General features: G+C 38.6%; 1 protein-coding gene across 1 annotated transcript; it reads left to right on the top strand.

Moving 5' to 3' along the window:
- The first annotated feature begins 12,820 nt into the window (after positions 1–12,820).
- Positions 12,821–58,689, top strand: LOC137258540 (sal-like protein 1). The gene is made up of 4 exons (XM_067796249.1): positions 12,821–13,583; positions 28,326–29,345; positions 41,905–42,021; positions 52,692–58,689. Exons 1-4 carry the CDS (start codon positions 13,511–13,513, stop codon positions 55,961–55,963), a joined length of 4,482 nt encoding a protein of 1,493 aa, XP_067652350.1. The 5' UTR covers positions 12,821–13,510; the 3' UTR covers positions 55,964–58,689.
- Positions 58,690–72,089: the final 13,400 nt, after the last annotated feature.

Raw genomic sequence — 72,089 nt, 5'->3', positions numbered from 1 at the left:
ACACACAACACGGGGCGAATATCTTTCTGGAAAACAAACAACAGCAGGTTCATAACTGAAAGTCTAATATTGGCGCGAAAACGCAGACGACAGTCCGTCCATGCCGGCCGCTGTTCATATTCGACCATTTCTGTCTCATTTGCGATTCAGACAACAAAGATAGTGTTCTTTTAGAATATGATGATATTGAGAAAACATTCTGAAGAATAATGGAACGTTGGTAAGTTCACGACATTGGTCGTAATTCGGTCGGGGTTGGTTTCCGGTAGGGAGAGTTGGTAAGCATATGTATATTACTCTAAACGAATTTAGCTCTTTTCTGTGTATGAATTAATGGAACTAATATATCTTTCCATGCCGACTAAAGGTTCTTTGGCATCTCTGGTGGTAGCATGATGACCACTATGTCATTATCGATGTATTTTGAGTAGCAAGACGACAGTTAATGTGCTAAAAATGAGTTTTTGTCATTTGAGCGTTGGTAAAACTCAAAGCTCATCAGTAGTAACGACGTAGCATCGTCTGCAGTAGAAAACGTAGTAGGTGTGCCAGTACGATATTAGTGTCGAGGTAATAACACTAGAATAATAATACTAGTACCAGACTTAGCAGTAGAAGCAGCAGTGGTGTGTGTGTGTGTGCGTATGTGCAAACGCTGCAATCAGCATTATTTCAGCATCAATCCCGCGATTGATATTGCGAACAACGATTCATAGTTAGTAGTAGTAGTAGTGAGTGAGTGAGTGAGTTTAGTTTTACGCCGCACTCAGCTATATGGCGGCGGTCTGTAAATAATCGGGTCTGGACCAGACAATCCAGTGATCAACAACATGAGCATCGATCTGCGCAATTGGGAACCGATGACATGCGTCAGCCAAGTCAGCGAGCCTGACCACCCGATCCCGTTAGTCGCCTCTTACGACAAGCTGAGTCGCCTTTAGTAGTAGTAGTAGTAGTAGTAGTAGTAGTAGTAGTAGCGGCGGGGGTGGTGGTGGTGGTAGTAGTAGTAGTAGTGGTGGTAGTAGTGGTGGTGGTGGTGGTGGTAGTAGTAGTAGTAGTAGTAGTAGTAGTAGTAGTAGTAGTAGTATAGGAAGAGGAGGAATTGCATAGTAAATACGTGTTGTGTAATTATTAGCTGGTCACATACAAAAGTAGTTCTTTCAAAATTAGTGATACAGCTAGTAGCAGTAGCGGCAGCAGTAGTAGTAGTAATAGTAGTAGTAACACCAGTGGTAACCGCGTGGTGGTAATTGCAGCAGCAGCAGCAGCAACAACATACGTTCTTGTACTAGTAGTTTACTAGCAGCATAATTGGTGTTCTTGTAAACCCCCTTTTCTATATTCCCTCAATACAAACCTCCCAACCCCACGAGCCATAACTTGACAGCACCCTGTCATCTATACACAACATAATAATATGATATTTAACGCTCGCCGTTGAACCGGTCACCGCACTGTCGACGCTGGTGTGAAACAACGATGTTGTACATGGTCGTAAAGTCCAAGCAATATGACGGCTGAACCTGGGAGACGCCGAGAGAAAATGTCCAGGCCGACATTTTAATAAAGTAACGGGCAGACACATCAAAGAAATCACGAATTAATGAGTGAATTATTAAACATCAATAGTCGGGATATACCGTTGAATGCAAGCGCAATATGTTATTGGCATGTTCACCTCGGGGCAGATGGAATTTCATAGACAAATAAAACCAGGCGGATGAGGATAGCGCAGGGATGTGTATCCAACTAGCTGCCCGGATTATATCTGCTGTTTATGCAATATGTGCCGCCGTTCATCACGCCGGCAGTAATACTACTCACACGCTGGTACTAAATCCAGGCGACGCCACGAGGAAATATTATTTTTCATGCAGATAAGTTCCATTTTCATGATTTATTAATCAATCAAAGAAATATTTGGGCTGCGTCACGCGAAACCTTTCATTATGAATTTTTCATTGCCAAAGTAAAACTCCAGTTTCGTCATAAAACCCCAAGTAAATGGAAAAGTTATTGCCGTATGTGGTATCTGGATACATCGTCGTCGGCGATGTTGCGACGTGTCTACGTGGGGCGCGACCCGTGTTGTGTGGTCCCGGGTCATGAGGGACTTGTCGGGTCTGACGAAATTATCTTTGCAGGCCATATTTGACACCTTTTATTCTAATTCGACTTATGTGGGGAATTAGGAGGGGGAAAACGTCGGCAGCTGTAACAACTTTCTCCTTTGTCATCTGTTGTTAACTTCTGTACCGTCTCTAACGTTCATGACTTGAACGTGCCTCGTGATACAACGCCATTGTATCGTCATAACGATGGACCCTAACATTCACAACACATGTATGGTGTACTTCTATTGTAAGCTGAACAGAGTATTCTTGTTATATTGTCCTCTAAACAGTTTGACGCTTGATTTTCTTTTTCAAGTCGTTGTTTAACGCCGAAGTCTGCAATATCAGAGTAGTTTCGCGGCGGTCTGTAAACAACAGAGCATGAGCCCGACAAGTCAGTGATTGTTACTGTGAGATTGTTATTGACTTGGTTAATGAGATTCAATCAACAAAGTTACCCAGACTGACCACCCGATCCACTTCGTATTCTCAAACGACAAGCATAGTTCAATGCGAGCCTTTATTAATCTGGAATCACCAGATTTTTTACATTGTAGACATTTTATCACCAGTTTGACTTCTAATGACAACTGAACCCCGTAAAACTCAGACAACTGAGCACATATGAATTTCTGCCTCATATTTAGTGGCTTTGGTCACGGATGGCGTTCCTTTCTATTAAATCTCCAGGCATTAAAATCTGGTTATTTTTAGCATATTCAGCACCACAAAATAATGTGGTTTAGGTGTAAGTTTGTTGTTTCGTGTATTTGTTGCGCTTGTAATCTGTCCCTCCATCCACCCAGTTATCGAAAGGTGGGTTCATTTACAACCCGGCCAGGTTTATTACTTCGCGGAATAGCAGTTTTATTTTCCACAATAACACACGTGCAGCACGACATACCGCGTACATCAAGACATTGCCTAGATCGGGGCTCGTTTCATACAACGATCCTATAGCTAAGATGATCGTAACTCCCATGCTTGAACATTGACTAACGAACGACAGTCGAAGCGCTACGATCGTCTTGTGAAACGGGGCCAGTGTATGTGTGCCTTACTACTACTACTACTACTACTACTACTACTACTACTACTACTACTACTACTACTACTACTACTACTACTTAACGCGTACAGCCACTATATTGGCTATTGCTTATACCACATGTTCACGTACCTTCACCGAGAACATTCCTACAATATACAAGAGAGACTTCCTTGCTGTGTACATACATAAAATTGTAACTTGAAAGAAATCTTCAAGACATCTTCAATCATTTAACAACTCTCAGTAGTTAAAAAGAAGCAATTTATAAACAGTGACCTTGGACTTCCTCGTGTAATCGCGGTCCACTACAATGTGTAAATACCGCTGTCTCAAAGAGTGCACAGGCCGCACAGTCGAGGACGTATTAACAAAAAGAACTTGTACTGAGACAAACCTAAACCGACATATGAAGGGCATTCGCTTTAATAATCTGACTTTCGATTAAAGATCGAAATGTTTTATTCAAACAACAAAATTCCTCTATCGCATAGAACGAACGAGCGAGCGAGTGCTACTTATACCTCGTGTTTTGTATTCATACGCATATTGCTAGTGTCGTATTAGTCATTATTATGGTGAGCTGTGAATGCAGTAGACATACATACTGTTGTGTTTTGCAGATTGATGTTGTTTATTAAACCCATTTTCCATTCTCATGTGTGCCTCAATGCAGATATTGGGAAATATCCCAACGAAGAGCTTTGTGTACAGGTTATTTATTAAATTTTGCAAAGGCGAATGTATTGTCATGGCGAAATATACACGTTATTTGCTGAGACCCCAGATCAAAAGGTCCGCTTCGCTATAAGTCCTCCCCGCTCTCCCCGCGTTGGCCGCCTTTCTTAAGGCACGTTCCCACGATTATCTAACCCTCGTGTCCCCCCACCTCTTCTCGCGAGATGCACTCAACATTTTTCAAATATTCAATAAGTATCATATTCATGACACGAAATCCCCTCTATTGGAATACGATATTACACATATCGTGTACACCCATCGGATTAGAGAGGCAGGAACGCGTTCGTGAATGAAAGCTTTGATACCACCGCCGTTGAAGAACTGCGCTCAGGTTGGAGTTCGTTTTTAGTGTTCATTCCAACCTTTAAAGTCGCGGATTATAAAAAATAGGAGAGTGGCCGCTGAAATGAAATGAAAATATGAATACGGTTTGATTACAAGACTTGAGAGCATATCAAAACTTGATTGTTAGGAAAATGCATTATTTATGGCAAAAGTTTATGATTATTTTATGATAAGGATGTGTGTTTGACAAGTAACGAATATTCAGTGACTGACGTATGAATGTATGAATTTGCGATTTTGGCAGGGAGCTGCACAACCAGTCTAGTCTAGACGTCAGTTTAATCACCCCATGTCCATTTTGGTGGACTTTATTTTATACTGAAACATGGTGCACAGTGCAAAACTAGTCTGGCTGCTTGCGTATGAATGTGCCTCACAGCGTTCGTCTTTGCTCATCGCATCAACCACCGTTGTCCAAAACTGAATACTGACAAACCGCACTAGTCTGTCTCACAGTCCCTGAATCTTATCATTTCCCTTCAGCACAGCCCGTTTTGCAATGTTCAAGTTTTTAAAGAAGCAAGTCTAGATTTCATCAGATTCAGGTTCTGAATTTCCCATCTCACAAAGGCTCCACGTCAACTAAAAAACAAATATCTGTTTCTGTCAAAATGATATATTTTCAAAGACTCAGCGTTAGTGTAAGACCACTGTGGTATTGGACTACCAAGGTACACAGACAACATTCACTTAGCATAGCGCATTGAGTGAAACTTGTTTATCTTAAATGCTTTAGGTATAACGAAATGAAAAGTAAACATGAGGTAAACCTATATTATTTTTTTTGGTTTAGATGTAAAACATACAATAACCCATTACTAGATGAGGGGTTATTTATTACAAGTGGTGTTGGTGTTACTTCATATGCACATGAGAAAAGGTTGTGCAACACATCTTTGTGATCATATACCCTTGACATTATAGTTTGGACAAAGTGAACATTGATGGCAATCCATTGACCAATAGCATGAACATCAATCTGCTTCACTGGAATATGATGACATGTGTCAACCCAGTCAGCGAGTCTGACTACCCGAAGCGTCTACGACTGTCTATGAATTATCTATTGCGCATCCACCGAAAATCAGCGATAAAATGGGTTAATCTATCAGAACAAATTCAATTTGAAATTTTTGTTAGGATGTAAGACAGTCCCTACCTAATGTTCACAAATGTCTTTGGGTGGAAACAAAAGAGAACATTGCTTTTGGACTGAAAACAATGCGGGTATTCATTATTTTCCATATGCATGCATATTCTTTCAAGAGTATCCAAGACAGTACAATGTTTAAATTTTATACACACCTGTCCATTCTGGTGAGTGTACGCGTTAGAAGCCTTGCCGAAAGGCTGTACTGAATGCTGAACTCACGGATGTATAGCATTTGTACCCTTTAGTAGAGTCTAGTAGACTAACAACTAGTCCCTGAAATGAACATATTTTATTTTTCTGAACAAAGTTAGTTAAATAATATAATGAAATTGAGCCCTGAGTTTTTCTGTATTTTCAAAAGCTAAGGGAATCTAGACTTGCCACATTTTCTAGACTTGCACGGGGTTGTTTTGGATATATTTGCTTCAGGGTCTGTACGACAAACTACAAGTCTAGGTAAGCGAACAGTGCCTAGTCAGTTAGGGGGAATATGTATATTTTTATAGAAATCTTAACTATTTATTAATACCTTAGAGACTTGTGCAAGTCTTGCGCGTTTGGAGCTCCATGTTTCTTTCCACTTCGCCACTGAACAACACACGTTGATATAGGTTCAGTATAAATTGTTGGTGTATCGTTTTTGTATTAGAAGCAGAATCAATCCATTGAAAAGTGAAACCATGGCCTGGCTTAAAACATCTTTGCATCTGTCCATGAATGACAGATTCACAGAAGGATATCTATGTTAGGTCATAACGTGTGAAATGCTGTTGGCTAAACAGAAATCGAATATTTTACTTCATATGATGAACTGAATTTCTGTAGCAGACAGTATAATATATACAATTTATTCCTCATGACCTGTTTCATTAAAGACAAAATCTTGATTCAATTTTAATCAGATCCGGATTTTTTTAGATATTAGAAACGGAGTCGATGTGAAAGCGACATGACATCAAACGCAATCTAGACCAGAAAGGTCAAGGTCGACTTACAATCCTGGCGTGCAAGTGACACTTTTGTGTGCCCGATGCTTTATTCTCTTTCTCGTGGTTGAAATGAGATTCGGAAAAGTCTAGACAATCCTCATTTCATTTTGCTAAAATTTCACCGTTCGGATTGGGCAAGAAGATCGTTAAAAGCATGACACATGTCAAGAAGCGGCTCGAAATGTAAACATCAATTTTATTTGACATAAATTTGGAATCGAATCGCATTCCATTTCTCTTCCGTCTAGCACCAGGGACAGAGAATCACTTTGACATTCCCGTGTCAATATGATCTATTTCTTTTGGAAACAATTCTACATATGACGTATAAACGCTGATATATTTTTTTTTCGAGAACTGTGACAATTCCGATCTCGGCGTGCAGTTATTTAAGGGGTTGAGATTACAGAACTATTGATGTTCTCTCAGTAAAAATTGATTTTTCCTTCCCATCTGCCTGTTAAATAAGAAAATTGGAGCCGCAGACACAACAGGAAACGTTGCGCACTTGCACTATTCCGTAATGACCCTTGACCTTTGACATCTCAAATTGACCCGACCTTTCGCTTGATTAACATCCTGGTATGATGAAGTCTAGCAGCTTTTGGCGAAGCAGGGAAAAGACTGTTCGTTTTCACGGAAGCTCGGTGGGGTCGAAGCACGATCCAGTGATGTTGGCTTTCGGGAGAGAGCACTTCGCCTGTCAGTGACCACGTCAGCCGAGTAAGAACACACCCCTGAGCATAGCGGGGCGTAGCTTATCTTAGCCTCGCGGTCTCAGAGCTGCTTTGGCGATACAACATAGCGCTGTCCATGTCATCGTACTTTGATTTTCCTTTTTCGCGCATTCTATAAACAATACGATGGCTCACTGGAACAACCAATAGCTGGTGGATCCCCTTCAGTTTTTGGACGTTGTGATATATTTACCTACCAAATTGTTGTATAGGTTGGTGGTGGGCTTTCGCTATGGTGTTTGTCAAACAGGTTGATTCGCTGAGCGGCCACGACATTGAACAATAAAGTGTTGCTTTCTAAGACATTTAAATATTATGAATGAATTATTGTCGGAAAGGACCCAGGTATATAAACTATAACAGAATCACTTTTATCTCATCTTGATGTGCATAGGTTTGTCATCATGGTGATTTTATAGAGATTTGTTGTCAGTAAACAACATTGAAATAAACATAGGTAAGTGGAAACTGAGATCTTTCTCTTCAGCATGAATGCAACGTTAACACTGAAACTGTATGTATTGTATCTTCATATTATTGTCGATAATATCTACCATCATCGTAATGATTCATTGGCATGGAACTGAAAGTGTTCTGTGAGTTCTTTGCTCGTTCTATCGCCAATGAATACACGTATAAATGTTGCCATTTGTATTTTATAGTTCGGAGAATAATCTCACTGTTTCTTAATGATAAGTAGTACATATCTTACCTGTGTTCGAGACAATATGGTTCGTAACATAAAAGTAAATGGGTAAGTTTCGTGACGCAACATAAACAATTGTTTAACAGAATTTATGAATTAATAATTCAAAACACATTTTGTCCTATTTCGCAACAGTTCAAAGAGTAAAGTTTGATTGCATCACAGATATACTGCAGAACCACATTCGCAGTTTTTGTCAATTTGTCAAACAATGTTGTTTAAAGCAATGATGAGTAAACTCATGAAACAAAAATGCCTGTTGTACTGTGTGCAAGTATGATCTGAGCACCCACCCCCGGGTCGCCCTGGCAGTTCCCATGCATGTCCCGACCCGCGGGAGGAAGCAAGTTTGGAATCAGTGACACAGACAATCACATCATGGCTTGGGATTTATTGGAGGTCTCTGCCGGCGATCCGAGAAATCTTCTAATTAATCAATTAAAGATAGGATAAGATAAAGTGCTGGTAATATTTCCTGCCAAGGGGTATGTTTAATATTGTGTTAATAAGCAAATCACGAACGTTGGTGTCCTTAATATCAATTATTTACACAATACACAAGTATGAGGGGGCTATATAGACAATTATCCTTCGAGCGAGGGTTACATAGTCTAATAGCAAATACCCTTGGTTATTGGGTAGGAGCGGTCCAGCAAGGATGCTTATTAAACATTTATAGATAAAACACATAAAGAAGACTTGTTGAAATTGTAATAAGCCCCTCCGTGATCCACGGCTGTAAATAACTTCCCGAGAACAATGATTAAAGTAACTGGGTACATTCTGAGAGAACGGTGGTTGTAATAATGCGCATCTACTAGGTAGTGAGAGAGAGAGAGAGCTAGCTGCATTGTCTCTACATGAACAGCAAGATAATATTTTCAAAGTAATCTCAAACTCTCGACTTCATCGTTTGTGGCTGAAACTATCTTGTGTAATTTAAAAATTGTACGTTTAGTGTTGTGTTTTGATGTTCTTAATCATTTATTTGTTCGTGGTAGGAGTTTTGTTTCGCTTACTTTTTCATCTGTTTTAATATTCGTATGGTGGGTGATAAATCTTCCTTTTGTTGTATTTAGAAAGGGGATAGGCAAAACATCCGGTGTGTTGCATGTAAACTTTTAAGAAGTACATGTAAGTATATCACTGTAAGTTGCACAACTCTGAGCTCAATCAATGGTCAAAGTAGGAAATATTGATTATGCTATATTTGATAATCAGTTAATTTAACAATTGTAGCGAGATCGTAAAAGTAGAAGCTTCACCTACTTATCAGTTCTTTAAAGAATGGACATGGGGTTTCTGATCGTGATTTCTTTCACCATAAATTTAAATTCATAATTTTATGTTGTTCAGTATTAAGCAGTTTAAACGCATTTATTATTTGTACTTATTTATTTATTGAAAAGATTTGTTCCTAAAAATGTATTTCTGCACCAAGTATTCGACTTAAACCTATGCATGTAATTGTACAAGCTATTCACATGGTCGTGGCGCTATACGACGCATGGCCATGCATTTAAACTACTGTATAAATTACACCCGTGTTAAATTCCCATACAAACACGGAGGCAACTAAATCAAGGTAAATTATATATTTGTCGATTTTTTTCTGTCCGTGTCACAATTTCTGTTGCCGTGGTAACGGTGTGGCGTAGCGCGATCGGAGACACGTGCAGGTTGCAGTGTCAACATTAACGACCTATGCCAAGTGTCCGTCGCATCATGTCAGTCTGTGCATGACCTTTAACCGAATGTACATAAAAAGTACAACTTCAAGAAAGTCGTGCTTAGACGTGAAGAAAGTTTGCTTTGGTTGGGGTCCCCGAGTGTAATTATTTGTTGAAATCACACAACCTTTAAAAGGTATACATAAATATATTATTAAGAAATATGTCATTCTGATTTAGCATAACGCTCAACGACAGATTAAGCTGATAAAATAGAATGTAAACTCTTTAAGTTGGATAATAAAAGGTTGATTTCAATAAACATTTAAAATGAATCTGTATACAGATTACATAAAGTAAGTATATGATTTTAGGCGTTTTGGCTCTAAGATACACTTTAAGGAAAAAGATATATTCGGATTTCTTGATATAGCCTAAAGTAATGATGCAATCACAAATGAAATTACAGCAATGAATAACTGCACACAAGATTTCGTACAACGAAATGCAATATCGATTTCAATGCCATAAACACCATTTCAAAACATCGATTCCAATGCTGTAAATCGCTCTAGCTCGCGGCATTATTTTCCTATTGTCAAAAGATGTCATAAGTATTACTCCAAAGTTTCAATTACATCAACGTTAATCTATAGCTATCTACCTGTTCCTTCTCAATGACCTTTTTTATTGTGCTGTAGAATGTCACCACCGTTGTATGTAACAAAAGCTCAACAAATGCCATTTCTTCATTATCAAAAGCTCTTATGGAATAGAAATAGATGGTTTACTGTAACGCTGTGACGTCGGAGTACTGCTCAGTTTGGCAATCACATTGCCACCTTCTCCTGTCACTGACTCAAGTGACAGACGTCAAATCAATTTCACTTGACTCAAATCTGCATCTTTACACCGATTATTGCTGCAAGTGATCAACTTATACCAGATAACCCGAATAAACAAGTATTTTACGAATATGATCGGGTTTTTAAAAACAATCATCAATTCTAACACAGATGTTATATTTTTCTGTAAATATGAATATCTGACGTAATTTATATCGTTTAAGATGACGTATGAATAGTTATGTAGGTGGATTTTTATGAAAAGTGTTTTCAAATATATTACTGTCATTTACATAAAAGACATTATGTATTATGATATTGTTTTGAAAAAATATCTGAAGCGATCAATATTTATGTCGATATTTCCATTATTAATCCCTTGACATTAACGATGATGTGTATTTGGTTTTGTCGTTGCTTTTTGCGCGATTTCTTTAATATTTCGCCTACCCTTACCCTCAAATCCCAAATTACCAATGCAATCACACGAACAATATATTTTGAATCCAGTGTCCAATTTTCAATATCGTCGCGTTTCTTGTAAGGTGTAGCAAGAAATTAAAGCATTTATTAAGTCGGCGACACCAACGCTTTGTTGTGCACGCCGCTTGCTTTTAATGAACACAGTCTCGATTTAAAACAAGAAACAGTGAACAGTGTAATTTCAACCTTGCAAAGCACGCTGAAGTGGACAAATGCACAGTGTCGGCTGCCGGTGGAGATTCTCCTCCTTTCTCACCTGACCCCATAGTAAAAGCTTCAAGTTCGATACGCAATAAAGTGAAGTCACTTTCAGTATACGGCTCGAGAGCAAGATCGTCACTGCCTTGCATTTAGAAGCGCTGCCTTGCCGCTTGAAGGCTGGTTAGATTGGACAAGATGGACGGGTGGACTCCGGGAGACGACCGTCACCGCGTCGGCGCAAGCGTTACGGGTAGGTGAACATGTTTACGTCAATTCAATGTGTTTGGTAATTAGTGTCGGACAATGGGCACACACCTTGCTTTCACTACACGGGATTTTCGTCTTTTCGTCGGAGTGCAAATGCGTGGTTTGCATTTTGATTGCGACATGCAAAGGTTGGTGATAGCGTTTGGTCGCTTACAGTTTTGACGTGTAAAGGTTAGATTGTTTGTACAGAGATGAAATGAATGTAGCTGGAGCAATGTCAATTTTATAGGCTACCTTCTCCAAGTGTCACGTGAAACCCTGTAAATATTGACAAATCATGCCCCATCCCGATTGACTTATTTCATACCGCGAGACCCACTGCTTCCAACACTTAGAACAAATTTGGCCTTTTGGAAAATGAAAGAAAAATTTCTCCTTTAATCATGCGAGAAGTGCTCAAACGACGGTTAGTAAAGCCAGGCGCTCCCTGACTGGGCGCCCCTCTAAGAAAATTGACATTAAATTTTCCACTATTTGTTTTAGCTGGGGCTTGCAGTGTGCTTAAGATGGCCGGGGTTGAGTTGGACAAATCCAACGTGATGATGGGGCTCTAACCTAAACACTCCGAGGGACACTTCGATACTCGCTAAAGTCTTCAATATTATGGCAAAATATAGAAACATGATCGGCAGCATGTATTGGGTGCTTCACGTTAGCCTCTGTATTATTTGCACGAAAAGCCATTGAAGCAAGCTTCCGCTAACATAGTCTTGACAGCCTTAACTACACACAGATATGCCCATTAAACGTTTTTAGTGAAAACAATAGAAATCTACTGAAGCAAAGAAGCTACATTTCGAAGGACAAAACTAGGTTGTAAATTTATGATATTTATGTCTTCATGATTTTGTTCTCAAAGTTTATGTAACAAATATAGATAACTTCATCATTACCTTATCAAACTTTATTGCCTGGGATTTTGGGCCACGTTTCCCTCCGTGGTGAAACGACATGAAAGGAAAGATCAATCAGTCACGAAAAAACGCTTTTTTAACGAATTCTTCCTTGAGTCGCCATCTCTATGTCAATAGCATCCCAGGGCTGGGGAGAACGGGATGTGACAGAGAAGAGTTGACACTTTCACTCAGTACTGAATACAACGCGATTGGCGAATCCATGTAAGCTTATGGCTGGGACGCGAGCAGGGATCGCCTACCTTGCATCCCGCTCAGCATTAGCGCGAGGGAGGGAGGGAGCCAGTATGAGAGAGGGGAATTGAGACGGGACCTTTCTATCCGTGTATTTGTTTTGAGGACACGATTGATGCGGCGGGTGGTAGCTCGCTAGTAGAAGCCTACACCATCGTGGCGGAGAAACAAAAGCAGAGGTATAGCTGCAGCGAGCCGCGACCCCCCAAGCCACACAAACAGACAGCAGACTTTTAATAACGCTGCGATCGAGAAAGGGACTCGCACAACGGCGATGTTGCTGTTTTTCATTTGAACAAACTCTCTCCAATTATCAGGCATGTACAAAAGGGGATTATTACCATAAATAAAGCGTACCGCTTCAGCCTGCGTGAATAGGCGATTTGCTGCGAACGGAGCTCATAAATTGTTCTATAATTCTGACGGATACATTCCTCGCAATTTGACAGCGGCTTCAGTTACCGAGATCTCTCGGCTCGGCTGTCTTTGTATACAAGGCAGAGTTGTCGCTTATGACTCATATGAGTAGGATGGTGAGTCCCAGAGCAGAAGAAAAGTTTGTTCGGTGAGGTGCGAGCGTCCAGCGTGACCACCCGACCTCACTGCCCAGTGTCCGGACAGAGACTGACAAATCAGGAGAGGGCTGGCCCCCTGCCCCCTGTTACGTAACGCCAGAAGAAAGTGGCCCGGCTATCTCCGTAACAAAGACACCCCTCTCCCCATTGGAAGCGATCTCGGCGTGAACGGAACACGTTTTGATATGGACTGAGCAGACAATATGTTTTTATTTGCACGTGAATACTTTATCACGGGAGCAAACCCGTTCAAGTATTACATTTGCTTCGCCGCTGTCAAGTCGTGCTCATGGCGGGCTAGTAATTGAGACCAGGATCAAAGCCAATCAAAAGTCTTCTTACAATTTGATTATGATAATTACAGCGGGCATTATTTGATAGTTGATAATCATAATTCGAGCATGCGCACCAAGGGTCCGACTATATAAACCGGAATATCACAACAGAGCAAGTTTTGTCATCGAGTGGTCTGGCTGACACTGCCAACTATGTCCCGACGAAAACAGTCAAATCCTCGCCACTTGGACTCGGAACTGGAGTTAGCCTCTCTCCTTGAAAATGGTAAGTTGATTTTTTTTATCGATTGTTTGCAACCAACGCGGACATGTAGTCTAATGCTACACGTGCATCGGCATTCGTCGGGAGTTGGAAGTTTAACTACCTGGGTAGCACAGCTGATTGCGAGTCAACATCGCTTCAAACTCCCGCCATCTAACCGCTGTCAGTTTGTGTCGTCTGCTTCAGTGGTGTTTTTTTTGTCTGTCTATCTTGTCAAGTGGCTGCCTTGGGGGACGCTACTTAGCACATAGCAGACAACTGGCTTCGATTCCTACCCCAGGAGTGCAAGTGCTAAACCGTTTGCAACAATTGTTTCAAGGATGTCCATTTTGACATGTATTCGTCTATTTCATGTGTCGGTTGTCAATCAACATCTTTACTTCTTAGGGATGATTATCAGTCGCACTTGACAGTTATGACATATACTTTAAGCAACTAAAACAAACTAATATTCGAACTTTTTTTATGCTGTCTATATTTACTTTGAAAGTTTGGAGTGGACATACACTTTGAATAAGCACATCGATAGGTTTATGTAAGGGAAGTTAAGTTTTTTGCTTGCGTCGGGATTTTAATTACATTTGAGTTTCTTTTGAAACAATTTAACTATAGATTCACTTACACTTTTCTTAGTCAATAAGACGACTAAGTACCATAGGTATCTTCACTGATAGTGTATCTACATTCGGGTAGGGGGATTTCGAGGAGGGGGAGGGGGCTCGGAAGGGCGTAGCGTCTTCCGAACTTTTACAGCATATACGTGTTCAATCAGGGCTTACCTGCCTAGTGTAAATAACACCCAGTGCAGGTATGATTTCAAATGACATTTTTTGCGTCTTGGGTACAATAGAACAAATATGTGAAACTAAATATCTGACGCTCCTAATTTATGAGTCGAAACTGTACAAACAAATGTGTCATATTTCATGCGAGGCATAACTTTAGAGGTGATTTTATTTAAAATAAGTGGACTGTTTCATAGCGAATAGGACACAGAGACTCCATTACGGATCTTTACATAAAAAGCATGTGGAATTCGTTCAGTGTCGACTTGTGAATAGCCTTGTTATATTTCATAAGGTGCGCTTTGGAGAATCAGACCGGTCGGCTTGTCAGTTCTTTTACGCTTCAGAACATGTATCTGTAAATATTCAAGGTGTATTTGATAAATGTGATTCAAGACATTTCCCAAGTCGTGGGCATTTAACCAGATTCTTATAGTAGTGAGCAGTTGTTAAAAAACACCATTTTCATGTCAGTGAAAAACATTTTGTGGATAAGCTCCAGCATAATGGGAGAGTGCCTGATAGCATAATGGCTATTGAAAATCAGCCGCCGGAACGAAGCATTTCTTAAAACAAGTCAAATAGTTTTGTATAGGTCCTTTGTCTCACAGGCAATTCTTTTCATTACTTGTGCAAACAGTGCTTTCTAGAGAAACGTAACTGTTTAGAAAATACTCTCCGCTTATGTTTTCGCACGTAACTTAATGACAGGAAAAATCTTCAAGCGGCTCCTTCAGCCCTCGATACATTTTTCGAGGGATCAGCAACCATCAGCACGCTGGGGACATGTCAAAGCGCTAAACGTAAGACTTACGATATTTCCCAATTCAAACAAATGCCATTATAAATCATAAGCAAGGGGGACCCTTACTATCACAAAACCATACAAAAACTACTCGGCTCCTGTCAAAGCAATCTCGACACAAACCCTGATAAGACACTCCACCACAATAGAAGCCTTCCTTCAACAGCGCGCAACTCCCAGAGAGTGACGACTAGTGCCCGTTGCTAAATGATATGATTATTTGTAACTTTTACCGATATTTGTCGTGTTGACGGATTTATAGATACCTAGTACCCGGGCAAGGAGTTCCACGGTCCTGCGTGCCGTGGGTACGGCCTGACTTTGTTACCAGGGAAAGGACGAGTATTTTGGTTTTGAATCTAACTGAGGCAGTAAAATTTCTTTTGACAAAACATTTCATGACAAGTTCATTTTTTAAATGCTACATAAATAACTTTTTTTACCCCTCATTTTTGTCTTTTTGACCTGATTCAAAGATCAGGTGTTTTTTATCAAGTACATATATATTTTAAGGACAAGTATGTCTGTTATGCAGATGTAAGTACAAGTCTCAATGCACATATTGCAGTTTATAATTTCTGTTTAGAATGTCATGTGAAATACTTTACCAACAGTAACAGAAGCATTTTTTTTATGGAAATCCTACTTTTTTGTTGTTTGAAATTTATACATCCTAGGTCACCAATTAAAAAAAACATGGGGCATATTTTATGATTTTTCTAAACATACAATTGGAATTCATGTACAAAATTGAGATGATTTCTGTATTTTAATATACTAAGCATCATTTGCGATTGAAAAAATGAAGCCATATGCATTTTTGTAGATTAATCATATGACTGGAAATCTGACATGAAATAACATTTGCTTTTTGAGACAAAAAATGTTGAATGTTCCATCAAATAAGAATGAATTGTTTGCAAATAAGTTGTAAAATGTATTAATTTGATATCAACAAATAGTAAGGACCAAGTATTTGAATCAAGTGGAAATAGAGTAATGATTCTGCTGGCACCAAGAGGACATTGTGGAGAGATGCTTGGTTCTTGTGTGTTCTCGGTGCCGATGGTAAAGTCATTAATGTTCTATATTTCTGGAAAACTCATCTAAAGAATAAGTCATAACTTCTCCAGCACATTTCGATTTCGCCTTTCCTATGGTTGAACGAATACCTTGATATAGAACATCCCATTGGTTTATGAATCACAATTTTGCCATATTTCTTGCCTTTAAAAACTGAATACATGATAAAATGATTTCTTTTGCAGAAGAACAAAATGCAGATGCGATTTGCGATAGTTGTTTTTTACTACAGCTTTTTGACATTAAAAAATATTTTATGCAAAAACAGTCTGGAAAAGAGACTAAATCTACAACTCCTGTTTTTTCTTGTTTGAAATTTATGAAATGACTTAAAATTAATGCTATCTTCAAACTGAGGCCTCAAAACTAATTGAAGTTCAGACTGAAGGTGATACTGTACATAATCTTTATTAAATTCATGCAGGAGATTAGATATTTACCCAAACTAATATCATAATTTATTAAAGCTCTTTCTTTTTCTCATAAAGTTCATAATGAAAATTAATCAACATTACATTAAATTATTCATAATGTATTTCTCCCTTGTTATAAACTTGATGCTCTATAACTTGTTTCTTGAAAAGAAATCGTCATTGTGATCTTTGATTAAGATATGTCTTTTGGTTATTTTCCACAGGTGTGCAAGGATCGGCACATGATCAATTTACATCAACAATAAATTATTGATGGATTGTAATCAAAACATGTCTGCAGCTGCAGGTTATTTTAATCTTAATTTATATTAATCAGTTCTTTTCTTTGATAAATACATTCATGTCTTTCTCAGGTGATTGTTTTTTTCACCAACGGATAGCCAGAAGTTGGTGTTCATGCAATGAAAAGATGCATTTGAGACAATAGGGGGAGGTATCAGTAGGTGAACATTGAAATAAAGTCATATTGTGATGAAGCTTACTATTTATTTCTGTTTGAATTAAAGTTTAAAAACATTGTCTTCTTTTATAAATATAGTTTGTGTTTTGAAATGAATGATTTAAAAGGTTATAACATGGAATGTGTTCTCAAAATGGAGACTGGTTTGGTACGAGTTTGTGAAAAAGATCGCCAGTTTTGAATACCTATACCATATTGTAAGTGTTGTATCTCTTTGACTTGCACAAGAGATCCTCCCAAATAGCTGTTCGGAAATGTGGAAATCTGAAAATTTTGGCATTGTTTGATGAAACTGGCATGTCTCAATGGCTGTTCTGCTGAGAATTGTGACGTTGTTGAAAATATGAAAATGGCTAACAAGAGAGTGATTGGGTTAGACACACTGCCTTTGTTTAGCCCTGGGGAAAGGCCAGATTAAAACAGGTCTTTGGACGCTATTAATATTTTCAAGGCTTTAGGGAATTGACTCCTCATTTTCCCTTTATCATTTTTTTCAGTTTGATAATAGATTCTGACATGGCCAGCCTTGAGCTTAATAGATGTGTATCATGTTCCAAGATTATGAGCTAGCTGCAACAAAGCTGAATCATTTATTTCATTTTACATAATCCTAAATATTAAAACAATTTTAAGTTTTTTAAATTTACAAAATCAAATCGTAACTCTGATTGTTTTTTATTTTTTCATTGCTGTCAGATTTGTTTTTGTTGCCATAAGCTAATGATGGTTGGTTGAAGTCTTTATTTTTAGACTTTAATGAGATAGCACATTTGTTTTTAAGTCGAGAATTAAATTGTTTCCCTCTACATGCTTTAAGTGATTGCACTGACTTCCTTTAACAGATAGTAAAGGCTTGAAACACCATAAAAAGGTCACTAGTTGACCCTTAATAAGGAAACCAAGAAAGCTGTTTTCTCTACAGAAACTCAACACTGCTTTTAGTGAAACAGTTATATCAATAGATCAGACTGGTTTCAAGTAAAATCAAAGAAATCTGAATCAAGGTGAAAACTAAATGTTCAAATATATAACAATTACCATCATAAAATACGTTTAGATTTTTATCATCCTTTGCAATGATGAGAAATTAAAATCTGTAATAGTTTCTGTGTCTATTTCGTATAATAATCAGCTATATAATGCTGAGAAATATTATGTTTTTGATACCATTTCTCATAGCATTCTGCGACAATACTAGGTTAATGGCCAACTTAAAATGAAAAACATATCTTTGGGAATACTTTATAGTTTAATCAAATGACAATATCATTAGTTTTGCTTTTATTGTCTATGTTATGATGTGACATATGAGAGCTGGTGTCATGATGGTTTCTGCACAATGCAATAAGATATCTGAAGAATGTAATAAAGACATTTCTTCAGAGGTTAACCTATATGATAAATATTCATTATTCTGAAGACTAAGAAATGCTTATTTATTTGAAACTATCACTGTTACTGTTCGTTCATCTAACACATAATGCTCTAAACATTTAAGGTATGACAGTAATGCCTGGTCAGTTGTGTTTAATGGACTTAAACTGTCATATTAGATCGAGATCCCTTATGAGAATACAAGAAGATTGTCCATTGAATAGAGTATCACCTGAGATAAAGCAAGGGATATTGCTTCTCTGTTTACCTGTTGCTTTTCCGAGAGAGGTTAACGAGAGATTGTGTACAGGTATCGGGTTCAAATCACCTGTAGTTCTCCCCTACCCATCTACCATGGCAGGTATGAGGTCACCTGGCTTTGATTACCTTAATTAGTGAGATAAGCACCTGGATTGGATACTTTGTTTAACCTTGTTAGGCTGTTGTGTTGGCATCAGGTGATCAGCTGATTGAATGATTGATTACCTGGACTTACCTGTCAGGTGAGATGGCCAAACACCACTCCAGGTATGCAAAGAGGGGTGTCACTCACCTGGCTGTTCGGGCGTGACGAGGAATCACTCAGGTGTGTCGGGGGATCCCCCACCCACAGGTAATGACCACATGTGGAACACACCTGGGACAATTATAGAAATACCTGTCAGTTGGAGACAGGTAATGATTGGGAAATAGACACCGTAGATGTAGCAAGGATTAAGGAAATTGGTATGTACTTCTTTTTTTTGCAACAAGTGATGTTAATTTTGAAGATTTGAATTTTGAAATGACTTTTTTGTTCTTTTTTCCCATGTAGTTATATGAGTTAAGTATTTATCAAAGACATTAAAAAATGACATTTTTTAAAGCTCCTGGTATTTGATGTTTAAAATGAATTAAATATGACACTAATTTTCCTGGTGATTCTGTTTAATATGTAAAGAACCGTCTGCTACAGGAGCCTCTTGGAAATGAGGAAAAAAATTCACACATTTTCTCGTACATATTGATTAGTATTCCAAAGTTGATCTTAAAAAAGCTATTTTTTGAAATAGAGACTGTTCATTTCTGGTGAATCTCAAAGGCCGAGTTTTCTTTCATGATATGTTGTTGGGAATAGTTTATAAGGTGCACTGATCCGCACTACAAAAGATGTAAGGTTTGTAATCAATATCTCATCGGGGCAATGTAACGACAAAGTACGCCAGATTCCTTAGTTGCCGAGTCTCTAGCAGCCGCTGCTGTGATCGTGTCCAAGTGAAAGTTGAGATTGGAGAAGGCTTCTTTTCCAGAAGTGACTCCTTTCGTGGACAGAGTCGATGTTAACTCGTGGACAACCTGATATCACCTCCAGTTACTCCATTGAAATCTCTCTTTTCACTCTCAACATGCAAATAATTTGTAACAGCCTACACTATCGGCATACTTCAGGCCTTACAATCCATATTTCCTGGCTCGGCTTGTTCACCACTTGTACAACCATATCAGCACTTCCACCATTAAATCAAAATTGTTATTTCGGGCAAAGGGTTTATTGGGATTTAAAGTTATTAGCCTTTCTGGGTGGCATGTGTTGATTTAGTTGAATATTTTGCCACTTAAATATTAGTCTCGTTACTGTTATATTAAATAGATTGTAGTTGTTTCATGACAGATTGGGGGTAAATGGTTTTGTACCCGACAGTAATGGGGGGTATAATGTATGAAATTAATAATGGTAGACCACCTGTGGAGATTTCAGTTTTATTATATTGAACTTTTGATATATCATGTCTGATCCCTCCGATATAGGTACCGATATGTATTTAATGTATGTCTTTCTTCTGACTTCTGAGAAAATCAGCTCCACTTAAAACAGAACACTCAAGTGACCATTTCACTATGACCTCTTTCAAAGTATTCTGATTTATGTATTTGTTAGAAGGGGACAAAATATTTATATTTATGAAATGAACTTTTCATTTTAATAAAAATCACAGAGTATCTCGGTTATCATAGTATTTTAATTTCTTTTTTAAAATGACTGTTTTCTGTAAGATATGTTTAACTTAAGTCTCTTTCACAGTTGTTTTGAAGACTCTTTGTCTGTTACATTTTTTTAAATCATTCAAAGAATATCAGTCTGATGTAGCATTTGTAGTGTGGAGAGCACACCTCAATCTTAATAAGCACGCATAAGTAAATAGGTAAAAGATGATTACAATATTTCCACACAATAGGAATTGGCAAATAAATATTTGACCAATGTGACTAATGGTATGTATTTGAACAGGGGCACATGTTCGGAGGATTAACTGAAGTCCGTAATGCTCGACACAGCATTCCAGCACACCAACAATGTCTATGTATATTCATGCAACCCAGTGTCAAATATTTGTTTTTCATACACAACAATGGGGGAAACTTAATTGTTTGTCAAATTATAACTGAGTACAATAGACAGGCATATATTACTCAATTTGTCGTGTTTTCCGACCACTAGTGAATGGCCGAGAGTCTACAGGGGAGAATTAGCGATGCAGAAACATGCAGAGACTTTGCCCCAGTCTTGAAGGGCTGTACTATTACCTGCCACCATTGTTCAAAAAGAAAGCCTTTCAAAAGAAAGGTCATTGATTGCTGAATATGAAGCATCTTATTATTCTCTCATTTGAATAGGCTGTCGTGATATAGGGTTGGCATTTCACTTAATTTTGTTAAGGACGATATATTAGTAGATGGTCATGTCCCAAGGGGGAATATGGATAAGGTTATGTAAGATTTACCAAACTAGAAGATGCAATGAGAACAACCAAGCAGTATTTAAGCCACTGTAATGTCCTGCCATTATTTAGGCATAAAACCTCCATTTCATATTTGTTCAGAATTTCTATGGTTTTATGGTCAAATGGCAGTCTCCCCATTGATAGGGTTTAAGAAATCCATTTCCTTGACCCTCTCAACAATAGGTACCCCATCAGCTCTCCAGGTAAATATGTACCTGTGCAGTAAGCAACAATGAGACTTATATAATTCCTAGGACCATTGTCAGCTCTTTCAGTAACAAAGGGGGTGGGATTTCTTGCTACAGTGTAATTTAATAAGTATATCTAACCAAGCATCAAGTTTCAATAAGATTTGCCTAGCCTGGGGGCGTGTGAATGTCCAGTGTGAATGCCCAGACTGACCGCTCCAAGGAGTGTTACAGAGACTTTGGATGGGCCTGATTGTTGGGGGGTCATTCACATCAGAGATTTTCAATAGAGAGGAGCAAAAGATTCAGATGAACCTATGATAGTACCTGATATATAATTACAGATTAAGGAAAACTAAAATATGTTTTGATGGTGGCCTTGGTGTAATGCTTTGAAATAGATTGGAATGTTGTTTTCAAGAATATTCGGGTAGGGACATTGGAAATTGTTGTCATTGTTGCTTTTAATGCTGCTGAAATATTTGATACTTGTTTGTGCTATTGTCATGTTAGTGGGTGGCATTATATATTTATTTGTGGTTGTCTCCCCCTTGTCCAATGTCTGTTTAACATGGCTGTTTTCAACTGGGTGTCAATGTGGGTGTTGATTGTTCCATTTCTTATGCAGATTTTAGCGTAAAACACATGCTTGTTATTTCTGAAATGTTAAGCGTTTTTTTGTTTTTCATTAGGCTGCTGGATTCAATGTGAAACCAGGTGTATTTTCTACTGAGAGTTGCTAGTGACAAGTGCAACATTCAAATATAGGCCAGTATTGATTCCAGTTAATCGTTTTAGAAGCAGTCCAACAAAACCAACACCATCAAGGTTTGAATTAGGAATTTAATGAGAAATTATACCCAGACTGTTCAATTTACCTTCTTCAGCAACACTGTTGATAGGGGGATTCCTAAAGGGAAAAAGATGGCCAATTGAGGCGATTCTAGCTATTTCCTGAGTTGTTAAAATGGGAAGGATATTTGGGATGTGAGTGAAGCCGAGTGTGTGGTCTGGCGGCCCATCTGATCAAACACGCACAATTTCAATTTGAGAAGCTGCCTAGAAATTTGATAGATTGTATACACTAAATATAAATATTGTTTTCTGTCTTGCTTTCTTGCCAATTGAAAAAAACATCTTTTCTTGCTCTCATCTCTGTCTTGAAAGAAATTAGGTGCAGCAAGCGAGGAAAATTGCTTTAGTTAAAGTAATTTAAACAACAGGCAGAAGGAGTAGGGACGAATTATCAAACATATTTAGCCCTGTTGGAGTGTAATTTGAAGAACAAAAATCCTGCTCGAACATAGGTCTAGAATATATTTGACTTGTTATCAGCTGTTGTAGTATTTTAAAATGTCAGGAAAGGCCGTGAATTGTGGCTTATTTCACCGATGAAATATCACACCTTGCCTAATATATCTTGCCAAGTCTTTGCCAATTTCACTCGGATGCAAAATATTTATCAAAAGCACAATACCCCCTGGTCTGAAGGCTGGCAAATTGCGTTGAGTGGGAGGTAAAATGTTGGGGATACCCTTCCCATGTGAAGTCTCCCCCTCCTCCGGTGTCTCCCCCTTATGTAGTTGATGGGGAACAGCCTTGGTGTTGGGCCTATCTGAGGGTTATCAGTTGAATAGCAGGGGTTTGGGAATCCAGCAGTGACATTTCTCCAACTGAATTTTCAATTTTCTCGTGATGAAAGAGAAAAGAATTTATGATTTCACAAATGATTCTGTTTTTCCTCTCTGGTAACAGAACACTGGATCAGAGCCAGGTATGATTGTTTCTGAGGCAGAAGACTACCACTGTTTCGGGGCAGAACATTGCTGCATCTGTGTATGATCTGCGATTGGCATATTCTTTGTATTCTCAGTTGTACAATCAGGATAACTCATTTGCTTTGTCAAAAAATATGCTTAGAGAAAATTGCAAATTTCACAATGTCTCGTTCCTTTTTTGAAATGACAGACACTAAATCTACATTAAGAAATATTTAAGAATCTTTAAAAAATATTCGTCTCCAGATATGAGCTCATTTCCTCAAGGATATTTATAGTTACGAGTGTTTGAAACAATATGTGAAGAACGTGCTGTCTGTTAGTGATGGAATAAGACTTAAGAAGATATGCATGCATCTTCAAAGAAATGGGATAGAAATTGTTTCAACCAGAGTGAAGATGTCCAGTTATTTGTGTATCTAAACATCCCATCAATCTCAATGCCTGTTCCACACTAGAGCTCAGCCGCAGTAAACACAGTTAATGGTGTATGTAAATTTCTTCTGTAAAGGAAATCAGTGAGTTCTCTTGTTGTGGAGGTGAGAAAAAGATGCTCGGCTTCTCCCCAAAGGTTATCGTTAGAACATCAGAAACAAATTTCTTGAAGACAAGTTGGCCGATATGTCAACTGTACATTCCTGGCTGAGTTGCTGCTTCTGTTGAAGAGGCATGGTGCTAAGCGGCCCACTTACAATGTGATGTGCAATGTTAGACCAGTGCCTGTCACTGCAACATGTGCAGCTGGCTAGCCTTTGACCTCATGGCTAACCAGCCAAATCCTGCCGGCAAAATGGGAGACACTTCTGGTCAAGGGTTACAACCAAACACTCAATTTGCCCATCTCGTTTCTAAGACCTGATACGCTATGAAGATAGCTGAAAGTTTTGTGGGAAAACTCCAAGACCCGCTTTTTTCTTTAATGAGATTTTGAGCCCTTAATTATTTATCTGATGCAGATGTTTTAGGATGGTAAGAAATATTGCTTTAGACATTATGCCTACAACCTCATGCAATGAACTCTCATAACATGTTAAATGTGCTGGAACATTTTTGAAATGCCAGGCGTTATGGAATTTTTCAGGTGTTTTTCAATTTTATGGGAAGGATAAGCTTAATAGACATTTGACCCCAAGATCATTGCTAGATGAAAATTGTTCAGGACTGTCGCAGATGACTGTGTTATCCCAGAGTATTTGGAGTGGAACATGGGATAACAATAAGTGTTAATCTAATGCTAAATAGCGTTGACCTCTTGCCTCAGACTTGTTTCGCCAAGTGTGCTCTTTTGTGGCGAGGTCTGAAAAGAGTTATCAGTCTTGGGTCTCGAGCTCACAGCACGCATTACTAGCAGACAATGCGCGTGAAAAGAAAGTTCCCCGACATGCTGTTTGCCGTCAAAATGCAAACAGTACAGCATAAATTGGCACTCGCCGATATGTTGACATAACAGACTATTGTGTCATTTCGACACAAGCTGGTATTGAAGATACCTCCACGATAGCACAACAAAGAAGATAGAAAGTATATGTTTCATACCCCTATTGATGCCACTACAGCCTTCTATGACACTTGGAGGTAGTTCGTGTCCATTGCAAGCCTGCAGACATGCCTTGGCATTTAGTTAAAGGATAACTAGATATGATTTTCATATCATAATTGATTAAAAGGGAATCAGATTTTCTAATACAAACACTTGCTTTGTGTGTTCGTGCTCTAGGTCATATCAATTGAGGGTTATAGAAAAGATGGAAGTGTTCAGTTTAATCTGCAGTGTAAATATACCAGGTTTAGGGGGAGAATGGGCCTGTGTAAAAATGGGGGAGAAAGGAGTGCTAGAAAACAGGGAAGTGGGGGGATTACATTTTTCGAGGATGAATAACTCCCTTTGGTGACCCAAAATTATTGATTGCAGAATATTAAAAAGAAATCCAATATGGTGTGTTTAGATTTGAAATTATTTTTGGTTTTTGTGACAGTTGGTTGCTTAATTGAATACAAATAATTTTTTTCATGTTTATGTTTGAACTGATAAACATTTGCATATTACAGTAGGGACATTTATTTTCTTTTAGTTAGATTTGACATTGACAAATGTAAGAAACAAAAATCGATACCCATCTTGTTGGTCATGCATACATTGACTTCCATTGTTTGAAAAAGTAACAAAAGAATGACTGGATATTTGGGGGGGGTTCAGGTGCCTGGAGGTGCTTTAGGAGTGGACGTTTAGGGGCATGTTGAGCCCCTTTTAGAGCAGCACTTCTAGTTCTGGTTTTGTGGATCAACTTACAGCATGGATGATTCCGTGCACATGGCCACGGAGAAACATTTGAAACTGTGTGACACATCAACGTGTGTGTCACTGCCGTCTACCCACACAATACCCCATCGCAGATTCATATTTCACGGGACGTCTCATAGTCGAGAGGAATTTTGTTGATTCAGTGGAGCATTAATATAAGTAGATGTGAGAGTTGAGACGAGTTATTCATAAATGTAAATAGATATCATACTCCAAGGAGGGGAAGAATAGGCGTCTCTCCAACTTGACACTGTTAAGTCGTAAGGCTGCAATCGAGACCGTATTATTGCACATGGTCGACGCTCGTAGTGCGAAACTAACCGTGCTTCATGTGTGTCCAAACTGATTTGAATATTATGAAACTGGTATAAAGTTTCACTTGATGACAAGAAATGGTGAAAACGCTCATGTTATGATCAGATGTCACTACTTCCTTCGCGTAATATTTCTGTTAATTCTTTACCCATGATGCTGTACTCAGTGTCGTCACCATGAAAAACATGCTACAACAATAGCCCTATTTTCCATGCTACAAAAAAGATGTCATTTTTCTGCACTCAGCTAGGACTATTTGCAGTGAGATCGTTCATGATCGACAGATGTGCCAAATTAACGCGACCCATCCTCCTCCACCTTAGGGCATTCTCTAAACACTCTTCTATCTCTCATGAAAAGGCTTCTCCAACAAAATCACAGGTTAATTTAATCAAACAGCATCTTAAGGTGACAATTACTGCAGAAAACAAACTCAATTAATGGATTTAAATAAAGAATGCAACCTTCGGGAAGCTAATCTGAAAAGGAACTTTCGCAAGAAACTAATTTCAAATTAATAAAATTGAAACGGTTTTAAAAGATTACCCCCAGTATTATGTTGACAGTTTTGATGAAATACTCTGTAATTATGATATGGATGAGAAATATTCCAAAGATTTTTTTGAGGTCCTTGTGGATATGACTAAAATGGCGAAACAAAAAGTGTGCTTCTTTGTAATCAATCATACTAAGACAAGCTGATTTTTAAAAGAAGGACTGTGAATTTGAGTTGTTTAGGAGAGTACAAAAACAGTTTGTGAAAATGAAGGTTTCTAAATTTGAATTTTGAATTTCAAATTTCAAACCAACCAGAAACATGCAAATCATTCAATAAACTTTGAAATATATTTTAATAGTTTATTGTTTCTTAATTCATTTATAAGGAACACCTATGGATGATGTAAATGCTGTAAAACCCTGCTGTTTATTTGTTGGTTTGCAGGGATGCGATCTGTTTTCATTTCATTGAAGGCACCACCATGATCAATAGTTGATTTGCCTGTCTCTGTGTAACTTTCACAGAAGCAGGGTTATTGTGTCCACCTCGTCATTTGCCACCGATGGCAACGTCAGCTTCATTAACAGACACAGGATTTAATTATGAATGTCTCATGAACTCAGCACTTCTGTTTTGTGATCTTTTCACTAGGTACCTGAATAATTAATTTAGTCTAAAATGGCTTAAGTGAATAAACAGGGAACCCTAAACAAGGAGACTTTTCAGGTCTGTGACCATGAGAGACCGTTTGACTTCTTTTCTAGCTATGTCAAACACAAGTATTATTGATTGTAAACATATGATAATTACTGTTATTGTATTGGTAGTTACGGTCATGGGATAGTTATTCGTCATAAGGATAAAATTCATATTGCATGTATTCGTATTATGTCCATTTACTTGTCTGTTTTGCCCTTAATGTACACTTGGTAGCACAGGTCTTTCCAATTAACGTCAAGTCTGACATGTTTTTTGCGCAATATGGCCGCTTTTGTATCTGCCAGTACAGAGTATTTATTTTGCCGATTCATCCATTTTTACAACAGAATATTTTGTGGAACAAACACACTTTTGTTGCCATGACGACTAATGACGCTGGTTCCATGCATCTGTTGTGTTATGACAATAAAAATCCGGTCTATGTGTTTCAAGCTATAGGGTCTTCATTTACACTAGGAGATATTGAATTAATGTGTAATACGCTCCCGAGAGATTAGGCAATCAAACTATCCCTATGGGAACACAATGCTATGTCATACATACAAATTTAATAAGATCGACGATAAAGAACATCGATTAATATAACATATATTGGAATTATGCAGGCACCAAAAGGTTTCCTTCATCCGGCCATCGGAGTTTGATCAAATAAAGTAAATATATGATGTATGCTGACAATTAATGTGTCATTTGCTTTTACAATTTGGTAGATTTATAAAAGCTATGTGACGAGGTCTGAGCTCGGAAGGATTGTTAGCAAAAATAACTTGCTTTTAAAGAACATTGTCAGCTAATGGATGCTTAACAATTAGGTTCCATATTTTTGTTATTTGATAATTCAAATGTCAGTAGCAATTACACGTGAACTTGAAACAAGTTGGATTCCCATCTGAACCTAATATGAGGTTATTTCAATCACGGATGTCACAAATGTGTTTGGTTGTAGCTCACATGAACAAACAGAGGTGTTGGAGTACAGGTTGTATCTTTCCTTATTTGGTATGTTAAGAATTTTCAGGTGTTTTGTGGTATATTTAGTTGGTGTTTTTTGATAACCAAGAAAAGTTTCAACAGTTCACACTAATACAAAAGTAGTGATATTTCTAATGACTTCAGTCTGGGATTTCAATGATGAATTCATGGCTGAATGATGTTTATATTTGAATATAAAATTAAGTGTTACTTGGTTTTAATAATTGTTATTTTCGCATTGTGTCTAAAAGTTCTTCTGCTGTTTCAGGTTCCACTCCTACGGATATGCCAGCACCCAATGCTAAAGATGCCCATGTATGTGGCGAATGTAGGGCTGAATTTCTCGATCTTGAAGGTTTCATTGCTCACAAGCAGACGTGTACAAAAAAGAGAATTGTAGTCATGATTGATGCGGAAAACAGACCAGGCGATAATGAAATTCGGCCTAAATCCCCATCAATAGAATATGATGATGATGATGACATAAGGTCACAACCAGAGGACCTTGAGGGTGGCTCAGATGAAAATGATGTCAATGACCTTGACTCTGTAGACATGTCAGAAGAGGGCTATGGTATGGGTTTGGGTGTGAACGGGGAAAAGGACCTCGATGAGAATGACAATTTTGAAGACGAAGAGAAGAAGGACACTAACAATGACAGTGAAATGATTTCCCAATCAAAGTATGAGCTAATGTCACAACTACCTCATTTATTTCCATTCTTGCCCAATACAAATGTGACTCTTGAACCTATGTCTGAGACGAAAGCGGCTGTTGCTCAGTTTGCGGAGAACAATTTAATGCCACAAGACTTGGCAATGATGAGTGCAACATTATATAGTCTGCAACAGCAACAACTTGTGCAACTGCAGCTCATACAACAGCTGCAGCAGCAGCTCATAACTGGGCAACTTCAACAAAATCAACAGGTTGTTCCACCAACAACCTCTGCTGAAACAACCTTGACCCCTTCCGATCCTCCCAGTTCAGAGACCCAAGAGTCATCTGCTCCTGATTCGGAAGATAAGAAAGAAGAGGAATCACCATCATCAGAGGAACCGAAAAAGGCAGTTTCATCATCATCGAGTAGTTCTACTTTTACGACTCCTGCTTTATCAACCCCGCTCCCATCTTCTGGGCTCTCCGCACTTTCTGGACTGTCCGGACTCTCTGGACTCTCTGCTTTTAGCCAGCTTCAGAAAGAGGCTGCTGTTTCCACTTCACCAATGATGCCGCCGATGCCCAGCATGAACATATCAACACCTGAAGTTCGACACAGGGGGACGAGTAAGTACTTTTTGAATATTTCTACATATATAAATCATTGTTTTGGTTCTTTCTTTGTAACGATAGAATTAATAGTTAACAGGCTAACTATATTTTTGTTCTGTTTTTCATTTGGTTGGGTTCTTTTTTATTGTTTCAAATGCTAACTTTCTCCAAACCAACGCTAAAATGCAAGACTGCACATTGTGATGTTTTAAGCATATTTGTGAAAGTTTGGTGTCCAAAATAGAGAAATTGTAGTGTCCCAATTCCATGACTAAACAGATTTGTTTTATTGGTGAGACTTTTGTGGAAAGACTCCTTTCAACAGGAAAGTCACATCCTTTGAACCAAATGGAGGCGTGAACGTGCTTGTGTTATAGGTTGGGAGTATCTCAAACATGGTCGACAGAGTTTTAGCTTCTGGGATTCCTTCGTGTACAAAAGTCACATTCATTTGTCATAGATTTGTTTGTCTTATGTATTAAGATGCTTCTCTAAGTAAGTAATGTTTATTCATAACAAATAGCTGGTCTGCACACACAAGGCCCTGAGACACATCCCATGGATGTTGTGAGTTTGCCTAGTGTTTATGAATGGACTTCATAATACGGAGTGGCCTGTTTGGCCAGAAAAAACTTAATCCAGTTGAAATCAGCTGATTGTGCTTTTGTTGTTTGTTCCTCATTGGCTGGTCAGAAGACGTTAAAGAGAGAAAGGGTTAAAACGTGATCATCCCTCTGTACGATGTTTCTGCACTTTGTTGGCAAATAACTTCCATTGTCTTTGTAGGCAGCTGAAAAAAATGTCACAAATTCATGTGTATTGTAGATTACCTTGATAAACAGATTGTCATTTCTCAAAGGACCAACAGTGTACTTTCTATTCGGGAATTTACCAAATCTCCGACAAATTTTCAATTCTTGATTTTAAAAGTAACAACTGAATAGGATAATTTACATTGTATTTGACCCCAGATTTTGACATGTTCTAATTCTGTCCATGCACATACTTAGAAAGGACTTTAAATTATGTATTATATTCTGATTCTGTCCTTGCACTTATTTAGAAGGGACTTTAAATTATGTATTTAGGAGAGTATCTTATTACTCATGTCAAACAAAATATTTTTCAAGTTCTGCTTCATAATGAAATATTGTACATTAATGTACATGAGGCGAGAGGTGTTTTTTATCAATACATCCCAGGCAGTAAAACAGCCATAAATATTTAATAGTATCAAAATTCTCTCAGAATGAAGTATACTTGCCTCTCACAAAAGTCCAGTGATAGCAAAGGCTCGATGAAAGAACGTAACCTGACCCCAGCCACATAATAGACAAAACAAGCATATGATACTGAAGGGTATATTTCATGGTCTGGATTATCAAAACATGCTCATATACACTAAGCACACACTCTCTGAATTATAATAACCACGGGAGTGTCAGTTTTGAACAATAGGATCCACAGATAAGGAGATGGATGATACGTCGTCCTGGTGAACAAATATATTTCATATTTATATGGATTGCTGAGAGAATTAAGGTGTGGGTAAGGAACAGGTGCAGTGTGCTATGATTCATACGACACAGACCATAGGAAATGTTTTCTCATATACAAACATATCTTCATGACTCAGTAGAGAAATTATTTGGCTGGGATAGGAAGCTACTCAATTACCTACGTGATAACAAATTTGCCGTGTTTGTGCCCCGTTGGTTGTGAAACGCAATATTTTAACTAAATACTGAACCTGGATCCTGGCTTTGTTTACCGAGGGTGGGGGAAATGGATGGCAAGAGATGCTTGGATACATTCTACAGTTGATGATGTGTCAGAAGTCCATCATTTCCGCTGAATATATGTAATTATCAAACACTGCTTGTTTTTTCATTGTAATCCAAAGCATCTACTATGACGCAGATCACGAAGAACTGGATAGGCTTAAAAGGACATGTGTCATTTATTCTGGACTTTTTTTGATCTGCGTTTGATTTCTTATATATTTGTAGGAGTGTGAGGTAGCATTTATCTTGTGAATCTGTCTAAAATATTTGACATGATTTATTCCAATATGTTTAAAGAATATAAGATATTGAAGAAATGTTCTTAAAGGTCTTGGATAATCGAGATGAAATGGATCAGGTTTTGAATGATTGGCACTTGAATATTGCTAATGTAATAATTTGAATTAATCAGTTTTTAAATCACTTGCTTCAAAATCTATGGTACTTTTAGTTCAAAGGTGTTGACATTTCCAGTAACAGATAAATAGGATCACTCTGATCTTAGTTTGAAACATGAAAATTTGTCAAATCATATTTAAGTTAACAAGATGTTGAGAATGTTGAAAATGGCTTTTTTTACCTTTTTAAGCAAGAGAGTTCTGTCAATTTCCCCTGAGATGCCTTTCAACTCTGTTATTTTTCTTCAAATACTAAGATTAAAACCTCTGTGAAATAGTCAAAGGGCCATGAGGGTTCCCAAGAGACGTCAGTTTTTGAAATATGAATATCATCTCTCTTAAATTTTATATTTAAAGAAAAAGACTGGTTTTTGAAGTGACATATAAAGTAATATGTTGATTGCTTGTGTCAGTGGTGAACTTCTGCCATAGCCCGACATAGTCAAGCTAGCTTTATACTTTGTAAACAAATGCCAGCTCCCTTTGATGTTAGGGGATGTTAACATAGACGAGAAATGTGCATGTATACGTCTTTTTGGGGAATTTCAACACAAGCCTTCAGCCTGCGACTTCTTATAATTATACATATGTCTTGCTTACTTTGAAGTACATGGATCAAAGCTTGTATCAAAGTTAAAATAATGAGCAGGGAATATGATAAAATATTATTTTATACCCCAGACCTGAGTTTCCGAGAATGCACATTGCTCGGCCTGGCACCAGCTCCAAGCTATAACACACACGCTGAAACTTTTTTTGGCCAAGTTTTGACATAAGCATCATTTTGCGAGCTTACTTGCCTATTACAAAGCATTATGCTAAGGCTTTTGATTCAGTTTACGTTTTCTTCAAAGAGGATGGGTTGTTAAGTGTTCATACAGGACCAGTGTTTGTATGTAGGAAGTGAAGGATGCTGGGTAAAGGGCGGATAATTTGGTTTTGATGACGAGCTTTGGTTTCAGGTTTGCCATAGGCTGGTCATTAAGTGTACTTTAATTGACAAGATAAATATCTCAGGCCACTTGTGGGACGACTTTCTGTGTATAACAAGTTCTCATCTATAAAAGTCTAGAATGTTCTCTTAGTAGAGAAGCAAGATTAATGAGGAAATACTAAGAATCTTGGCATGCTCTTAATTTTGTCAGGTGATTACGCTTGATAATAACATACATTCGTTTGGTATTTGTAGAAGATCAGTCACTTGGACAGTTAGTGATGTTCAAAGTTGGGATAGTTGTTGTAACAGATGAGAATAGACTCCACCTTTTTATTTGAAAAAAAAGGAAATAACAATGATATTACATGTTTAGTTGAATAAAAGTAACATGAGCATAAGTTTGAGCAACTTTGTCATATGGCATACAAATGTGGCTACTTCATGTATAGCCCAAGGATGAATCATAACTTTCACAATAGAAATAAATAGCAACCGACACGAACTAGCATACTGTTTCAATATCTCTTCCATACAAATAAATTCACAATTTGAGCGTTGTGATTTTCCAGGCTAACATTTCACACTTTCTTTGTGGTAAAGCAAACAAGCTTTAACTTGTAAGTAAAACTTCAAAGCTGCCTGATTTACGAGGAGTTCTTTAGCAACAGTATGTAAAAGTGGTTTTAGTCTGATATTAGCTAATGTAACAAATGACTTGAGCAATGAATTTTTCACACACACTCAACTTAACCCTTTTAAATAAATCACACGATACCGTTAACCCCTGACCTGTTAAATCGCCTGACTCATTTCACCCGTATCCCAGCACACAAAGTAGTTCCTGAAACTGGCAACCAGGATTAATCTGTCAGTTTTAGCGATATTCACAAATTTGACAGCCATGAAGAGAATTATTCTGATATCTTTTATAAGTCATATAAATTGTCCAACATCCTTGTGTGCGTGAATTGCACATAATATTCTCAAGATAACCTTCTTGGCCTATTGTCTCCACATTGTAAAAGAAAGTTTCCTTGGCAGTTTGGTTGAGCGGTAGAAGTCATCATCGAACATTGCAACAGAAATGAGAGGTCACAGGTCAAAGAGGAATAATTGTTCATGGGGTCAGCAGAACATTAAATCAGCTTTCAAGAATTTATTCATAATCATGGCTCCGAATACTCATTTGTGTGTCTGCAAGAGGATTGTGGGATATCAATGTCTGCCGAGACAATCACAGACATTAATGCAATATTTGATCGGTGTATACACACCCCATTTGGGCCTCTCGTAAGGTCATGTTATACACTGCACTATTGTCAGTGGCGTTTTCCTGAATACTTCTTTGAATTACGAGTTACCCTAAACTCTCAAGCAGTTAAGTCCGAGGCACACCTGTATTTTATATTGTATTGATTTATGGTATAATTTTAACATGATCTCTGATTTAATGTTAGTTTGGATCTGACTTGATTTAAGTGTTCAATGTTGTTCGAGACCACAAACAACTCAGAGCATTTGTTAGTTGTCTGGAGACGGTATGTTTGTGTAAACTGAAATGGTTATGAAGATTTATGATCAAGTTTTGAATTATGAGGCAATGTTATAACAGGTAAAATTTCATTTCATGTCCTCAATGACAAAAGAGATTTAAGAAAGAGGAATATTTGCATTTGGATAACTCTGATATTATCTGTGATGTATTTGACGTAAGATATAAGCTTAAAGGTTTATTAGCTGTGAGATGTAAAGGATAATGATAAATTGTGCTTTAGATATCCCAGATTATTTGCCTTTTAAGCCATTTTCCTTTTTACTTACAAATATCACACAACGTCTGTGTGAAACATTGGCCAGGTGTCACTCTTCAACCAAAGTGTCACACGAATTGGAAGGAATATCAAAACAGAAATAAAATCAGTTTTGTTTCATCTGTTTAGGTTTGTTTGTTCTGGATTTTTGGATAAACATTCTTGGTAGTAAGTGCAACAATTTCAAGTTTGTAACTTTGAACTCTTCTTTTGGAAATTTTAATATGTTTTACTTTAAGCTTGGAGGTTTGGGAAAATCAACAGAATTGACAGAAATTTATGTACACAGAGACAGGTCAAGGTTATTTACTTTGCTCTCTTTTCCTTACAACTTTCATATCGTTTCATCTTTCTTGTTCAAATCATGACACTAATGATGAAAAATCTGTTAAATTGATATTTGCCTTATGAGGTAAATATTCTCCTGTTTCCTGCTCCATTGTTAACAGACTGATAATAAATGTATTAATAAACTAGCAATATATGTATGCAGACAATTTTTTATCCAATGTTGATCATGCACACTGTTCATATCTATTGTAGTCAGTCAGTGTTTGGAGGAAAACATATGATTCTCATTATGGTTCAGTTTTCTTTTGCAAGATTTGGTCTTTTATTTTGAAAGGGAATAAAAATGGAAGTTGGACATTGTTATAATACAGCTGTTATCTTGACTGGTATGCCTGTGTGTATATATAACCCATTGGTGCTAAATATCGCTTGTTCTTGCCAAACTAACACTGGAGGAAGAAGAGATCCAAACCAGCTGTTAGGAAAATATGATGGCAGATTTTTTCATGTGTATTTTGAAAATTGTGTTGAAGTGAACCATATGTTTTGTGCTGATAAGTAAGGGTAGATTTCCTGGAGAAAGATTTATGGGTCTTGATATCGGACCAATAGAACCTGAAAGGGTTTTGACATCATAGTGAGTGCAAACTGTTAGTGTTTGAAAGAGATTGTACATTTTGATATAACTTTGTATCGTGTTTAAACAGGTTTTGTGATTTTATTAAATTTTATGAAATTTCAGTTTTGATGACTTATTATCTTTGAAATAGTGACAAAAATGTAGATGTCAAAGTTACAAGCAATGTTGATTGAAGATAGATGATAATTAAGCTGTTACAAGTATATCTTTAAAAAGAATTGTTGAATCATTCTTCTTTCATGTGCTCCAGGTTCATATACACATCCGAAAAAATAATTTGGAGTCAATTTTCAGAAATTTGTGAAACGGGGCAATTATTGCCTGGCATGTTGGCCTTTCCATTTACTTTTCAATTATGTTGGTAAATGAATATTTAACAAGGATTGTAATTTAAGAAAGGAGTATAGTAATGGAAGTCCAAGACATCAAAATGGCCACATGTATGATTGATGTTTGGTGTGTGTTAATTGCGGCGAGAGATTGGGAGAGGTGTTCTGATATTATTGAAGATATTGGTGGACGAAATGGAGATAGTTCCAAGGTGTTGACTGCACTCCTTCCTCCCAAGGAAACACAAGAAATCTCGTTATAATCGGTTCTCCTAGTGTCAAAATGTTCCATATGCCCCGTCTTAAGCCTGCTCTGTTTGAAGTTGTAGGGTGCATTATCACTCCAGCACCATTACCGATCGAACACATGGTCATCGCTTCGCACTCATTGGTCAGTTTGCCTAGAAGATAAATATCATAGCAATACATGTGGGGGATACTGACAGTTGCCTTTAGGCGGTTGGCAGAAGAAAAATATAATTTCTACTCGATGTCAAGTCATTGTGTTTGATCTTATGGTAGTGATAGTTCAGAGGTATACGATTTCCAAGATGTTCCTTCAGAACTAAAGGTTAAGTTTTTTAAAGGATAAAAATATAATTGGTTGTTTATTATGAAAATAAATGTTATAAGATGTAATAAAATATCAACTATTTTGGATTGATTGGTCATTGTAAGTATTTGAATATTTCCAAATTCTGCTGAACAGTATTTCGATGGTGGTTGTTATGTGAAACTTGAACATTGATTCAACACATTGAGTTGTAAATAATATAGGACATCTTTATTTAATCTGTTCCCCCACCTGTCATTTTAAAATTAACAAATGTGGCTAACATCAGCTGATGCAATGATTTCCTCAAGGTCACAGACCTATATTCTCAATCCACAAGTCAAACATTTCACAGATTGAAAACATTTTAATGAGAACATTTGTCATAGCCTATAGGTGACAAGTTTCTATTATGATATTAGTTTTGACGAAACTTGCCTACATATGGGAAGTGTTAAGACTGGCAATTGTGGATCATATGGCCCCCATCTGTGTTATGAATGTTAGCAATAATTTTCAGTCTGTCAAATTTTGCCTTGGCATTTTAAAACAAGTCTGAAAGGTCAGGGTGTGCACACAGTGTGTATCTATCTAGAAGTGGACATTGCGGGGATAATTCAAGCTTCATGTTCGAGCTTCTCGCATGATGTCAGAAACTTTATCTGAAGCTGTAAACCGGGATGGGATAGCTGTATGGTTTAAGTTAGCTGTAAGAATGTAATGATAGCGTCAAATTACAATGGATAAGAAAGATTTATTGGTAAAAATGCATCTACCTCAGGCATGAAAAATGAGTGACATTTTCAACGAGGGTATTCAAGCCTAAGTGTGGCTGCCAAACTACCATAGTAACAGGTGCATTTATTATTTGATCATGAAGTAGCAAAGAAAAATGTTCCTTCCTTCCAGGAATTTGTTTACCAAGGTGTTTTCATGTGAGGGGAAATGTGAAAAATGTCCTGCTCTAATATTTAGCATGCTGAAATCATATGGCAGAGGGCCTCTCTCCAGCAAGACAAAGCTGAGGCCAACCGGGGACACGTGTTCACCGAGTCTAGAAATAATAACTGATATAGATACTAGAAAAATGTGCCATGTTGATGTATTCTCTCATGTGCAGGTGTTAGAGGAAATTCCAAATCTGTGGGCAAACGGTTAGCCTCTCTACTATCTTCTGGACACGACCACCCAGGAGCTGGTCACCAGGCGGCCATTGTGATTTCTTGGCTGCAAATTCAGCCTCACTGATTAACAATATTTAAAACATCATTTCTGAAGTTTCAGGATATTTTTTAGAAACTGTTTTGTTTTATTTTGATAAAAGTACTAGTTTTGCTTCCATTAGTTCAGTGGCAAATAAATAGAAAGTTTGATGTTGGGATAAGTCCCAACATTTCTCAAATTGTTTGGCAAATTTATTGAAATTTAAGGACTATAATGTTTACATATTTGTATTATACTGTTTTTATTTGCTGCCAAACAATTTACTTACTGTCTTGAGTCTACAGATAGCCAATTTTCACAAGGGGAGCACAAATATTTGAGGTATTTTTTCTCTGACCAGGTGTTTCCAGTGAATCGAGGAAGGGAGATTCATTTCCCTGAATTATCTCTTTTTGACAGTTCTAAACTGGGCGTCATTTTGACAGGTATCACTTTGCCTACTTGTCTTCAACTTGTGAGAAATTGCAATGCTGATTGGCTGTTTAATCCCAATTAAGCTCAGAGGAAATGTTCATCTGTGCAACAACAGTGGACCTAAAAAGTCTTGTAAATTTCCCAAGGTTATTTTGGCTTGTAATTAATAGTAAAGGTTTGCAGTTTTTGTTCTAAATTGAAATTGTCAAAATGTCTTGTCAGGAAGACCAATTTTTTTTCCAGCATCTCTACTGTAGGCCTCCAAGAAGGGGGAGGAGAGGTTCTGTCGATATTTGCTAATTGTGGTCTTTAAACAAACTTAAGGGCAAAGTTATTTACTCATGTCAGGGGCAGTTGTTGTATTGGACGCTGCAGTTTAAGTTATATTACAAAGAAATATTTCAAAACAACCAACATGTTGGTTTGTCTGTTAGTATTTTTTGAAAATTTGTCTTTTCTTGGGCTTTGTTAAAGTTTTTTGAAGTTAATTTTCAAATTTTAGTTTTGGTTTCTTAATTAAATTTGTCTTTTCTTGTGCTTAGCCATTTTACTGATGTGTCTGTAATAGTGACTTGAACACTGACAGAAATATTGGATGTTGAAATTGTACCTTGCTTTAAATTATTTAAATCATAATCTGAGTTGGTAACTTGATGAAATTCTTGTAAGAATCAAGTCAGAGGTATCTTGTTAAGTAATAAAGTTTCTCATAAATTATTTCCTCATATGCAAACAAACATCAAAGGAAAATAAACAGGACTGTTAAATGGGTCTTAAAAGTGCGAAAAAGTTTCAGATCTCTTTAAAAAGTCAGCTAAAATAATCAGGCAAGCATGTCTACGTCTCCCCTGACAGGGATCCGACTTAAGGAAGAACACACAAATGTAACCTTTGACCTCCCACACGGAAAGTCCTGATTTTGTGTAATACTTCCTCCAATCAGAAACCTATACTTATCATATCAATCCCATGGGCCCAATTTCAGGCAGTCCATCTTCAGCACTGACCAGCTACCTCCTTTGATTGGCAATGACCATATGGAAATCAGCTGGACAGATATAATTGTGGCAGTTTACATCTGGCCTCCATGACTCAACCTGTCAGTGACCTCCAACACAAAAACAATCAGGGCTGTTCTCTTGATATATATTCCAGGCAATCACCGCTGTCTTTAATTGTTGGCAGATGTTGTGGACGTTATGATCAAAACTGCACCCCCAGGGTAATTGAAATTATCTCATATCCAGTGATTAGAGGACAAGAGCTTGTATTATTTCTCAGGGCGAGCTTGGAGGTCCCATCTTGTCTTGTCGTTATCATGGCATTCTCACATTTATTAAATATTTATAAAGTAATATTGGAAATTATGCTTTGTCAGGATTATCTTTTTGATAAAATCAGCTGTCATGATCAGATTGACAATGTTTCTTCTGAAAGTTTTTGAGCGACTTGAAAATTCTGTATGACAGAATAAAATCAATTTTTGTTTAAATAATTAAGGGGTCATGAAACCGATGAAAATGATCATGAAACCGATGAAAATGAATGTTTGAAAAAATGGTAAGCATTTGAGAGATTTGATGGTTTCGGTACGAATTGAAAGCATCCTTCTGATGTGGAAAAGATGGCTGACAGAATCCTGATTGTCGTTTGAGCCTTTTTTCGTGTGGTGATTCTGCCACTCTATTGTGATAATGGGGTGAAGCCGAATCATACATAGCTGCTACAACCTCCAACACCCTTCTGCATCAGAAGTAGGGGATTAGGGAGAATAACTTCAGATATTGGTTGACTTTTCAATGAAATCAAAGCATTTGGTTTGCGGATGCACACTCCATGAGGTGAATAGACAAGGTATGATTAAGTTATTGATGTTGGGATCATCGCTATGCAATATTGCCGCATCCTAGCTGATATTTTCATCTCATAATCAACACCTCCATTAACTGTATTGTTGGCAAGTCTGCGAGAGATCATTGTCTCGTGAAAAAGCGAGGGGTCACAGCACAGGGAATTATGGGTAAAGGGGGCTAATGATGTCATCATGTGCTCGCTGTTTTTCCGTTTTCCAATCAATTGAATTGTGTGAGGCCCCAACACCGGATTATAATGGTGGTCACTGTCCCACAGACTTCATGATTGGCAAATTGGCCTCATCTGACAATTCCGATATTGTTTGTATTGGCAATATTACCACATTTTAGTCAACAGTGATGCTCCCTTTGTCTGATCAAATTAAATAGGAAAACCAAAGTTGATAGTTTGCATATCTGCCATAGAGTCTCTCAGTTCATACAATGGTGAATAAAGTTAATATTTAAGATGAGTCAGTAACAGATGATGACAGTTAATGACATGACTGGATGAAATCTGGATAATCGAATATGAACATACCCAATATTTTTTAGAAATTTCTTTTTTTTTCAATTTTGTTTTGTTTGGAGGTTGTTTTCAGATAAGTTCAATCAGGTTTAGGTCCCTGGTTGTAATTGTAGGTGGAATTGAAAAATAAATAAGATTTTGAAGATTTGAGGTATTGAATCCCCTGGGTTGTGTCTAATCTATGATGAATGGTCCAGAATACAGATCAACTTACTACCACCATCTTTTGTTTCTTGGACTTTCATTTCCTGAAATTCGATCACATGTTTATCAGTTTTCAAACACAGCCCAATGTGATGAACAGCAGTGGGGCTTGTGTATCACAAATGAAATTAAAGAGAGGTCTGATAAATGAAGAGTTCCCACCAAGGGAGATTACCCTTATCTGTTGATGGGCTCAAGACAATTGCCGTCCCCTGCTGCCTCCAATTAGAGCTCTCATATACGATCCAGTTAATCGGGGAAATATACTAAACCTTGCCACCAAATATGTTTTGAGTCATTTCGCCACCCACAGTCATTTGCCCGTATCTTTCCTGTCGGCATGCCATACAGATCCCCCTTCCTATCATACAAATATGACAGAGTTATAGCCCTTTGCTAAACATAGGCCATATTTCAAGCTAGACATTGACATATGAAGCATTTTATTTCTGGAAATAAAACACAGATGCCATGGGAAGCACCATTTCTTTAGTCTGTGGTAATTTGGTTTTAATTCTTCGAAATTAATGTTGTTCTGACACAAGCATTTAAAGCGATGAACCCAGATTGCCAAAGTAATAGCCTTCCATATTTCAGCCTGGTAGAGACCATCTGTGGAGGGGAAATATGTGTCCGATCTCGCAGGGTGTTGAAACAGGCTATCCCATGCCTAGTGAAAAACTAACTTTCATCAAATTTCCTTAGGAGGTGCTTGTTGGGGGGATCCTATGCAGCTGCCTGTGTCTGTCAGAACGGCATGGCAGGGGGGCAATCCCACCAACGAAGAGAATCATACATGATACCAAACATCACGCTTATGATTACTGTTGGAGCAGACCCTCTACATTACCCTAAGCTCGTTTCATGATCCCTGAAATTTCCAGGATCTGATCTGCTTTTCTCTTGCAGACTGTGATGTACATATGGAATGAGGACCAGGAATTGGTTATGAGTTTGTGTATTGTTTTTGGGCCATCATTACCTCTTTGAAGTCCTTTTCTCCCAGTTTTCTGTCTGCTCCGCTTCAGATTCTTGTTACTTTCCTATCTGTTCAGACATGTATATTTCTGCTGTTGAGATTCTTGTACAAGATCCAATTAGATTAATGTGTTACTTATGATTTTCACCTTTGTGGAGGTAGTTGTCCTTCAGAAAGAAGATCTCACTGAGCATTGATTTTGCATAAATATATATTATACTGCTGCCACCAAATGTTTGAACCATGATTATCTCAGAGGCCACCTACATTGGCAGATCCCCTCTATACATTCATGGAATTTCAAGAAAAGGTTCTTTTTGCAGATATGGCTTACAACAGTGATATTACCCTTTTGACAGAGCAGATATTACACTTCTGGCATAGCAGAAAGGGTTCATTCATTTTATGTCGTGTGAATCCAAAATAGGCTGTTCATTGGATGTGCCAATTCTTAGGGGTCCCCAGGAACTTCACAGAAGTCCAAACACTGAAAGATTTAACTTAGTTTTTGATTACAGAATTTTTCGATGTCTTGAAAACAGAAATTTTTCTGTCAGGAAGAAATTCATTCTGAAACTTCCGGAGTCTGCGGACTCGATCACTAAATTTTTTTTTCTAAATTTTTCAGTGCTTGAACGATCCCAGTATGCAAGCGACGACCCTTTCTTTAAGCACAAATGCCGCTTCTGTCACAAAGTGTTTGGCAGCGACAGCGCTCTGCAGATACACGTTCGGTCTCACACGGGTAGGTTGTTGTTCTGTGTAGTGGTACTGTCACAGTAATACACCATAGTCTATACTGGTGATGGGCTGGGAGGCATGTACACTCTCATACTTACACTTAGAAAATCTTCTTGCACCCATTAACACCCTCTTTGTCTATAAAAGTCATGTCATATCTAACATAATTCATTGTCTTACCATCCAACATGGAACTATTTACTTAATGTCCCACATTTTACCAATTTCAAAGTTTGGGTAGTTTTTTTTGTTGTTAAATTCCAATTAGTAAACCATTTTTCATATTGTCCTTATATTAATTTTTAATTATCGTTGAAATTATTCTTTTCTTTCTTTAGTTATGATTTTAATGATAAGTTCTTAGCCAGCCTACCAATCTTGTATCAACTGTGCAGCAGAAGAAAAATTCCTTTAAGTATAGTTGCACGAAAATATGATTTATAATCAGTATATATTTGTGAGTGTGGATCCTTGTTAGCATCTGGTTGAGGACTAGCTTGATGTTGGATCTTTTGTGTAGAAGTAGAAATGCATGCTGGGTAATATTGTGTATAGGCTTCTGTCTGTTCTCTCTACTCACCTTTATATTGGACACTAGGTAGATATTAATATAAACTAATACGTCACTGTCAAACCTGGGATAACAAACAATGTGCTGGTACAGGAATACCTCCTCATTGTATGGAGTACCTCCTGCAGCTTCAACACTGGACAAATTCTGATGTTTTTGTATATTTTTAAAACCATTTCAGTATGTAAATATAGAATTTTAATGTCCTATTTGTATGACTTTTTTTAAGATATACTAAATGGATCAAAACAATAGCATTTTTTAACCAATGACATTTGTTTCTGAATACATATTAACCTATATAGGGTCAGTTATCACCAAGATGGCTGACACCAATGAAATTCAAGACATGTATTGTCATATAGCCTGATATAAAAGACTGATCATGAATGTATTAACCTGTGTTTGTCTCAGTAAATATTAAAGCTGTAAGTTGTACTGTCAAATCCTAAACTGTGCTATATTTTATAATATACTTCAGTTCAAGGGCAAAACTTCACTGAAATTTGGAAATTTTCAAATGTAAATAATTAGGTTAGGTTAGATTTTAGAATTCTATTATAATGGCTTCTTTTTTTTAAATTTCGGTGGCTGAAATGTAACTGATTACTGAATATAGATCCTTGATATGCTGACAGAAAAGCGAAAAATAAACTAAAATCTCACTTTACACAGTTGCATTCCATCACAATGTGTAACTTCAAATAAGGAACTGTTTCAACTTAGTTTCATCCAGAACAAAGGCAAACATTTTTTAGAAATTTCCTTGTTGGTGAATTTTTGAATATGTCAAACTGATCTTCATGAATTGAAAAAGCCAAACATTAACATTAATATTGCATCCACCACATTTTCAAACCACAATCTGGATTAATTTACCAATGCAACATATTGTTACATATTCCAAGGATAAGTAACTTGGATAATATGAAAAAATCATAATATTTTGGAAATAATATCTTTAAAACAGGTAAAATAAATGTGTGGAATAAGAAATTGTAATCTGAATGGAATTTGGTCAGTGTACGTGGGTCTTCATTTAAGCTGCCATTTAAGTAAATCCTTTAATCTTCTTGTGGCTAGCTGATAAAGATTAATATTGGAATTCTTGTCCATGGATATGTGAAGGAATTCCTATTCTTTCCAAAACAAGCCAATATACATTTAAACTGTGAACAAAGACTAAGAATATAAAATCCAGTACCAGTTAATAACTCATGTAAAAGTCTTGTATTGGTTTTAAATTAGCCTATTATGATGAATTTAAATTTTGAGATTAGTGTTAAAAGCTAATTGGTTTTAATGTCTGACATTTGATGCAAGAATGAAACAAAAACAAAGATGTTTGGAAAACTTGCCCAGGTGTATCTGTTTGGCTTGATATGAAAAGATGGTGATCTTTTGCTAGCAAAGCTGTTTGCCTCTGGGGTTGTCGAGGATGTGGTTTGACAAAAAATTCTGATCCTAATGGGAATATGTGGAATAAGGGTGGAGAACATGAGTTTGTTCATGTAGTGAGAGGATGTTTTTAACAATGTTTAGTCACATCGTAAATGCAAACAAATCTCACCTTCATGTATGCAGTGATTTGGGGGTCCTGTCAGCCTGCCAAAGTTTAGCTTATTAGGCGTGCAACCTTTTTGACACCTCGACAAAATGGGTGGGCGGATTTCAGGGAGATCACTTTTGTCCTATGGAGTTTGATTTTCATACTTAAAGAGGTGTCGAAAATTTGTGCAAATTTTGCTGGAAAGTATATCACCAATTATCCTCAGCCGGCAAGCTCAGGACCACCTCCGGGCACTTTGAGTAAAGCGTGCTTGATACACCTATTCATAAACATGGCCAGGTGAAAGCAGAAGTTCTTTTCAAAATGAGGCCTTCAAACACATCAGAATACGCTCAATGCAAAACCACTAAGTCAACACCTGGGACACAGCGCGAAAACCTGACCAAGATTCACAAATCTTGTATACCATAGGTTGTGCGACACATGGCCTGAAAAAAGGCTAAGATCTTAATGAGGTACTCCATGTTAAAAAGTACATGGAACTAGTGAGCGAACAAACTCCTCCATAATCAAAATGAAAAAGAGGCCAGCCAAGTGACAAGAGCTTGCTTAATATGTCCGTTCTCATTTTCAAACAATTTACAGCAAAATACCACCTCCCCAGTTTAGACTGAGGCTATGCCGAATGAATACCATGTGTAAATGTATTTTTCAACTACACCTCTAGAACAAATACTACAAAATATCAAATGCGACGCGGGACACGAGTGATGAAAAGATTTGGCTTTGCGGGTACCAGGATGGATTTTTCGCACATTCCAATCAGCGACACAGAACAGACTGCTAAGTACCCCGTGTGTTAGAAATTAGTACATTGTGTTTACTCAATTAACGATGCATCAAAATTCTGAAGCTAAGCTCATTCCAAGCCCATTTCTGAAGAAACAAAGGTTTTTCTGAGGCCATTTCATCTTGTAAATGTAAAACCCTGCCCCTTTACTTCATTCCGTGACCTTTTTCAGTGAAATGCTAATGTATCCCTCGTCATGACTATGTATTTTACAGGAAGATAGTCATGTCACATATTGACACACAGATGTCAAGTAAACATGTATGACAATTGGACATTTGGAAATTTGCACCAACATGGCCTTCACTAATCCCTTGCTGAAGTATAGTAGCTCAATTTCTGTTTGGTTCTGCAAACTTCCACTAAATAGGACAGGAGAAAGGAGGAGGCTGATAAATGGCATTTGTAAGCCACATTATGTGACAAGAATTTCAATGAAATTGATATTTACATCATCTCTTTACACTGTAAATATTCTCTACCAGGTGGGAAATTATTCATGGCCAATTAAATTTGTTTAGTTTAATATATGAAAACACTGATACTTTGTTAACGAGATAAGATGTGTAAATAGAAGTAATGTCAAAATAAGTAAGGACATATGGATTGAAATTTACAATACACACAAAAACATGCACTAAAGCTATGTTTGTGAGATAAGTATTAAGAAATGGAGGGCATTCCAAAGTAAAGTAAAAGAAAATGATTTGAAAGGTACACAATATAAACATTAACGTCTTGTTTGAAAAGTATTAGAAACTGACAGACATTTTCAGGTAAATTACAGGCAATGAAGTGAAACATACACAAAATAAACATTGAAGTTTTTGTTGGATAAGTATTATAAAATAAAGTGTCAGAGTCAAGAAATGATTTATGGATTCTCATGCATACAAAAGAAACATTGAAGTTTTGTTAGAGATAAGTATTAGAAATTGAAGGCTTTACAATGTAAAGTTCAGAAGAGGAACGTAAATGAATTGAAATATACACAAAATAAATATTAGAGCTCATTGATAAGTATTAGAAAATGAAAGAAGTTTCAAAGTGAAGATGTTAAGTAAAGATAAATGAATTGAGATGTTGTTCAGGTCAGGTACATTTATATTAAAGTACTGCTCCTTCATACTTGTGAGCTGTGGATTTGACTTGCTGGACAGACTTTCAATCTACTGCAGTTCTAAATGCTATGTGAGGAGGATTTTGTCAATGAAATAAATTCTAGACCTGGAAAACCATTTAGATTTCAGCCTCTCAGAACTCTGAGGAGAGAGATGATGCTTAATCCAATCTCTAAAGTCATATATTAGTGAAATGAGGGGAAGGAAAGTCGAGCATACGTGCCACGGGGTGTGATTATTTTCCAGATAATGTTGAAACGTATGTAATTGAAATGGTTACAATAACTTTTAGCTGATGTGAAATGTCATTTAAATGAACAGGTAAAGAAATATACGAAGGAGAGACCTTTAATGTCAAGGAACATAATTATATTAAGAATAACATCAGTAAATAAACTGGTGTAAATGTTGATTAAAAATGGAAAATATAAAATATGAACAAACTATCATATGTGCATCCAAATTGTTTCGTAATGAACTGATAAGATAAGATATTTTATTGCATAGCATTCCATTATAGCACAGTGGCAATATTTTATAAACTACACTTATAAATATAAAAGGTACAAATGAATTAAAAACTAAAGCAAACCACCACATGATCCAAATAAACAAGTAAATAACCATGTATACTCATATACAGAACTAAACTGATATAATATGAGTACAAATATGTTTATGAACATTTTTGCAAATCTACTAATGTAAATGTTGATGAAACATTACTCATTATGCATGATGAATAAAAAACCCTCATACATTTATCAGATTGATTCAAAAATTAATATGAATTAAACCTGAAAATATTTTCGTGTCTTCCACAGCTGGGGATTTTCCTAGGCTGGCCTGGGCAGTGTTATGTTCTCCTTATAATACACCATAGATACAGCAACACATTAAAGTACATGATACATTAGTGAGCTGGATTCACAGTCTGGTCCTAATGGACATTGGTCAGTGAGGAAGCACCAGTAGGGTCATTATCTCAGTATTTCTGATATACATCTGGGCTGAAATGACCACTGGTGAGACGGATGGACATATGAGGAGGGAGGTCATTCATTCCTCCACAGGGCCATTGATAGTCATGACTTGTAACCCTTTCATATTGCCTGCATTCATCAGTAGCTGCTGCTGCAGTAAACTTCCTAGTAGAGTTACAGGAACCACTGTTCAAGAATATTTGTACTGCTATGTAAAAAGTATTTTTTATGGTCAATCATTTGTAAAGTTTTAAACTTTGCTGCAGAACATTCCTAACAGAGGTACAGAACCAAATATTTGAATTACTGTTTTGAACTTAGCTACAGTCCAGTTAGTAGAGTTGCTGAAAGAAATGTTCAAAAATAGCAGAATCACTGTATAAAAAGTTTTTATGTATTCCATAGTTCAGTTTAACCTTCGGGTTCTGAAATGAACTTCTTTAATCTCCAATAATGCTGAAACACTTTTAAAACAGTGGAGTTTTGAGTCTTGATAAGTAACAAATGTCTTGAAGTGTATGTCCAGGGATGGCAATGTAAATGAACATTCTAACATAGCAAGGGCATTGTATTGCTGCTGTCCTTCAGGCATCAGTACCAAATACCACAATACCAAATACCCCAATACCAAACACCAGTTCTCTTGTTTTCTGTCAGTTCACTTCCCATTTTTCATTTTCCTATTGTCTCAATACAGATTGTCCATTTTTGGCATTTATCTGAATACATGTTGAAGATCGAAGGATCTCAACAAAACAGTAATTAAATAGTATCATTTCTGGTTTTATGTAAATACAATTGTAAGCAGAAATACATTTGGGTGGGAGAAGACCAGTGATTTATCTGCGGTAATCTTTTGACACTTTCACTACATTACTTGATCGGTCTGGTGTCAGAGGAGGGATTTTCCAGAGATTTTGCTTCATGGACAAAAGACCCGTTCAAATGATTGCCAAACGCTCTTCTTTATGGTGCTAGGCTTATGACTGTTAGTATTAGAGAATCTTCTCTGGTGGCACACATATTTCATCCTCTTTTATTCTCCCATCTCAGACCCCTTAAGCTTTTGAAACTCAAATAGGTCAGGGAATTGCATAACAGAGTTTAAACCTCACTACAGCTTTTTGTGGCGAGATCACTGAGGCAAGGAAATTGGAGAAAGCGATATTTGTCCATGAAACGTTTCCATTGTCCGAGACAGGTCTGTGTAGGCTCATGGTGTAAGTGGCCATTGTGTCCAGCCCTCGGACAGCCACAATAATCAATTGGTCGCACCAAAATGGTCAGTCCTGTATTTAATATGAATGCCCATCTTGAAGGATCACGGATTAGCCGTTAATTATGTCTCATATGCATTACTTGACACACGCAGACAAATATGGGAGTGGAGGTGAGTTGCAGGGCTAATGAAACATTAGGAGGGGCGTCTTTGGTGAAGAACAATCCAGGAAGTCATGTGAAAGGTTCTAAGAGGTCCCTGTGTTGATAAGATGGACTGATCAAGCCAAGGCAAGATAATAACCCAATGTTGAAATCCCCTTGACCAACACGAGGAGATGTCTCATCAATGCAATTAAACAGTTGGCTCTTCTTTTGGCGATCTATACTTATGATATGAAATGGCATTGACAGCCTACTCATGAATAATGTAAGGGATTGTTCGAGATTAGGGGTTGTCTGTCATCTCATTTGATGATTAGCAGATTAATTTTTGTGATGAAATGTATAAAGTTGACACCTTTTAACAGACGCCTCAAATTTAATATTATTTTTTGGCATTGTAAATATCATTTTTCTCCATGAAGGGACGGTTTTAGTTATCAAATTTCTGTACTGTCCTATAAATTAACCTGTTTGGATTTTAATTAAGGTTCTTTTCTTTAATGCTTGATTTATGAAGTATTTGTCATGTCTCGTATTACCTAGAGACTGACTGACTCAGCCCTTTTCCAATTAAATCTTTGAGCCTTTGTGTGCCCTTTCTATTGAAACATCCCCATTTAAACTCTTTACCCGAGCAGCTAACAGAAATGATCATTGTGAATTTATTGCATAAACCTCCTTCACACTCTAAAAATTGAATTGCAAAATGTACCATTGTCTGTGGTATTGCTATCAGTTACCTTTCTCACCATGACGGGAGTTCATTCTATTCCTTGCTGTCCGATCCCAACACTTTCTTGTCATCTTATACTCTGAATAATCCCCGATGTCCACTCTGAGACAAATGATCCATGATCTTGGGATGTCACTGCTATCTGCTCAGACATGTCCTACTGTTGCTTGCCACTCATACTCCTGACTCAGGTCAGTAGCTGCTGACTTATGTTCAGTTGACACATGTTTTACCCCATACACCCAAGGTTTTCTGTAATGATTCTAGTCCTGATCTTTGTCTTTTGAATCCACCCTGATATCTGTTGTCTGTGTCCATGTGTCCATCTGTCTTCATGTCTGAAAACAAGGATCCATTAAGTCATATGCTTCCAGACCACACAGACACATATTGTCCTCACCCAGACCCAGTTCTTTTAGCACCCAGACCTCATAAATGCATCACACCTTTAATCCTCAGTCCACATCTTTGACTTAGCAAACCAATACCCCAGTCACTGCACCTCCTCCTTGAACCCATAGAGCCCTATCTCTAGCTCAAACCAGGGAAAAGTGGGCTTCTACCCCCATTTACCACGCCTACACCTGGGATCAAGGGCACTAACACCCCTTGTCACCATACCCAGATCCCAGTACCTTAGGACTCAGTCAGTCTCACCTAGGAAGCCCACACCCCCAGTCTTACCCAGGACAATGTGAGGTCACTCCCCTAGTCCACATCCAAGACCCTGCAAGCCTACACCCTTAGTCCCCACAGTTGAGAGCTCCACCCTTGGGCAGTGTTGTTCACAGGAGCACCCTGGTGGTGCTGCCTCGTTATCACAGGCAATGTGCCTGACTCTTCCTCTCTTCACACAATTCATAATGTTCCACCAGGCTCCCAGAAATGTGATACAGGCTCACAACTTTCTTGTTCAGCACCGATTTCCTTCTTTACAAACTCCCCTCCATCTGTCAGAAAGCACTTTCATTGACATTTTCACCCTGGGCTAAGCAGATTTTGAACAGAGTGTGATAAATTAAATGTCACAATCAAAGTGTCTAACTCTGAGATTTTTACTGGACAAAAAAAGTGTCTTTAGTTTGCAGGTGCTTCTTGTGTTTGCAACGAGTGACAACATGAACTAAGTATGACGAGCTGAGGTGGCATCAGGGCCTAGTATGTTCCCAATACCAGCCATAGTTATACAACCAGATGGAAGAAATCATATGGGAATTGTCATTAGCTATTGGTAGACATGAAAGCTGCACCATAAAAATGCCATGCATGTTTTATGTATTGAAGGAGTGGAACGAGCCTATTAGTGTGTAGTAAAGATGAGAATGGAGAAATGGGCAGACTGAAAGTCAAGTTTACTTACAGGAGAGAACCGTGTCCACAGTCATAAATACTGTACCGTAGTCTACATAAAAACAACTCTTCGTTCCATTCTGCCTTTAAGCTGTTTCAAAGGAACATGTCATCTTGCAAAATTATCTCTATTTTATAATTATCTATATCTATAATTATTTTCTTGAAGCCTATGTTATTTCATTATTTTCAAACATGCCTCAAAATAAGATATTGATCAAAAGTCACATTTTAAATCTTGATTTAATTAAATTAAAACTTTGAAAGAGTGTTATCTTCAAAATCAAACTTTATATGAAGAAAAATATCAGCTCTTATTGAATTCCAAGAAAAAGAATGATGTAATGAGTAAGAATAAAGGAGCTTCAAATATGACTAGGAAGTAAATTACAGTGGTCGGTATCTGTGATCTTCCGACTCTACACCTTGTCTCATTTCCCGAGAAGCCTTCCAGGACATATGATATGGATAGCCCATGGAATGATTCAGTAGTTACCACAGTTTAGTTGATAATGTATTCCTCATGATGATTAATACAAAGTGTCAGACCGAATGAAAGTAATATGTCTCAGGACGACTTCTCTCATGTGTTAGTTCTTGTTTTGTCATGCATAGCTTCAGCCAGATGAGATACAAACATTACGCACATTATCCGCCATCATTCTTAATGTTGTTGTCATTAATTAGAAGTAATTACATTGGTGGGGTTAGTTTTGGGTTAATTGGTGATATTCTGGTTTTTATGGAGGAAAACGGATCCAGATCTCTCAGTGGGTTGAAATGTTTGGAATATTTGAATCTGTGTGGAGTAAATGATTATGAGGAAATTAAATAAATATAAAGTAGGCAGCTGATACCAGTTAGAGATATTTACCTGTAAGTTGTATTGTAAAAACATATGGTGTTTGTACACATGTGGATAGTTGGTTGTTAGGAAAGCATTAGCAAGACTAACAAGCAGCATGCGGACTGTTAGCAGGACCTCACAGGATAATGGCGTGCGCCGATGAGGGCCGATGAGTGAAGTCTGTACCACACGTGCTCTTGTCACGTTGTGCCAAACTACAATAAACCAAAATAAAGCTATAGATGAAATATTATTTCTATAAATATTGCAAAAGCAAGAAAAATGAGAACCGTGTGTGAGAAGTCATCAAAAAGATATTAATAGAGAGAGGCTGAATTCTGATGCTTGCACACCGAGTGCTCAGGTAGGGGGTGTTTGTAGAAATGATTTGCGAGTGTTTAATGAGGTTGAGAAGTGAAAAGAGAAGGCTGGTGTATTACACATAGATAAAAAATATTTTGATGGTTGGTGGAAGAAGGAGGATATGGTGATGGACTAACGAATGGCAAGATGAGGGGACTGATGGGTTGTCGTTGGTGGCAACATTGGCAGCGCAGCGGCACGACTGACAGCCGTTTGGTTGTTAGGCATGCCATGGAGGCTACAAATATTGTATATGGCAGGAAGAGTTTATGGATGCAGTAGTGTGCATTCCTCCTGTCAGAGAACCTCCAAGGCAGTTTGCAGATTGTAAGCGAAGTCAAAAAGCAAATTTTTGGCAGTAATTTCATCCAGACAAACAAACCCTGCCTGCCAGAAGCCTAGGCCATTATTCCCTCTCTCTGAAATTGAGCATTAACCATGGTGTCATGTGCAGAATTGCCCCAGTATATCAAAACTTGGAGTTGAAATGCCTGCTCGTCATTTATGTGAAAGCCCTGTATGTAATTAGTTGTGCGATAGAGAAGTGACATGAGATGGAAGGAGAGGCTGGGAGAGGCAACCTCTTCAGCTCGGATGTCAGGCCAGGTGTGCCCAGACAAACACTACTTATTATTCTGTGCTCCTATTTCTTATACTTGCCTTGGCTTCATGTCTGCCCTTCTGAATCCCGATCCCCCTGACATAATTCTTACATTAACATTGCATGCTCTTTAGTTGCTTCCTTAACACCATCTGTATATGTCAATACATTTGCTGCATATCTCAGTATAAGGCCAGATATGAAAATGTGACATTATTTGCAATGATTTAGCACAAATATTTTATATGCAAATATTTTAATATGAAATATTTTTGATTACTTAATTTAAATGTGATGTTATTAACTATTTTGAATTTTTAACATATATCCTCAATTCTTATCATTGTTGTTTATGTTTTCAGGTGAAAGACCTTTCAAATGCAATATCTGTGGAAACAGATTCTCCACTCGAGGCAACTTGAAAGTGCACTTTGAACGTCATAAGGCCAAGTACCCGCATGCCAAGATGAATCCTCATCCTCAGCCAGAGCATCTTGAGCGCCCAATGCCAATGCTTACTCCCTTTGGAGTACCCCAGATGCCGACAGTCCCAACCTCCATGCCACTGCCTCCAGGTTTGATGTCGCCACCAGTCACAGCATCACTTCCCATGAGCTCCCTGGGAATGCTCATGCCATCGCCACCAATCCCAGTTGCTCCACGGCCTCCACCACCAAAATCATCTGATTCTGAATCAAAGTCGAAGGACAAACCTCACTCTAGTCCTCCTCCTGCTAGTGAGGCCTCCTCTCAGAAAAGCCCACCCGAAGATAGTTCACGCAATGTCAAGTCTTCCTTGGCTCCTCCTTTGCCATCTTTAACCTCTACAAACAGTACGCCAAGCACTCCAAGTATCTCAAGCTCTCACTTGATGCCAAGTATGAAGCTGCCTAGTCCTTCAATGTCAACCCACAGTGCAACTCACAGTGCCATGCCCAGCTACAGCTTGCCAGCCACCCCGACCAGTTTCCCTTTGCCATCCCCACTGGCATCCAACATGCCATTAGGAGTAATGGCAACTCCCTTTGGACCACTGCCACCTCCACCACCACCACCTCCTCCACCGAGTACCCAAGGAGACATGTTTAGAAACTCTATTCTGCCAACTAAGACTATAGAACCTACTGAAGATCTGGAGAGATATATGGAGTGCACCAAATCTGAGACCTCAAAACTAGAACAGCTTGTAAAGAACATTGAACAGAAGATCACTGACCCGAACCAGTGTGTTATATGCCATAGAGTACTTAGCTGTAAGTCAGCCCTTCAGATGCATTATCGTATTCACACTGGAGAAAGGCCATTCAGATGCAAGATCTGCAGCAGATCCTTCACTACCAAGGGTAATCTGAAGACGCACATGGGTGTACACAGATCCAAGCCCCCACTTCGGATGATGCACCAATGTCCAGTCTGCCATAAACAATTCACCAACTTGCTTGTTCTTCAACAGCACATTAGGATGCACACTGGTGAACCAGTGCATGAAATGAACCATGCTGCCTTGTACAGGCACCCTGACTGGGCCCCCAAACCTCCAGAATTTGGGAAGATGTTTGACCACAAACCATTTGACTTATCCCAGCCCCAAGGAGAAGGAAAAGAACTGGACCTCAGTCGGAGTGGCTCCTATTGTGGCAGTGAAATGATGGATTCATATGGCCCTAACTCTCAGGAAGATGATGACTTTCGCTCTGAAAATGATGTAAATGATGAAGAATTAGACATGGAAGAAGGCATGGATGACCCCAGAAATGACATTGTGGAGGATGCTGAGATGATGGATGAGAAAGATGACTTTGATGAACCATCGGATGAAAACATACTATCTGAACAGCCCCAAGAGGGAGAAAGACCGAATTCTGCTGCATCCAGAACATCCCCTCCAAGGGAAACATCTAGTCCAAACCCAAACCTGAATCCTTCATCAAGACCTGAAAGCAGAGGTACACCGGTTATCACAAGCTCCTTTTCTAGTCCATACTACAACACTTCTCTGGCTGCACTTGAAGAGAGAGTGAAAGCTATTGATAGTCAAATGGCTCAGGCTTCCTTTGAACGATTCCGCAATAGCATGGGACTAGGTCACAGCCCTGGACTGATGACCAAACTACCATCCAGCTACCCTTACCAGAACGGTGATAGGTCTCCAGGTACATCTCCAAGAAGTCCTTCTATATCTGAGGCTGGGTCAGAGGGAAGCAACATGAGAGATGACCAGCCACATGGCTACAATCCTGATGCTCCTCTGCCCTTTGGATTTCCCATGATGGGCTACGGTGATCTCAGATCTGGCACAGAGAAACGTAACACCACATGCAACATTTGCTTCAAGACATTTGCCTGTCGGAGTGCACTTGACATTCATTATAGAAGTCACACCAAAGAACGCCCCTTCAAGTGTGATGTCTGTGACAGAAGTTTCTCCACCAGAGGAAACATGAGGCAGCACATGCTCACACACAAGATTCGGGATCTGCCATCTCAATCCTTCACGGGTAACAGTAGCGACAGCCAGAGTGGCTGTACCAAAAGTGAGCCATCATCACCCCGGGGCCCTAGTCCTGATGAATCCACTTCAGTAGCCAAGGCTGAATCTCAACCCAAATCTGAAACCCCACCACCAACTTCAGCACCCACTTTAAGCAATAACAATGATGAAAGTCACAATAATAACAACAATAACAACAAGAGTCCTCAGCACTCCACCACTCCAGTGACCTCTCAATCAATGATGAACCACAACAGTAACAGCTCAGACAGCTCTCAATTTTCCCGCAGGACAGGCCCCAAACATCAATGTATGACCTGCATGAAAACATTTTCGAGCGCCAGTGCACTTCAGATCCACACCAGAACACATACTGGAGACAAACCCTTCAAGTGTACAGTCTGTGGGAAGGCCTTCACCACTAAAGGCAATCTGAAGGTCCACATGGGAACACACATGTGGAGCAACAGCCCTTCAAGAAGAGGCAGGAGGATGTCCATTGAGCCACCCTTCATGCTGTCTCATGTCAAGGACAATCCATTCCTTGCTGGCTTTCACCGCCCCCCAGAGTTCTACTTTCAGTACCCTCCTTTCATGAATGGCTTGCCCCCTCAGAAAATGAATGAGATTTCTGTTATACAGAGTGTGAATGGTGGCATGAATCATCAGTACCCACCGATGCATCAGCCTGGCATGGGCTTTGGCGTCAAGGCAGAACAAAAGGAATCGGAACGTGAACATGAACGAGAACGAGAACGAGAACGAGAGCGGCATCTTAGTGATGGCCGGGGAAGTGAGAAAGATGTGGATGTTAGCAGGGAAACCAGAGACAATGTATCAAATGGTGGCTGTAGCCCTAGTGAATCAAAACACATTTTATCTTCAGGAGAACTAGATTTGAGCATGAGATCCTCCTCATCGGCTTCAGCCAACTCAAGCTCACTCTCTTCTCCTCATAGTAAGGAGTCACCCAATGACTCAAGCCCTTACTCTTCTCAGGCCTGGCTATGGAAAGCTGGCAGTTGCCACTTCTGTAATCAGACCTTCCAATCTCAGGCTGCTCTAGAACAACATATACAAACTCAGCACGTTCCAACATCCCATGTGACCGGAACAGACTCTCATAAAGCGCTTGTGGCATAGTCCGTGATATAACATACTAGCTTGAGTGTGACATGAATATTGTGCTTAGCTAGAAACATTCCAGTGTCAGTGACTGTGTTGTGGTGTATGGTTGAGCAGCTGTAGATCATTGCAGATCTTTCAATGTGACAAACTGTGTGCTGCAGTAGACTGAATGGCTACTGCTTCTATTGAAGCAGGTCCTGCAGGATGTCCTCAGTGCTGCTGGGTCTTCTATTCCTGTGTTCCTCAATGGTGACCTGTGAGCAGGATTTGTAGGAGGACCTGGATGAAGGTCCAAGGTTGCAGTGCTGAGTCCTTGTTTATCATCGTGACCCATCATTGTCATCTTCACGTGACAAGGTTGTGACATCAACTTGTGACATTATGTTGTTGACTTAGTGATCATCTTGTTTTTACTCAAATGAGAAAATCCTACAAACAGTGATGTTTTTTTAACTTTGAACAGTGAACATGTGGATTTAGAGGTCAGTGAACTTGATACCAGATGCCATAGTAAATCATTGATCCCTCATTGCTACTTAAAGACATTGAAGCCAGTTCATTGCCGATCGCATTTCTGCTCTGTTTACAGGGCCTCATGTGTGCTTAATATTTCTTCTTGTTATCTACTGTTCTGCAGCATTAATCTATCAGTTAGGATTAAGTGGTAGTGTAGACTCATGTACTTACAATCTTGTTATGTTTATGTCTTGAACTGACATGAATGAATGTAATTATTATTTGTACATAATTTATACATGTTCTAGTCGGATCGAAACATCTAATCAATATGGAATCAAAACCATTTTTGGTTGTAACTGTTTTTGCCAATAGGGATCACATCTCTACCTCCCCTTTTGACACTCTTCAATGTTTGGAGTTAAATATTTTTGTGTTCATATGCGGCAAACCAACTTAAGTCAGTTTTTTTTTCACAAAAATACTTACAGTGCATTATTTTTATAATCTTGAACACGTTCTACTTATTTGATTTGTTTGGTTTGTGAATCTTACTTAAGATTTTGTTTTTAATACCACAATCAAATGGTTTAATGGTCCTCTCCTACTTACAGATTTTGCAACTTTTATGATGCACAGTTTATTTTGGATTCTCAGTCAATGTGATATGTAAACTGCATCCAAGGAGCTAGACTTTGAGATGAGGTAATTTTTACCAGTGTGTGTTGCTAAGTTATCTCAGCCACGGTGATGCAATCTGAATCCTTTTGACATATTTGTTGACTGAATATCCATGTTTCAGAATTCTTGTTATAATCTATAATCCGTTCAAATATTATTAATCACCAAAGATTTTGTTGATTTTATTTCATTGTCAGAATATATCAATCATTTTTGAGTATTTTTAGTATTACCATGGCTACAGCATTTTGTAAGCCATGCCTATGCAAACAACCAAAGACGTAAGTCAGTCTACATTGCTTTTTGTCAGCTTTTGTTATTTTGATATGACACTGTTCTCTTTGTGTTTCGTCCAGTCAGCTGGCTGAAAAAATAAATGTTGTGTTACAAATAGCATGGACATGTTCAGTGTGTGAAATGCTGAGAGCAGGTTGGTGCTATGTGGCCATTGCTTGGGGAAAAACTTACCACTACTTATATGTTATTTGGCGATGTACTATTTTTCATTCTTGTTAACCTTGTTAAATGTTTGTAGAATAGTCTTCCATTAAAAACAGTGTCTAAATGTATATTGAAAAAAGTCTATAGCACCTTTCTGTTACTTGTTAATCAAAATCTTCTACGAAACAACCAGGGTTAAGGTGCCATAACACATTTCTTGGTAGAAGTAGATTTTGTCGCTTCTTGTACTTTTTGTAGCACTTGTTTGTTTATTTTGCTTTTTGCCTTGATGATCTGTGATAGTCGCTAAGAAATCCGTACTTACGTTTTCCACCATTGCATATGTTGAAGTCAACTTTTTTGAGTGGTTTCCATTCATTCTTATTGAGATCTGGAAGGAAGTCTGGCTGTTTTTTGGTACTTAAACCTTCCCCTGCCTGTAACAGAAAAACTCCGTCATTCTAACACACGGAGAGTATTGGCTGTACTCGTCATGAAATCACAGTTTCTTAGTCCGAGCTACGAACCCACTGAACTCCTGTCCATTAGTTAAGCTAGAGCTGATTTTGTTGTGGAAGAGGCATATCAATTTTCTTTTCTCCAACGCCTGGCCGCCCGTCCATGGTTCCGAAATCCATTAAACTAGGACGTTCTTTTGTGTTCTGATTTGAGAAACATATCACCAGTATCGAATTTTGATCGTGGAATCTAAACGGCAGAAGACAACGAAAGAGAACACAACTTGAAATGGCTGTGAGCCTTTTGAACTACGCAAGACAAATAATACCTCTTTACCCCCGAAGACTATACACAGACATGTTATTGTGTTTGGCCTCGTATATTTTAACCATTTTAATTTTTCCAACATGATATTTTTTGCTTCGAAGGCATTTTGTTCGGCAATGGCAATCTAAGACACCCACAAATTGTATATAGTTTGTAGATATGGTCTTTTGAGATATTTCGGCTCTATTGCACGGTATGGTTTACCAGTGGAAATTTTTATGTTTGGTAAATTCTTCTGTTTGCGTTCCTTCATTCTTTGACCTTTCGTTTATCTTCTCTTGAGTTAGAAAGTTAACTTTGTCTCTTAAAGAGGGAGGCAGTAGGATATAGCTTTATATTTTGTCATATGAAAAATAAACCATTGTTCACTATTCAAATGCAGCTTTTGTGATGTGTTACTGCGTGTTTGTGTCGTGCGAATGGAAGATGCAAGTGTTTCAAGAGCTACCGACACTGTACCATTGGCGTCTAGTGTAGCGTGAGTTCTGTTCACCTTGGGGCGGCCGGGGTAGCCTAGTGGTTAAAACGTTCACTTGTCACTCCGAAAAACCGGTTTGACTCCTCACATGGGTAGAGTGTGTGAAGCCCATTATTGTTGTCCTTTTCTGTGATAGTGGTGGAATAGTGTTAAAAGTCGCGTAAACCTTACTTCGTGGAATACTTGCATGGGTTTATTCATGACATTGCAAGACTGGACATGATAATTTTAGGTCGGCAATCTCGGAGGCTCATTGAAATCAGGTGGTAAATACATCTGCAAATACAAATATAAATGGCAAGCAGATCCCCAACACGGACAAATCACTTCCTGACGAAGAACGACCAGCCTTAAAGTTTCTCGGTCCGATATGCTTATACCATTTTCTTTGATAACACACGCCACCAGTGTGAGTGATGAAGATATACGAGCAGACGATGGATAAAGGTGTGTATGTCCTATTGCCGTGCAGATGTAGTCTATGGATGAATAATATGATTTAGGGTGGTCGTGTTGGTCTGTAATCACTACGTGGGAAGGTCTGGCACAAATGAAGATTTTGTAATTTGAGTTCGGAAAACAATTTATCTCTTGGTGAAGGTGCTGAAACCAGCGGAACACTTCACGACTCTCGTCAGTTTTCAGATATTACAAAGTGAAGGAGCGAGTTTGCCTCCGCACTTACCAATATTCTAGGTAGATGGCGGCGACCTGTAAATAAACGAATCTAGATCAGACAATTCAGTGATCAACAACATTAGCATCGATCTACGCAAGTGGGATACGATAGCATGTCTCAACTAAGTTAGCTATTCTGACCACCCGATCACGTTAGTCGCCTCTTACGACAAGCATGGATTACTGAAGGTCAATTCTAACCCGGTTCTTCACGGGTATTACGAGGTAAACTGACGGATAAAAGAAAGTTTACTCTTGATATGATGCATGGCACATTGCACTGGATACAGTATCAAATACATAACCGCTCTGCTTGGTATGGTACGAAAACCGCGCCATCGTGGGTGTCTACTCTTGCCCCGAAGTTTAGAACGACCCTCAGGATCCACCGATCGCGTTCGATTGACCCCGATTGATGATTTTGTTAACCTCCACCTATGCCACTTCATACAACAGCTCGACGGCACAATGTGGCGTTAAACAATTGATTTGTAATAGTGGAGTATTGCTCAAAATTTCAGGATAGCCTAGTGGACAAAGCGTCCGCTCGTCACACCAAAGACCGGGTTCGATTCCCCACGTGGGTACAATTTGTGAAGCCTGTCTGGTGTCCGCGCAGTGATATTGCTGGAATATTGCTAAAAAGTCGTGAAACTAAATTCACTCACTCACCTAAGGCTGGGTATTCCTTGGCTTTCTCTCTGACCTTCATTATGTAAAATATTGTGAGCAATACACATTACATATCGAAGGCACAACGCAACAGAACATCGTTTTAAGACTCCACACGCAGCTTAATCAAAACATAAGCAGTGATATTTCGAACTCCGGTGTTATTCGAATTAAGTTCGTAATATCCGACTTTCCTTTACCCCAGGGTTCGCTACTGTAGGTGGGCGCATATATACATGTTGTTAATACATGTAGGTCTTTAACAGTACATCTGTTGTAATAATATTGCAGAAAGGGGTGAGCTGGTAGGTGGAATTGTGTCGCTTTTGTCGGATGGGGTGGGTGTTTAAAACCATGCTCACTCATGATTATTCGCACGTGCTATCACTCACAAGAAGCTGCCACAAGATGAGCCTTTACCTGAAGCGGACAGGTGTGAATTAAAGCTGGTATTTGTATAATATTCTTTATCCTCCAGTCGAAATGACTCGTGTTTTAATGTTGGATATTTATATACAATTATACCGTACACACATTACATATATAGATACTTACAGTGTTCCGGTTTGGAATTGATTCCACTCACCTTATCATCCTGCTCAATGGCCAATGTTGAATCGTCCTTGTCTTTACTGACACGCATCGTCCTTTGCCAGCATCGTTTAAGCATATTTCTAAACACGATGTACACATTGACAAATGTATCGCAACACCTATGGTTTCTTAACCCTGATACAGACATTCATGTTCATACTACACATCGAATTTAGACATGCACGTGTTGCAATCAAAGACGAGTAATACGTCAACCTGTCATTAAACAACAGTCAAGCTTCAGTAAACTTTTCCCACAGCTCGTTAACTTACTAAGCAATTGATTTGTTGTTGATTAGCTAATATGCACCTATTCAAATGACAACTGCCCAGCGATGGCAAGTCATTGGTATGCTGGTGGCTGGCGTGTCACTGCAGAGAGATTGTATAATATTTATTCCTCTAAAGTGATAGAGTATTCCATAGCAATATTCCAACAATATCACGGCGGGGGGCCCAAAAAAATGGTGTTCGCACACTGCATCCATGAGGGGAGTCAAACCCAGGTCTTCGGCGAACACTCTAACCACATGACTATCCCAGCACCCCTGAATACCCGATGTAAAGTAATATCAGTGAGTGAGTGAGTTAAGTTTTACGCCGCATTCATCAATATGCCAGCTATATGGCGGTGGTCTGTAAATATTCAGGTCTAGACCGGACAATCCAGTGATCAACAGCATGAACATCGATCTGCGCAATTGGGATACTATGACATGTATCATCCGAGTCAGCGAGTCTGACCACCTAGTGCCCTCTTACGACAAGCATAGTCGCTTTTTGTGGTAAGCATGGGTTGCTGAAGACACAAGATCTACACAAGATCTTCACGGGTCTGAAGTAATATTAACACGTTTGGTATAATGTCTAACTTGAATATCTCGAACGTTTTCCTTCTAAAAAACAGACTGATCGTGTACGATGTAGAAACTCGTCATTTCCGATCTCAAACAACACGAAGAGAAACGCTGACAGATTTTGTACCACCGCGGCTTGTGTTCGAACCCGGTGTCCGTTGAAGATTGTTTTCAGACCGTCGTCATCTATGTAAATCTGAACAACAGACAAAACATATTCAATTTCAGCATAACCTGGGCTGGATACTATCCAAGATCCCAAACACGATTGTGTGGTGTTGAGGACATCTGTATCTGTAAACAGTCTCCACAACAACCGAGATTGAAATTTGGCATAAGTCCTTCAAATAATACAGTCAGGGAGTATTGTTTCATTCCGTTTTTAACAACATTTTAAAATTATCACAACAGAACAAAAATGTAAACGAACTAAATTCACGCGAACCCGGGCCTTCAGCTTGACGAACGAACTCTTAGACCACCGGACCACCCCACCGCTCCTGAAATGACGATGAGGTGAAATACCCTCTAAACTAGAAGCAATATTTACTTTAAATATTCAATCAAACGAAGATATTTTTAGTTTTAACGATAATATGCCTCACAAACAACGCCCTTATTGTGTAACATCTCACACCCAATCCTGTTTAAGAGTAAACGTTAATATTGAGACGCGATGGAATTTAATTTAAATCCTTTCTCTCAGGAAATCGCTAGAAATCGGTCAGACAGTCCTTTGTGCTAAAGTATATTGAGGAGTAGACAACTAGACCCTTTTATGATAAAATTCCTATATTTTGCTGCAAAACAATTTTCTCCCTGTGCAATGTGTTATCTTGGTTCTGTAGTCATAGTAAGCTTCAATCATATCCTATCAGGGTATCCCGGTTACAAGTGGCGGGTGTGAAATAACTATCTCTACATGATTGCTTGGCATTTGGATGGTGTTGGACAATGAATTATCAATATGACAAGCCAACAAAAGAACACATATCGTCGGATGGGAATTCTTTTGAATGGTATGATGAAATCGCTGACCCGAGGCATGCCGAATGCCTTTTATCTCTCGCGATGATTATCGAAGTTATGGCGGAAAATTGCGAGTCTCATAAGACCGTCGTTATGATGTCGTAAATACGAGGGAGATGCATCGTCATATTTACATCTCATTTCGATGTTTAGTCATAAAACTGGGAGATGAAAAGCTAGCAAATTCATTAAAAGAAGCTAAACAGCTTCACTTGCCCCTGTTTTAGCCATTCTGGCGGAGTTGCACGACAACTTTGTCGGGAAATTGTGTAAGTACATTTGGGAAACGTCGTAGAGTAAACAATCTGCTAACATTTCTTGCAATTCTGCACCTCCCCAAACTATCTCCATTGTTGTCTGTTTCTCGGCAATAAAAACACGAACCTTCCATAAAAGCACGTGCGCATGAATGCTGCACGTGTAGCACGCTTGGGTTCGGTGTTAATGCCTTAAGCTATGAGTAATATACAAGTGCTGCAGTTTTATGCATCAGAATTTGTGAGGATTCCCAAAGGCATTATCATCAGAAAGGTGAGTGTGACTATAAACAAGTATCTTGATAATAGAATAACACCTCCTGCATGGACACGCGTGTCATGACGTTCACGTGCTGCACGTGCACATCCGCCAAGAACGTAATATACAGTTGCACTGTGGTCCGTTGATTCATTGTGATATCTTTAAAATGATAACACTCCCGAAAACGACGACCCACAGTTTTGCTACATTTGTACCTGGGTTACTTTGGACCACAACGAAAACATTATCTTCAATTATGTCCTCATTTCATAATTTTAAAATTCAGAAACCAGTATGTTATATTCGGTAGTTTTAATTCCCCGTCTCCCCTCGAGTCAATGAAAAAATGGAGCAGTGTGCGACATTACCTCTGCCCCGCTTGACCGTGGCGAGTGAAAATCAAGTCGGGCCTGTAAATCATATCAGTCACTGAACTGACTGTTAAGTGAAAGTTCATCATATTTTCAGCTTAATGATGAAACCCATGTTATGCCAACACTATCTTGTTCTCATCTGTGTTTGTTTTGTTTCTACGTTCAAATTTCGGGCTAGTGAATTATTTTGTGAGCTAGAAGCTTTCGGGCACAGAAGTCTTAGTCTCTGTATATATTATATAATTTTGATAGTAACAAACAAACCCATTTAAATTGAAAAGGAGACCTAGGGAGACCAGAGATTCAGAACCTGGGTAAATCTAGACTTGCTTCATTTAAGGCCTTAGCGCTGCAGAGAATGCTCATGACGTCAATCACTGGTTTGTCTGGCCAGTGTCGATTATTTCCAGGCCACCGTTGCGTGAATATGTTTTGTGTGCAGGGTTAAACAAGCAGGGAGTTTAAGAAATTAGGTGTTCTGAAAGGCACCGGTATGGCCAACAAACAAATACTGAAAATGAAATTGAACATGTTAGGAATGCGTTCTTTGTATCTCTCTCATGGCCATAAATATCTGAAAGACACATTCATTGGCATGAACATCGATCCATGCATTTGGGACACGATGTCATGTATCATATTTTAGAGTCTGGACCAGACAAACCAGTGATCTATGCTGCGATCTTGCCTCGTGCATGTCATCGTATGCCTGTGGTGTAGATCGATATTTATGATGTCAGCTTTTTGTGGTCCAGACTGTAATATATGATAATGCCATCGTGTCCCAAATGCATAGGTCGATGTCCACTCCACCGTCATTCAGGTTCGATATCGCGAAATCTGTCGTTAACCAACAAAGGAAGGGTGCCTAACACAGATCTGGAACTGTTTGAGTCAGCAGATGTTGCAACATCGCCTACTGTGGTTTATGTTGAGTGTTCGTGAGGAAGCTGCATTGACATTTGAAATGTTTCATCATCATCATCATCATCATCATCATCATCGGAAAGAAAGAAAACTATTCTGTTATATAACGTACAACATCAAAAGTCTTCTTGGGATTTGGCCCCATTTGATGAATATCCTACCTTCAATTAACTTTACACAATATGAAAAACAATGCGGCACGTAACAATAATCATTCTGGGTAGAAAGAAGTCATAAATATGGCAGATGGAAGTTATGAAGTAATATTTTCTATGTTTGAGATGGAAGATTAACAGATAATCTCTCGGCTAAACGTGGTGATTGTGAACAATGCTTCTCTTCTCTTCTGAGTCCCTCCCACTGGCCCATTAAAGAACAGATACCTCGTTTATCTATTTCAGCAAATTCTGGCGAGAAATATCAAGCGGAACATGCACCATATCTTTCAAGGATGGGACTTTTTAAAAACGATTTCGCTTGTAGTTTCTTCCTAGTTTTCGAACAATCGGTTATTACATGACACGGATGCCAACGGTGTAATTAATCAATCATAAAAGAAAATAACAAATAAGCGATACAAAAAAACCCTAAAAGAATTACTGCACATGTGAGACAGATTCACAACAGCAATTAGGGAACTTGATTTACGGGTCTTTTTGTTTCGTTTCGGATTAGATGGTTCACGTTTTTCACCAACCCGTTGAGAGAGCAGGATATCGGTTGGAATGCGCAGCGCTGAAACTCACAGAGTTGGGGGCTTCGGTTGTCAATGGAAGTGGCCCATCGTCCCGTTTATAAACTTTCATAATAATAAATAGTCATCCATTTGTTATATCACGCATGGTTTAATTATTTCAACAGTCACATTACACAGCATTTCATTGGTGAATAGAGCAGTGATTGCTTGTCCTTGAGATGCCGTATCTCCTAGCATCTTCAATTGAATACATGGCGCGACATTTTGCCGAGATTTATTTAATACCACAGAAATATTACAAAAATGAAATTTCTATTTCCATTCAAAATAAGACAAGTATAGTTGTCTGTGTAAAAGGCTATTTTGATAGGTTGTCGATTGATTTGATGGTTGATATTTATCAATGTCAGATGTGTCGATGTAAATCAATTTTCTGTAGGGATATATGACGGCACGGGACCAAACGGTTCAATCGACGAGGTGACGGATTACCAAATTCTCCCTACCAAAACAATTTACAATATAAATTGCTCCTAAATCATATCCCATCGTGCTGAAATATTGTACGAACGTGTGATTCCTTCAAAATTAGGATTATTAATTCAATAACCGGAAACCCGAACCTATTTATCTTTATCAGGTGATTTGGTGTCAGAGAAGCTATCTGGGGCCCCTATTACCATCACAACGAGAGGCAGACGAGAACAAGCGCCCCCCAGTGAGCGAACTATGGCTGGTGAAACTATCCGATTTGAATGTTAGGGACAGCATGAAGTAGTGTGGTACTATTGTGTTGACATCATCGCCGTCATCATTATCAACATCACCATTGACGGTGGGGTAGCATAATGGTTAAAGCATCTGCTCCTCTACGCTGAAGGCCTGGGTTCGATTCCACACAATGTGTAAAGCTCATTTGTGGTGTCCCACGCCGTGGTATTGCGAGGATGTTTGCTAACAGCGCACCCACCCCCAACCACCCACCCCCCGAATTGTTCTTTTCGTCCACAGAAAGGACCGTTGCCATATAGCTGGAATATTGCGGAGTGTGGTGTCGAAATAAACTCGCTCACTCAGTCATTGATGCTGGTTGTGCAAGGCTCGGTACTGAATCGGGTTACGTAATCGTTGTGCATGACATCAATCAGTGGTTTCTTTGGTCCGTGCACGTAACTGGAATGACCCTGAATGCGGCATGAAACAAAATAAACGCTAAAAAGTTAGTCTCGTCTAGATTTAGATTCTAAATATAATTTTAAGTACATATTTAAAACTACATATTCTTGAGTATAAAATAATAACGCTCACAGCTGAAAAGAAATCTGACAAGATCATACCATGTACACATCTATGGACAAATATAGGACATGGTTTTCAGGGATACGAAACAATTCCTACTTAAAAAAAAACTAGATGGAGGGATGAAATATTTAATTACATTATGTGAAATACACGCGCCGCATTTTAAACATCATTACTGAACGCAAATAGTCAAATGATAATATGGGACGCCGTTATTGCCAACATCACCAGCAGCACGCACGTAATAACTGTGAAATTATGATCCACGAGAAAACCTTACTAACGGGATTATATGCATAAACATTCCGCGTAATGCAATGACCGAGATCGTTCTTGCAAATGTTTATTCTGTTAATGCGAATATGATATGGTGAAACGTCAGATATAGAGGACAATGTCATCTGTGTATATTACATGACACAATCTATATATACAGCCCAATACGAGTCATTAACGCTAACTAACCACCTCTAATGATCTCCCCTACTCAAACTCGTGCAGTAATTGGGTTAGTGCTACCTTGGGGTGGTTCGTGGAACGGCTGCAGTATAATTACCTACAACCCATCTGATCATTAGGAATAACCTATTGCAATTCGCTCGGCGATTTGCTGGAATCGTGTCAATAGAACCGGGGTTCTGTGCCATATACAATAAGATAATGTAATTTTATTCACTTTCATTCACTCCTAAATTCAAATTAATAGTGTTCTTTTTCAACACTTAGCCGATACTGGAAAGTCTTCTCGTTTTTGAATAACAAATTTCAAACCTAAACACGTTAAAGACGCAGAATGATCTAAGCATTTATTCCCAAGATCAACACACAGCGGTTCAGTTGACCATTTTGGATTTTTTTTTCCCGGTTAAGAAACACTGCAGCCAAAATCTATCATTCTGGAAATACTCTTGAGTTAAAAAATGAAACTGAGGCACTTATGCAAGGCACAGTTCTCAGCTAACACAACCTTCCATAAGGTTCATAACACAAGCGGACAATTTTCCACGAGGCCAATTACTTCAATTAAAGAAAGGGAAGGGCCTATCGACTTTTGATGGCATCTTCGTACCAGATCCGGCCACTAAGTAATCCTCACCTCCCGTCGGCAACGATGTCGTGAAAACATGGCGCAGCGGCCCCGCTAATTTGCCCTCCAGTTTAAGACAAAAGCTGCGTCCGGTTCGAGATTTCTAAAATCCATCACAAGCGGCATGATCAATGAGCACAGATAGCACGAGCCATATTCTTTTGTAGAAATGGATGCTGCCTTCACCATATTTCGTCGATGAGTTTATCGAACTCAGGAACTTTTTTTGACGGTGTCCTTTTTGGATGATCGTGATATGTATAGGCATAGGCTAGATAGCTTAACGTTTGAAAAATCACCAAAGTGTTGGTGGTGTGTTTTGTGAATTCAGTTTGAAATGCTTTTTAAAAAACAATTCCTGTAAGCACTGGGTTTAGGATTTTTAGTTTGAGGACATCTATGTGACTATATTCGATTTTTCCCTGTTGCCTGTTTACAGTGGGCTTGTGTCCCGGAGGATTGTTGAAAACATCACTGATGATTTGGTAAAGTTGTTGTAGGATGACAGTACCGGGGTGTTTGTGGAATTACTAACTAAACTGACGTTACATCAAATATGACTGAATAATTTCAAGCCACGATTACATATTGTTGAACGAACAAACGTCGTCCTCTATACATCAGGTGTAGACACCAATGGGAATACAAATAATTCAATTTTCATTTTAATGCTTGAGTCACCCATTTTCCCACATGCTTCACTTGAGGTTTAATGAAATCAGAAACATTTCAAAATCTTCTTTTGGCGCGAAATTTAAGTTATGGAAAGTAGCTTTTCAGAAAAAAAAACACTTTGTTTTTCAGGGTTGAAATTAAGCTGAATCTAGCCAAACCAGACGTGTAAAAAGATGTCGAAACTTAAAAAAATGGTCGGTATTTAAATTTGATGACTTTTAATCCTAAAAGACAATGCATCTTGCTGGGTAGAGGGATATCGGTTTAACGCAATCCTCTCTCAAGGAAACAGGGCTTATTAGTAGAATTGCTGCATCAATGATATACCCACAAGAGCCCAGCTCATAACCTATGGCGACGGAGCTTGTTTCTAATGCCCCGAGGCCACAGGAAAACAATATTACTTCCATAATTCACTGTGATTTAATGATATATTCCCATTGTCGCCAAAACGACATTCTATAAAGATTGGCGCTTTGAAGAATTCCCTCATGAAATTCCTCTACAAGACAAGTTGATGAGATCTCCAACCATTATTGCTAGCCAGAAAGTGTGAATATTGGCTAGAATATAACAAAGTGCCCAAGAATCGATGCCCATGTGAAACTGTCGAGGAAGAGAGAACGCATGAATGAAACGCTATTGACATGATAAATGCTCAGTGTCGTCTGCTGGAGAGAGCAGGTGTCTTGCGCGCGCGGAGGAAGCTCGTGCTAACATATCACCGGGTCTTCCAGCCTCTGAAGACTTGGTCACCGACTTCTAACTCAGCTTAAAGCCTGTTGAAAACCGTCTTTTAATGATTATCCATGTGTGGACACGATTTCTAGATACAGATCGCCTCGCCACGTGCGCTTATTTCTCCCGTCGGCTATTTCCTGACTTCTGTGCCACTGGGAATATCAATCCGCGCTGAAGGGGCAAAGAGGTCAATTTGTTTTATTGATCACTCCGCGCTTGCGAGAAATCCTTTGGAGCGTGATTTTGACGGAAATTTAGCAAGAAATAACAGTGTCATTTGCAAGGCTAAGCCAGCTGCCCCTTGTCGGCGTTTTGTATCATGTTGAAAATAATATCATATTATGTTCTCTCAATCGGAAGATCGTCAATAAAGTCCGCGATATGTCAATTGACATCAATCATTCTGTATTATCGCCGGATTCGGGGAGATGGCGGGAAATACTCACTGGACTGTTTTTATATTTTTATGTTAGGAACAGCGGTATTAATGTCATTTCCTATACACTGTCTCTGACCAGGCGCTCGTGATCTAAGGATTGTGATCGGGTTTTTTTCGCCATGATGGTATCGCAAGAGAAGTGTCGTCGGTCGTGTATCGTCACTCGCTGCGCTATGAAATGCTATTATCAGTCCCTGTGAGCTAATGCAACATTTATGGCGCCCTACATTTAATTTCCTGGCTAAAATGATTCTTTCTCATATGCGAAGAGTTATAACAGTATCTGATTCGAATAAAGGTCTTTGGTCGTAAATCGGAGGACGTAAGGTGCCCTCCGCCATGTTGGATGTATAGAAAAAAGGGCCTCAACGAAACTAGAAACTATTAACGAGATTGAATACCTGATACTCCTCGGATTTTGGTGAAGCTAAATCGTCATAGATATTACGTTGTTTGGAGGTGGGGGTTGATTAAATGCAATTTGAGAGTCTTCGTCAAAATCGATTACAAAGAAAAGGATACGATAAAAAAATTCACAGGGAGAGAAAAATGTCGAGTGTGAAAAAGAGGGCTGTCAGAAGGATCAGGGTGCAGTTTGAAAAAATAGATGCACTTGTCAGTGACAGGTTTAAAACTGCCGAGTCGGTTTCCGTCACATCGATGCTATATGGACGTTTTATGAAATCACGATGACGTCACGTGATGCACAGGGATAACCGTGTTCTTCTGGGCGAGACGTCCGAGTCAGCTTGCGATGTTTTTCCCTTCCTTCGGAGTGGAACTATTTTTTCCCGCAGACAGATCTATTGTAAACGTAATGAGAGACGTTGGGAGTAGAGCTAAATCATTCAATAAAATTAACTATTTCCATGCCCTCTTGTTGACTGATATGAATCAGGGGACAGAGGGTCTCAAAACCTTTGCTTACTTATGTTTATATCTGATTGGGACAATGATCGGCCATATACATCACAATCAATTTTTAGTCGTGAAAAGTAAATCAACGATGAAACAAATGAACTGATCACGTGAGAGTTGTTGCTGGTTACGTATTTGGTAATGATTTCGAAATTTCGAAGCAAGAACGTTACTTAACGAATTCTTAACATTTCACGGTAACAGTATCCATGACAGTGAGTGAGTGAGTGAGTGAGTGAGTGAGCAATATTCCAGCTGTCTGAAGGCGGTATGTAAATAATCGAGTCTGGACCCGACAGTCCAGTGATCAACAGCATGAACATCGATCTGCGCAATGGGGAACCGATGACATGTGTCAACCAAGTCATCGAACCTGACCACCCGATCCCGTTAGTCGCTCCTTACGACAAGCATAGTCGCCTTTTATGGCAAGCATGGGTTCCTGAAGGCCATGCCTATCCCGGACCTTCACGGGTCGTATCCATTACATTCATAGATATGTATTGTTTGAGAGACGTGGGATGGGATGCCCCAAGATATTTCTTCAGCAATAGCAGACACTGGGATCTGATTGATTTCACACTAGGGAAACCAGAATACCCGCTATATACCGGCTTCTCCAACCATATCAGAAATAGTTTCATATTTCAAATAAGATTTCCAATCTACACAAAAACTGTTGCCGCCTCGATTATCCAGCGAAGGGAATGGTTAAACTGTACCATAATTATAATGGATAACTGAAGACGTTTGACTAGTATCGTGCTGACATCATCTCACTGATGACTTAGATGCTCATATTGTCAATCACTGGATTGCCTGGTGTAGACTCGATTATTTACAGACCGCTGTGATATAACTAGAATATTGCTAAGTTCGACATTAAACAATTCACACAAATTGCTGATGGTTTTTGATCTTGTTAGCTTTTTTCGTGAGCCAAGTGGTTTAAGCGCTGGATAAACTTTCGGTTGTATGTTTGCTTGTAACTGGAAAGAGGCCATAGTCTTTGAAGCGGCACTATAACAGGTGATTGACTGTTTGGGGTTAGTGGTGGTAACGGACGACCTTAAACGCCGTTCTCTATACAGTGAATAAGTCATAAGCCAATATTTAAAAGACCAGACCTAGCTAACTAGTTTTCGAAAGGATTAACTTGAACTGACAAGTGCATTTTTTCTCATCCACTTTTTGCATTCATTTTCACGGCGAGCAGACTAGCAATAATAGAGAGTGACGGCGATGGTTAGGTTTTAAAAGGACGAGTCGGAGCCTAAATAACGGTATAAGCAAAGAATGATAGTAGACTTGAACGATCAAGTTGATGGTGAAGGTCTGTAAGTGATGACCTATAGGGGGTGGGGCGGGATGTGGCAAGGATAGACATCAGGGTTCGGGAATCGAGTGTGGGTTTGGATTCGAGGGTAACATGCTGGAGTATCGCGTAGCCGAATATCATATTTAGTGTATGTGTGTGCGTGCGTGCCTGCGTGTGTGCAGTTTATAACATTTCAGGGGGCAGTTGTATTGCGTATGTGTCCCACCGTTGGTTTGCTTGTTCTTTTGAATAACGAGAGAGGTGGGATAGCCTAGTGGGGTCACGCCGATGACCCGGTTTTCGATTCCCAACATGGGTACAATGTGTGAAGCCCATTTCTGGTGTCCCCGCCATAACATCGCTTGAATATTGCCAAAAGCGGCGTAAAACCATACTCACTCACCTTGGTTGAGCAGTCTCGACGAGTTGGTTCCTGATAATCATCATTATCTCTGGTTTGCCCCTCGACGAC

This window comes from Haliotis asinina, chromosome 12 (genome assembly GCF_037392515.1).
Source record: "Haliotis asinina isolate JCU_RB_2024 chromosome 12, JCU_Hal_asi_v2, whole genome shotgun sequence".
NCBI lineage: Eukaryota > Metazoa > Mollusca > Gastropoda > Lepetellida > Haliotidae > Haliotis > Haliotis asinina.
The sequence above is the reverse complement of the archived record's forward strand: the minus strand, read 5'-3'. Positions and strand labels throughout refer to the sequence as shown.

Coding starts and splice junctions, on each gene's coding strand:
- LOC137258540 (XM_067796249.1), top strand. CDS start 13,511: ATGTCCCGACGAAAACAGTCAAATCCTCGCCACTTGGACTCGGAACTG. Junction 29,346..41,904: donor AGTTCGACACAGGGGGACGA/GTAAGTACTTTT, acceptor TAAATTTTTCAG/TGCTTGAACGATCCCAGTAT. Junction 42,022..52,691: donor ACACGTTCGGTCTCACACGG/GTAGGTTGTTGT, acceptor TTATGTTTTCAG/GTGAAAGACCTTTCAAATGC.